The sequence below is a fragment of the Haliotis cracherodii genome, unplaced genomic scaffold, assembly GCF_022045235.1.
Source record: "Haliotis cracherodii isolate W230 unplaced genomic scaffold, xgHalCrac1.p SCAF_11, whole genome shotgun sequence".
Classification (NCBI taxonomy): Eukaryota; Metazoa; Mollusca; class Gastropoda; order Lepetellida; family Haliotidae; genus Haliotis; species Haliotis cracherodii.
Genome location: NW_027266266.1, coordinates 1,298,122 through 1,355,726, shown reverse-complemented (window position 1 = coordinate 1,355,726; position 57,605 = coordinate 1,298,122). Strand labels below are relative to the sequence as shown.

At 47.4% G+C, this 57,605-nt stretch overlaps 1 protein-coding gene and 2 pseudogenes across 1 annotated transcript in view; all 3 read right to left on the bottom strand.

The window, feature by feature from the left end:
* Positions 1 to 2,100: 2,100 nt before the first annotated feature.
* Positions 2,101 to 3,466, bottom strand: LOC139455943 (neuronal acetylcholine receptor subunit alpha-9-I-like; annotated as a pseudogene).
* A 2,436-nt stretch (positions 3,467 to 5,902) lies between these two features.
* On the bottom strand, positions 5,903 to 27,993 carry LOC139455192 (uncharacterized; annotated as a pseudogene).
* An 8,189-nt stretch (positions 27,994 to 36,182) lies between these two features.
* The window catches only part of LOC139455191 (glutathione hydrolase 1 proenzyme-like), a 23,945-nt gene continuing 2,522 nt past the window's right edge, over positions 36,183 to 57,605 (bottom strand). The window contains exons 2-12 of the mRNA XM_071236742.1: positions 50,488 to 50,715; positions 49,183 to 49,308; positions 48,786 to 48,886; positions 48,205 to 48,394; positions 45,997 to 46,157; positions 44,599 to 44,748; positions 44,160 to 44,296; positions 43,289 to 43,476; positions 39,680 to 39,923; positions 38,574 to 38,687; positions 36,183 to 37,057 (exon numbers count right to left, since the gene is read on the bottom strand). Of these exons, the coding sequence (XP_071092843.1) occupies positions 36,914 to 37,057; positions 38,574 to 38,687; positions 39,680 to 39,923; positions 43,289 to 43,476; positions 44,160 to 44,296; positions 44,599 to 44,748; positions 45,997 to 46,157; positions 48,205 to 48,394; positions 48,786 to 48,886; positions 49,183 to 49,308; positions 50,488 to 50,715 (1,783 nt within the window). The 3' untranslated portion in view covers positions 36,183 to 36,913. The remainder of the gene's footprint in view (positions 37,058 to 38,573; positions 38,688 to 39,679; positions 39,924 to 43,288; positions 43,477 to 44,159; positions 44,297 to 44,598; positions 44,749 to 45,996; positions 46,158 to 48,204; positions 48,395 to 48,785; positions 48,887 to 49,182; positions 49,309 to 50,487; positions 50,716 to 57,605) is intronic.

The window sequence follows — 57,605 nt, the reverse complement described above, 5'->3', positions numbered from 1 at the left end:
CCTGATAGGCAAAGTATGTCTGCTCTCCGTGATAAACCTTGTGGTTGTTCCCACTGACAAGGCCTGAACTAACACACCCATCAATAAATTAATTATTTCAACAAAGAACTTGGTATAAACTGTTTGACTGGCAGAACGTGGTATAAGTGGCATGTCAAATAAAGTACATAGACAATATGTTACCTTGAGGACAAACCTGACCAAACCATGCATCAACCTTTAACTCTTAAACCTAAAGACATGTCCATTCCTCTTTTGTGTTGGATTCCCAAACTCCATAAAACTATGCAAAAAGAGAGATCTGTTGCTGAGCACAGAAAGTGTACGACCCAATCCCTGCCTCAAACATTAACCATTATCCTTAACACAACCAAAGAAGCACTATCTTTTACGTCCAATGGAATTTCATTGTCTGGAGGTGACGTTCTATATTTATGATATTACCAGAAAGGATTGGAGACAAATGAGACGAATATCATGTGGATTCTCACAAACTCATGGATTTGCTTGAGTTTCTGCAGTCTGAGAAATAGAACCTGTTCAATTCAGTCAAAACATGATTGTGTGTACACTTCTATCCCCCATAGCAAACCTTAGCGAAAACTCCTACACACACGTGCATGCACGTCACTTTAGTCCAATAACCCGAGCAGAAATTCCAATTGTTAAGTCAGAAAGAGCCCCAAATTTCACATATATGTTATCAGTGAGAAAGTCCAGCATTTCACACATTGTTTTCTCATTTAAGTTCAGATGACATTTGGCTCTCAATTTTCACACGTTAGAAGATAGACATGTAACTATATCGGTGGTCTTATCAGTGGGACAACTACAAACTTTTTATGTAGGGCAGTCAGACTTTGGATAACAGCTGCTTGGAATTGAGTCAGTTTGTTCCATTTCTGTTTCTTCTTTTTATCCCCCGCCGCGCGAAAGCGCGAAGCGGGGGATATAGTATTCACGACCGTCCGTCCGTCCGTCCGTACGTCCCACCTGTTTGTTGCCGCGATATCTCAAGAACTAAACACTGGATTGTCTTCATATTTGGAACTATGGTGTATATACAGACTCCGCAGACACCAGTCGGTTTTGGTGACCTTGACCCCATTTTCAAGGTCACAGCAGGCATATCTGCTTTTGGAGTTGGAAAACGGTGTTGCCGCAATATCTCAAGAACTAATCTCTGGAATGTCTTCATATTTGGAACTATGGTGTATATACAGACTCCGCAGACACCAGTCGGTTTTGGTGACCTTGACCCCATTTTCAAGGTCACAGCAGGCATATCTGCTTTTGGAGTTGGAAAACGGTGTTGCCGCGATATCTCAAGAACTAAACACTGGATTGTCTTCATATTTGGAACTATGGTGTATATACAGACTCCGCAGACACCAGTCGGTTTTGGTGACCTTGATCCCATTTTCAAGGTCACAGCAGACAAATCTGCTTTTAGAGTTGGAAAACGGTGTTGCCGCGATATCTCAAGAACTAAACACTGGATTGTCTTCATATTTGGAACTATGGTGTATATACAGACTCCGCAGACACCAGTCGGTTTTGGTCACCTTGATCCCATTTTCAAGGTCACAGCAGGCAAATCTGCTTTTGGAGTTAGAAAACAGTGTTGCCGCGATATCTCAAGAACTAATCGCTGGATTGTCTTCATATTTGGAACTATAGTGTATATACAGACACCGCATACACCTGTCAGATTTGGTGACCTTGACCCCATTTTCAAGGTCACAGCAGGCAAATCTGTTTTTGGAGTTGGAAAACGGTGTTGCCACAATATCTCAAGAACTAATCGCTGGATTGTCTTCATATTTGGTACTATGGTGTACAGGCGGGGGATATTTCGTCACTCTGTGACAAATACTTGTTCAGTTTGTTTATTCTACCAATGACAACATCCACAAACTAACTTAATCCACTCTGAAAGACATTCAACAGGTTCTTCTTCTCTTTTGGCCCATTTATTGGCATATGCTCAGATAGCATTCATAATGATTTTAAAGCTGTCATCCTTATTGGTAGTAGGCTGCTCACGATATTTTATAGGATTTCTTTTCATCCATTGTTCATATGCCCGACAATTCATAATCATTTTAAAAGGAGAGAAAGTAGGGCACCGATCATAACCAGAGAGGTGTAAAACACGCAGATAACAAACACCACGTTGTCCAGTTTATCTGCCAGAAGAGGAAAGTCCGTGAACTCCTCCGGGTCTTCTTCCTTTGAGTCGTCACCAGCGTCTGGTGGAGTGGCTGGCTGTACAACTTTCTTCCTGCATTTCTTCAGGAGAACGGAAGCAAAGATCCGCGTCAACCTACTGTGTTTGTCTCTCTGACTTAGCCGTTGTGAAACAATGCAGTATGCCACGATGGAAGAACTGAACACAAATAGCGTGTAGACAATGATGGTCAAGATTGGAATATCTTTGGACGACTGTGGTAGAAGATCAGTGAGGAGGGTGATGAAGATGGTGAAGGACAGGAAGAGGGTGACCGATGTTGACGTCTTTTCGCCACTGTTGGACTTGACCAGGATCACACAAGGATTGGCGGAAGTAACAATAAATAGGGGCATATCAGACTAAAGATATAGTAACCTTGACGACGCTGCAGGATCAGTGTCATACTCACTCCACCCTTGCGTCCGCGTTCGCGAAGGGTTACTCTCTTTGCTGAGGCCCTCGTCATTGCCCATTCACCACTGTCGATGACATCCTCGGCAGTGAAGGTGACATCACTGACGTTGACATCCAGCTCCCTGTGGTAGGAGGTGGTCATTGTGATTGAGCAGGTATGGATGTCAAAAGGGAACTTCGTGAGACGCATAGGACAAGGTGTTCTTGTCTCTAGATCAATATACCACTCGACCTTGCCGTCGGGAAAAACCTGCAACATATTTGTAAAAAATTACGTGGGTTTCATGCTCATGATATCGATCACTGGATTGTCTGATCCAAACTCGATTATTTACAGACCGCCGTCATACAGATGGAATATTGTTGAGTGCGGCGTTAAACAACAACAAAAAAACAATTGTAACGGCCTGAAAAAGGGCAACATACCTGAACAGCGTTGTCAGCCTCACCGAACGTGTCCTTCACACTGTGGGTTTTGAGGACATGAAGTTCTGGGACCCATATTTTTTATCAGGGAAAGTTAATCGTTTTTACATCTGTGTACTTCCTGTCATCCCACGTCAACCTCTCGTCCGTCCACGTGACCACAAGGTCCAACCACGTGACCAAGATTTCACGGGTTGCGTCCAGGGTGACTATTCTGGACACTGCAATGTCCGTGTTAACAAATACTGTTTTCGAGGAGTCATTGACGGGACGAAGGTATGGTTGGTAGTCGTTGAGGAGGTTGTTATGGAGGCGTTGCAAGTCGATGTAGCTGGCGCCGTCACTGACGCTGAAGTGGAGAAGTCCCAGCAATGTCACCTTCACAAAATCCATTTCAAATGTTTTGTCAAAATCACAATGGGAACGACTTGTCGGGCATTTATAGCAATATGATCACCGAACAATCTGATAATCTTCCCTACCAGTGAATGCTGTACACGTAGAGAATTCAGAATCTGCTGTCGCCAGACTTATCTAGATAACAGTTGGTGTGATTCCGTCATTTCAGACGGGCGAATGCTTATCACTTATTGGAGTGTTATAAACAGAAGGTCACGTCATGTGCATTAAAACATTAAAGCACGGTTCGACTACTGTTGACAATACTCTCGTGTTTCCAATTCGTGCATGGCATTAATGAAAAAAAATAATTAATCGTGATTGTATTCGTCCAATAGTGTTTGTATTTAATAGATTTTATCAAGCAAGTGATGATAAAGGTGTTAGGATCTACACCGAAACGTCGTACTAATTGTAATAAATAAGTTGTTCATCCATAGAACTCGTCTTACTTTAACGTAAATCAAGTGGACACCGTCCTCAAATATCTGACTCTGGCAACCTAGCCGTTGTTCTAGCCACGGCCACTGATCATGCTAGCTGAAAACGATCCTCTATCCAGGACTTTGTGATGTAGTTTATCGCGAGGATAACGTGCGGCCTTACATTCTGTGGGGCGGTCGGGTAGCTTAGTGGTTAAAGCGTTCGCTCGTCACGCCGAAGACCCGGGTTCGATTCCCGACATGGGTACAATGTGTGAAGCCCATTTCTGGTGTCCCCCGCCGTGATATTGCTAGAATATTGCTAAAAGCGGCGTAAAACCATACTCACTCACTCACTCACTCACTTACATTCTGTGTGTAATGTATGTTATCGATCATGCGCATGAACATAAATATTAAAGCGTCCAGTGAACTTGAAACTGGGGATTAGCGGCGATTGTCCGAGAACGTCAGTGTGTAAAAGAGATAACGTCAAACAGCACGGTGCTCTTCATTATAAGAATTCAGTTTCTGACCATCAGCTTCACACGTATCTTTATATAAGACATAGAGACTGTTTCATGCTTTTTTTCAAATACGATGTATATCTCATCGAGTGAAGTTTGAAAATGTGGATTTCAGACTGCACCAGATGAGATATACATCGTCTGTGACAAACACCATGAAAGAGTAAATTTATTATATACTTTTGATGCTAAAGTGCTCCCTTTTCGAAGATTTGTCAACTGCTGGTCAGGTCGCATTCTCAGTCACTACAGTGATCGACAGTGTGTGTACAAAATAGTTCCGATTTTAAACTTAAACACAAACACGCAAACTAATGTTTTTATACTTTCCAACATTTATTGTTGACTCTCCAAAGTTGGAAGAATATAAAAGCTTTGAAAAAATAATAAGCTGTTTTGTGGCGAACCAGTGGGAAGGAGCATGGATACAACAGAGCCACAATCAGGACAAAGATCAGTGGTCCGCTTCCTCGCAAGTCTGTGGGACTAAACTCAAACAAGAACACAACAGACAGCATGGTCTTAGGTATTTTTAAACATGTTACTCATCTTGTTTTGTTCCAGTTGTACACTAGCAGACAATTCAAGGGAGACAACTTTCAAGGGCATAACTCTGGATGATACTAGTTCCGTCATCCCAGGGTCATGAAAATACTGTTTTTTTAATTTTTATGACAGTGAAATATGACTTTTGATGGAAATAAGACTTTTATTCTTTTCATATGACAGCACATGTCAAACTCAAGCACAGAATAAATTGTTTTATGCTAAAGTTTGTCATTATTTTCCTTTGGTTCGTTATGTTTCCTGGGTAACTAACGGTGCTCTTGTAATCGAACTGTGAACGAACGAATGTAGCGACAGTAGTCCCGTAAAAGTCCGGGTTTCCAATGAGCCAATCAAAGTTACATATGCTCACTGTGAAATATGTTCACTGATATGGTTTACCCTTGGGGTCATAAAAGAGGATGTAATATGGTGACAGGTTCTTCCAATGTACTCTGTGTAACTGGTGTGTGTTACTAAATAAAAGCGACAAAACTGGTGCAACAGCCCACCAAGAGGTGAGTGAGTCAATGAGTGTGGTTTGACGCCGCTTTCGATAATATTCCAGTATTATCACGGTGGGGGACACCAGAAATGGGCTTCACACATATTTCCTATTTCCTTCGGCATGACGAGTTACCGCTTTAACCACTGTGCTACCCCACTGCCCACCAAGAGGAAATGTATCTCTTCAGTTGTGGTTACTTCCAGCCACAACCACTAGCCGGACTGGTCAAGGTGGTCACTCCTCCGTATTATCGTGCTATTTAGTTTGAAGACTTTAAAGTTTGCCTGATCTGTATTGGAAAAGTGTTAAATCGATTAGTAATGTCAGTTTATTATCAACATGTGAATGTTTGTAAAAGTGTACACATAAAATACAGTTGATCTAATAGCCAATATGCAAACACAGAAAGACGTGTACAATGCTTCATTTATTTCGTACAAACTGCACATGTCATCTCCCAGCCATCAACATATTTGGGACATGGTAGAGAACCACACTTGGACTCCACCGGGTACAAGAGATGCCCTTCTTTGTTCTCATGGCCTCCCTGGGCAGATTCTGGATCCTCATCGACACACACATAATCACTTGAACCTGTCTGTGTAGTGGCACCTCCGAAGAGATACCCCTTGTATTCCAGATGCCACTCAGGGAAGCACTTGTTCCTGGCAGGGACCATGACAGCACTGCTCCTGTGACGACTGCGGCACACCACACAAGGGACATCGTGTAAGACCATTTTGTTAAGAGGATCTGTGGCTGCGTTTGGTCGATACTCAGTACCATATAGATAACTATGTGATCCTGCTGTGGAGTGTCTGACATAGATCGGTGACTCAGGGAGGCACAGAGTTGTCCCTGGTCCACCTCTGGCCTCGAAGTGACTGCCTCCTGCAAATCCTGAAAGATAGGAAGTAACAGGCTTTCCATCTGTGTGTATGTGAGAGTTATGTCGAAGAATACCCATGGTATATATGATGTGATAAACCTAAGTTATCCACGGGGTAATACCTACATAAATTGTCCTAGGGTTCATACCTACATAAATAACCCATAGGTTAATACCTACACGTATTGTCCAAGGATTAATACCTACATAAATTGTTCACTGGTTCATACCTACATAAATTGTCCAGGGGTAATACCTACATAATCTGTCCACAGGTTAATGCCTATATACATTGTCCACGGGTTAATACCTACATACTTTCTTCAGGTGTTAATACCTATATAATTTGTCCACGGGTTAATGCCTACATACATTGTCAAAGGGTTAATGCCTACATAAATTGTTCACGGGTTAACACCTACATATACTGTCCACTGGTTAATCCCTACATAAATTGTCCATGGATTAATACCTACCTAATTTGTCCAGGGGTTAATTCCTACATAACTTGACTCTAGCACCTGAAGACAAGTACATTCCTCTTTTGAGCTGAATTTTAAAGCTCAATTAAAATCAGTACAAAGGGAGATATATTGCAGGGTCCAGCAAATGTACCACCAAATCCCTGTCTCAAAGATCAACCGTAGTTTACAATCAAGGGAGGACTTTCTTTATATTCACAAAAAGTATTTGAGACAGTGGAATTAATACAATGTAGATTATCAAACCTCAAAAGATTTGATTGACTTTTTACAATTTCAGAGAACCAGATTTAATTCTGTCAAAACATTTGATGTTTCAACTTTCTACAGCACTATCACACATGACAAAATGAGGAAAACCTAATTCCTTGACGTATGGGGATTTTGTTACAAAGCGTGGTGACCATAGATATTTGTACATATCTGTCTTCAGACGCTCAGATCAATTCGTAAACAATAGTAAATGCCATCTGAGTTTACTGAGAAAACAACATGTGAAATGCTGGACTTCCTCAGTGATACAATTTATGTAAACGTGTGGGTACAACATTTAGGCAAGAAGTAGACATCCCCAAGGGCACCGATTGCGCTCCTCGTCTTGCTGATTTGAAAAGTCAAAACAAGGTATTTTCGCCAAGAAGTTTAACTTAAGATTCAAGTATACTCTCTCAAAAAAGAAACGCATAACGAAAATGGTAATTTGATTCAGCAATGTATTGGTACAGGGTGGGTTTTTCAAAAAATGTTTGTTTATGATTTCTCTGGTGTTTTTGTCTTAAAACGTCATATCCAAACGCATCCCGCATGAAAAACCCGTATGTTAAAGCATGATTTTCGATAGACGCATTTAATGTCACAGAACATGTATTGCACGTGCAATGCGCGGGAAACTCGGGGATCACATCGTGTCGTGGATGGGTATAAAAGATCGATCTCCGTCTTTTTTCATTCACTTTATTTGGAAGTTTGTGAAGACTGCAAAATGCCAAGACTGAGCCGCACGAATCGTCACATCGCCATAGGTCTCCTGGAAGCAGGACAATCTCAACTTACAGATGCCTGTCGAATGAATGTTCATCAAAGCACGATTTCTCGTCTCTGGGAGAGATATCGGCAGCAGAACTCGCTGGAAGATGGACCTAGTGGACGTCCTCGAGTCACCACTGCGGCGCAAGATAGATACATCCGGGTAAATCACCTGCGTCAGCGAACAGCGCTACAGCGACCACTACCGCTAGGCAAATACCCGGATTGAGAAGGATGTCTGCACAGACTGTCAGGAACAGACTACGAGAGGCAGGTTTAAGAGCAAGAAGACCCTACTTTGGCCCCGCTATGCGTCAGCAGCATCGACGTCATCGCGTTCAATGGTGTACAAACGTTCAGGCCTGGAATTGGTGAATTGGCGTCGAACCTGGTTCAGGGATGAATCGATATTTCTATAGGAACGACGCGATGGAAGAATGCGGGTCTACGGACGACGTCATGAACGTTTTGCCGACGACTGTGTCCCCCAGGTGGACAGATTCAGCAGCGGTAGCGTGATAATGTGGGGAGCCATATCCTACACTGGAAGAAATGAGTTGGTGTTGATCCAAGACAACCTGACATCGCAACGCTACTGCGATCAAGTCCTTCGTCCACACCTCCTTCCCATTATCAACCGCCACAGGGAGCGACAGCATAACCCACAGCCCCAGACACTCCAGCAACTAGCACATGCACTACAGGCAGAGTGGGCTACATTGCAGCAACATCAGATTCAGAGACTAATTCGTTCTATGCCGAGACGATGTCGCGCAGTTCTGAACGCCAATGGTGGTCATACGAGGTACTGACTTCAGCGCCATCAAACTTCGATGTGTGATTCATAAACTGACTTTTTCCGAAGTCTTTTGCTATTAACTTGTCCACAGTGTATCAAAATAAAAAGAAATCTGTAGTTAAAATTCTTATATGCGTTTCTTTTTTGAGAGAGTATATATTGATGATCTGATCTGAGGTAAATCCAGCATGCTCTTTCTACCAAGATTTCATAGAGCGCCATACAACTGTTCCGCAGAAGTTTTTTAATCAAGTTTATAACATTTAAGGCCTCAGTAAAGCTTTCAAAAAGTTTTATGGTAGACATGTGGAGGACATTTCCAAATTTGATATATCCGTGACAAGAACGATGTCCGATGCAATTCCTTATTTTGACTTGTACCATAAGCTCCCGTGTTGTTCCAGGTGACAAATTGACTTGCCTTTGCACGTGTTTGTGACGGGTGCCACTGGTTGGGCAGGATATGCTCACCTTATCGTGAACACCTGGTATCACTATTTGGTAGTGATTCAAAAACACTTGCTCATGACATATTCAGAATTGTACGAAATTTTGGGAGGAATACGAGTTTGGACATTTTTATTCTAAAAAGGATATCAAGAGGGTCAGGGCAGAACTTGGGCGTTGTTGTGTAGGCGTATGTAGTGGTTGGTCCTGCTGTGTATCTTAGAATTATCATGCTCGAATACTGCGTTGGCGTTTTGTATAATGGGAGTGACCTGTGCCTGCAGAATTTCTTCAAGGTCCCGATATGCAGTAAAGTTGGAATTATCATCGCACGAGATTGCTGTCCACGCCGTCACATTCAATCTGCTGAATCTGTACACTTCCTGTCTGAAATTTGCCGCAAAACGTTCACATTGACGTATAAGCACTCGATATATTACATCGGCACCATGAACCAAAAACGTGTTTTACAGCTTAAACACACAGTTTCTCCATGGCAGGTTTCTCTGTAGACGTGACATAACGGACGTCGTCGATGATGCTGGTCCATGCTCGATGTCCTGCAGCAGCTAGGCGACACTTACCGTCTGGCTCGATGTCCTGCAGCAAGGAGGCGACTCTTACCGTATGGCTTGATGACCTGCAGCAGGTAGGCGTGTCTTACCGTCTGGCTCGATGTCATGCAGCAGGTAGGCGACTCTTACCGTCTGGCTCGATGACCTGCAGCAGGTAGGGGACTCTTACCGTCTGGCTCGATGACCTGCAGCAGGTAGGCGAGTGTTACCGTCTGGCTCAATGTCCTGCAGCAGGTAGGCGACTCTTACCGTCTGGCTCGATGACCTGCAGCAGGAAGGCGACTCTTACCGTCTGCCTCAATGTCATGCAGAAAGGAGGCGACTCTTACCGTCTGGCTCGATGTCCTGCAGCAGGTAGGCGACTCTTACCGTCTGGCTCGATGACCGGTAGCAGGTAGACGACTCTTACCGTCTGGCTCGATGTCCTGCAGCAGGTAGGCGACTCTTACCGTCTGGCTCGATGACAGGCAGCAGGTAGGCGACTCTTACCGTCTGGCTCGATGACCTGCAGCAGGTAGGCGACTCTTACCGTCTGGCTCGATGTCCTGCAACAGGTAGACGAGTCTTACCGTCTGGCTCGATGACCAGCAGGTCATTTAAACTCTTACCGTCTGGCTTTCCTGCAGCAGGTAGGCGACTCTTACCGTCTGGCTCGATGACCTGCAGCAGGTAGGCGAGTGTTACCGTCTGGCTCGATGTCCTGCAGCAGGTAGGCGAGTCTTACCGTCTGGCTAGATGACCTGCAGCAGGTAGGCGACTCTTACCGTCTGGCTCGATGTCCTGCAGCAGGTAGACGAGTCTTACCGTCTGGCTCGATGACCAGCAGGTCATTTAAACTCTTACCGTCTGGCTTTCCTGCAGCAGGTAGGCGACTCTTACCGTCTGGCTCGATGTCCTGCAACAGGTAGATGAGTCTTACCGTCTGGCTCGATGACCAGCAGGTCATTTAAACTCTTACCGTCTGGCTTTCCTGCAGCAGGTAGGCGACTCTTACCGTCTGGCTCGATGACCTGCAGCAGGTAGGCGAGTGTTACCGTCTGGCTCGATGTCCTGCAGCAGGTAGGCGAGTCTTACCGTCTGGCTCGATGTCCTGCAGCAGGTAGGCGACTCTTACTGTCTGACTCGATGTCCTGCAGCAGGTAGGCGAATCTTATCGTCTGGCTTAATGTCCTGCAGCAGGTAGGCGATTCTTACCGTCTGGCTCGATATCCTGCAGCAGGTAGGCGACTCACACCGTCTGGCTCGATGTCCTGCAGCAAGTAGGCGACTCTTACCGTCTGGCTCGATGACCTGCAGCAGGTAGGCGTGTCTTACCGTCTGGCTCGATTTCATGCAGAAAGGAGGCGACTCTTACCGTCTGGCTCAATGTCCTACAGCAGGTAGGCGACTCTTACCGTCTGGCTCGATGACCGGCAGCAAGTAGGCGACTCTTACCGTCTGGCTCAATGTCCTGCAGCAGGTAGGCGACTCTTACCGTCTGGCTCGATGTCCTGCAGCAAGGAGGCGACTCTTACCGTATGGCTTGATGACCTGCAGCAGGTAGGCGACTCTTACCGTCTGGCTCGATGTCAAGCAGCAAGGAGGCGACTATTACCATCTGGCTCGATGACCGTCAGCAGGTAGACGACTTTTACCGTCTGGCTCGATGTCCTGCAGCAGGTAGGCGACTCTTACCGTCTGGCTCGATGACTTGCAGCAGGTAAGCGAGTGTTACCGTCTGGCTCGATGTCCTGCAGCAGGTAGGCGAGTCTTACCGTCTGGCTCGATGACCTGCAGCAGGTAGGCGACTCTTACCGTCTGGCTCGATGTCCTGCAGCAGGTAGACGAGTCTTACCGTCTGGCTCGATGTCCTGCAGCAGGTCATTTAAACTCTTACCGTCTGGCTTTCCTGCAGCAGGTAGGCGACTCTTACCGTCTGGCTCGATGACCTGCAGCAGGTAGGCGAGTGTTACCGTCTGGCTCGATGTCATGCAGCAGGTAGGCGAGTCTTACCGTCTGGCTCGATGACCTGCAGCAGGTAGGCGACTCTTACCGTCTGGCTCGATGTCCTGCAGCAGGTAGACGAGTCTTACCGTCTGGCTCGATGACCAGCAGGTCATTTAAACTCTTACCGTCTGGCTTTCCTGCAGCAGGTAGGCGACTCTTACCGTCTGGCTCGATGACCTGCAGCAGGTAGGCGAGTCTTACCATCTGGCTCGATGACCTGCAGCACGTAGGTGACTCTTACCGTCTGGCTCGATGACCTGCAGCAGGTAGGCGACTCTTACCGTCTGGCTCGATGACCTGCAGCAGGTAGGCGAGTCTTACCGTGTGGCTCGATGTCCTGCAGCAGGTAGGCGAGTCTTACCGTCTGGCTCGATGTCCTGCAGCAGGTAGGCGAGTCTTACTGTCTGAATCGATGTCCTGCAGCAGGTAGGCGAGTCTTATCGTCTGGCTTAATGTCCTGCAGCAGGTAGGCGATTCTTACCGTCTGGCTCGATGTCCTGCAGCAGGTAGGCGACTCTTACCGTCTGGCTCGATGTCCTGCAGCAAGTAGGCGACTCTTACCGTCTGGCTCGATGACCTGCAGCAGGTAGGCGTGTCTTACCGTCTGGCTCGATGTCATGCAGCAAGGAGGCGACTCTTACCGTCTGGCTCGATGACCTGCAGCAGGTAGGCGTGTCTTACCGTCTGGCTCGATGTCATGCAGAAAGGAGGCGACTCTTACCGTCTGGCTCAATGTCCTGCAGCAGGTAGGCGACTCTTACCGTCTGGCTCGATGACCTGCAGCAGGTAGGCGACTCTTACCGTCTGGCTCGATGTCATGCAGAAAGGAGGCGACTCTTACCGTCTGGCTCGATGTCCTGCAGCAGGTGGGCGACTCTTACCGTCTGGCTCAATGACCTGCAGCAGGTAGGCGAGTCTTACCGTCTGGCTCGATGTCCTGCAGCAGGTAGGCGACTCTTACCGTCTGGCTCGATGACCTGCAGCAGGTAGGCGAGTCTTACCGTCTGGCTCGATGACCTGCAGCAGGTAAGCGACTTTTACTGTCTCACTCGATGACCTGCAGCAGGTAGGCGACTCTTACCGTCTGGTTCGATGTCCTGCAGCAGGTAGACGAGTCTTACCGTCTGGCTCGATGACCAGCAGGTCATTTAAACTCTTACCGTCTGGCTTTCCTGCAGCAGGTAGGCGAGTCTTACCGTCTGGCTCGATGACCTGCAGCAGGTAGGCGACTCTTACTGTTTGACTCGATGACCTGCAGCAGGTAGGTGACTCTTACCGTCTGGCTCGATGACCTGCAGCAGGTAGGCGAGTCTTACCGTCTGGCTCGATGACCTGCAGCAGGTAAGCGACTTTTACTGTCTCACTCGATGACCTGCAGCAGGTAGGCGACTCTTACCGTCTGGTTCGATGTCCTGCAGCAGGTAGACGAGTCTTACCGTCTGGCTCGATGACCAGCAGGTCATTTAAACTCTTACCGTCTGGCTTTCCTGCAGCAGGTAGGCGAGTCTTACCGTCTGGCTCGATGACCTGCAGCAGGTAGGCGACTCTTACTGTCTGACTCGATGACCTGCAGCAGGTAGGTGACTCTTACCGTCTGTCTCGATGACCTGCAGCAGGTAGGCAACTCTTACCGTCTGGCTCGATGACCTGCAGCAGGTAGGCGACTCTTACCGTCTGGCTCGATGACCTGCAGCACCTAGGCGACTCTTATCGTCTGGCTCGATGGCCTGCAGCAGGTAGGCGAGGCTTACCGTGTGGCTCGATGACCTGCAGCAGGTAGGCGAGTCTTACCGTGTGGCTCGATGTCATGCAGCAGGTAGGCGAGTCTTACCGTCTGGCTCGATGACCTGCAGCAGGTAAGCGACTCTTACTGTCTGACTCGATGTCCTGCAGCAGGTAGGCGACTCTTACTGTCTGACTCGATGACCTGCAGCAGGTAGGCGACTCTTACCGTCTGGCTCGATGTCCTGCAGCAAGGAGGCGACTCTTACCGTATGGCTTGATGACCTGCAGCAGGTAGGCGTGTCTTACCGTCTGGCTCGATGTCATGCAGCAAGGAGGCGACTCTTACCATCTGGCTCGATGACCGTCAGCAGGTAGACGACTTTTACCGTCTGGCTCAATGTCCTGCAGCAGGTAGGCGACTCTTACAGTCTGGCTCGATGACGCAGCAGGTAGGCGAGTCTTACCGTCTGGCTCGATGACCTGCAGCAGGTAGGGGACTCTTACCGTCTGGCTCGATGACCTGCAGCAGGTAGGCGAGTGTTACCGTCTGGCTCAATGTCCTGCAGCAGGTAGGCGACTCTTACCGTCTGGCTCGATGACCTGCAGCAGGAAGGCGACTCTTACCGTCTGGCTCAATGTCATGCAGCAGGTAGGCGACTCCTACCGTCTGGCTCGATGTCCTGCAGCAGGTAGGCGACTCCTACCGTCTGGCTTGATGACCGGCAGCAGGTAGGCGACTCTTACCGTCTGGCTCGATGTCCTGCAGCAGGTAGGCGACTCTTACCGTCTGGCTCGATGACCTGCAGCAGGTAGGCGAGTGTTACCGTCTGGCTCGATGTCCTGCAGCAGGTAAGCGAGTCTTACCGTCTGGCTCGATGACCTGCAGCAGGTAGGCGACTCTTACCGTCTGGCTCGATGTCCTGCAGCAGGTAGACGAGTCTTACCGTCTGGCTCGATGTCCTGCAGCAGGTAATTTAAACTCTTACCGTCTGGCTTTCCTGCAGCAGGTAGGCGACTCTTACCGACTGGCTCGATGACCTGCAGCAGGTAGGCGAGTGTTACCGTCTGGCTCGATGACCTGCAGCAGGTAGGCGAGTCTTACCGTCTGGCTCGATGACCTGCAGCAGGTAGGCGACTCTTACCGTCTGGCTCGATGTCCTGCAGCAGGTAGACGAGTCTTACCGTCTGGCTCGATGACCAGCAGGTCATTTAAACTCTTACCGTCTGGCTTTCCTGCAGCAGGTAGGCGACTCTTACCGTCTGGCTCGATGACCTGCAGCAGGTAGGCGAGTCTTACCATCTGGCTTGATGACCTGCAGCACGTAGGTGACTCTTACCGTCTGGCTCGATGACCTGCAGCAGGTAGGCGACTCTTACCGTCTGGCTCGATGACCTGCAGCAGGTAGGCGAGTCTTACCGTGTGGCTCGATGTCCTGCAGCAGGTAGGCGAGTCTTACCGTCTGGCTCGATGTCCTGCAGCAGGTATGCGAGTCTTACTGTCTGACTCGATGTCCTGCAGCAGGTAGGCGAGTCTTATCGTCTGGCTTAATGTCCTGCAGCAGGTAGGCGATTCTTACCGTCTGGCTCGATGTCCTGCAGCAGGTAGGCGACTCTTACCGTCTGGCTCGATGTCCTGCAGCAAGTAGGCGACTCTTACCGTCTGGCTGGATGACCTGCAGCAGGGAGGCGTGTCTTACCGTCTGGCTCGATGTCATGCAGCAAGGAGGCGACTCTTACCGTCTGGCTCGATGACCTGCAGCAGGTAGGCGTGTCTTACCGTCTGGCTCGATGTCATGCAGAAAGGAGGCGACTCTTACCGTCTGGCTCAATGACCTGCAGCAGGTAGGCGACTCTTACCGTCTGGCTCGATGACCGGCAGCAGGTAGGCGACTCTTACCGTCTGGCTCGATGTCCTGCAGCAGAAAGGAGGCGACTCTTACCGTCTGGCTCGATGTCCTGCAGCAGGTAGGCGACTTTTACCGTCTGGCTCGATGACCTGCAGCAGGTAGGCGACTCTTACCGTCTGGCTCGATGTCCTGCAGCAGGTAGGCGACTCTTACCGTCTGGCTCGATGACCTGCAGCAGGTAGGCGAGTCTTACCGTCTGGCTCGATGACCTGCAGCAGGTAAGCGACTTTTACTGTCTCACTCGATGACCTGCAGCAGGTAGGCGATTCTTACCGTCTGGCTCGATGTCCTGCAGCAGGTAGACGAGTCTTACCGTCTGGCTCGATGACCAGCAGGTCATTTAAACTCTTACCGTCTGGCTTTCCTGCAGCAGGTAGGCGAGTCTTACCGTCTGGCTCGATGACCTGCAGCAGGTAGGCGACTCTTACTGTCTGACTCGATGACCTGCAGCAGGTAGGTGACTCTTACCGTCTGGCTCGATGACCTGCAGCAGGTAGGCAACTCTTACCGTCTGGCTCGATGACCTGCAGCAGGTAGACGAGTCTTACCGTCTGGCTCGATGACCTGCAGCAGGTAAGCGACTCTTACCGTCTGGCTCGATGTCCTGCAGCAGGTAGGCGACTCTTACTGTCTGACTCGATGACCTGCAGCAGGTAGGCGACTCTTACCGTCTGGCTCGATGTCCTGCAGCAAGGAGGCGACTCTTACCGTATGGCTTGATGACCTGCAGCAGGTAGGCGTGTCTTACCGTCTGGCTCGATGTCATGCAGCAAGGAGGCGACTCTTACCATCTGGCTCGATGACCGTCAGCAGGTAGACGACTTTTACCGTCTGGCTCAATGTCCTGCAGCAGGTAGGCGACTCTTACAGTCTGATTCGATGACGCAGCAGGTAGGCGAGTCTTATCGTTTGGCTCGATGACCTGCAGCAGGTAGGGCACTCTTACCGTCTGGCTCGATGACCTGCAGCAGGTAGGCGAGTGTTACCGTCTGGCTCAATGTCCTGCAGCAGGTAGGCGACTCTTACCGTCTGGCTCGATGACCTGCAGCAGGAAGGCGACTCTTACCGTCTGGCTCAATGTCATGCAGAAAGGAGGCGACTCTTACAGTCTGGCTCGATGTCCTGCAGCAGGTAGGCGACTCTTACCGTCTGGCTCGATGACCTTCAGCAGGTAGGCGACTCTTACCGTCTGGCTCGATGACCGGCAGCAGGTAGGCGACTCTTACCGTCTGGCTCGATGACCTGCAGCAGGTAGGCGAGTGTTACCGTCTGGCTCGATGTCCTGCAGCAGGTTGGCGAGTCTTACCGTCTGGCTCGATGACCTGCAGCAGGTAGGCGTGTCTTACCGTCTGGCTCGATGTCATGCAGGAAGGAGGCGACTCTTACCGTCTGGCTCGATGACCTGCAGCAGGTAGGCGTGTCTTACCGTCTGGCTCGATGTCATGCAGAAAGGAGGCGACTCTTACCGTCTGGCTCAATGACCTGCAGCAGGTAGGCGACTCTTACCGTCTGGCTCGATGACCGGCAGCAGGTAGGCGACTCTTACCGTCTGGCTCGATGTCATGCAGAAAGGAGGCGACTCTTACCGTCTGGCTCGATGTCCTGCAGCAGGTAGGCGACTCTTACCGTCTGGCTCGATGACCTGCAGCAGGTAGGCGACTCTTACCGTCTGGCTCGATGTCCTGCAGCAGGTAGGCGACTCTTACCGTCTGGCTCTATGACCTGCAGCAGGTAGGCGAGTCTTACCGTCTGGCTCGATGACCTGCAGCAGGTAAGCGACTTTTACTGTCTCACTCGATGACCTGCAGCAGGTAGGCGACTCTTACCGTCTGGCTCGATGACCTGCAGCAGGTAGGCGACTCTTACCGTCTGGCTCGATGACCTGCAGCAGGTAGACGAGTCTTACCGTCTGGCTCGATGACCTGCAGCAGGTAGGCGACTCTTACCGTCTGGCTCGATGTCCTGCAGCAGGTAGGCGACTCTTACTGTCTGACTCGATGACCTGCAGCAGGTAGGCGACTCTTACCGTCTGACTCGATGACCAGCAGGTCATTTAAACTCTTACCGTCTGGCTTTCCTGCAGCAGGTAGGCGAGTCTTACCGTCTGGCTCGATGACCTGCAGCAGGTAGGCGACTCTTACTGTCTGACTCGATGACCTGCAGCAGGTAGGTGACTCTTACCGTCTGGCTCGATGACCTGCAGCAGGTAGGCGACTCTTACCGTCTGGCTCGATGACCTGCAGCAGGTAGACGAGTCTTACCGTCTGGCTCGATGACCAGCAGGTCATTTAAACTCTTACCGTCTGGCTTTCCTGCAGCAGGTAGGCGAGTCTTACCGTCTGGCTCGATGACCTGCAGCAGGTAGGTGACTCTTACTGTCTGACTCGATGACCTGCAGCAGGTAGGTGACTCTTACCGTCTGGCTCGATGACCTGCAGCAGGTAGGCGACTCTTACCGTCTGGCTCGATGACCTGCAGCAGGTAGACGACTCTTACCGTCTGGCTCGATGTCCTGCAGCAGGTAAGCGACTCTTACCGTCTGGCTCGATGTCCTGCAGCAGGTAGGCGACTCTTACTGTCTGACTCGATGACCTGCAGCAGGTAGGCGACTCTTACCGTCTGGCTCGATGTCCTGCAGCAAGGAGGCGACTCTTACCGTATGGCTTGATGGCCTGCAGCAGGTAGGCGTGTCTTACCGTCTGGCTCGATGTCATGCAGCAAGGAGGCGACTCTTACCATCTGGCTCGATGACTGTCAGCAGGTAGACGACTTTTACCGTCTGGCTCAATGTCCTGCAGCAGGTAGGCGACTCTTACAGTCTGGCTCGATGACGCAGCAGGTAGGCGAGTCTTACCGTCTGGCTCGATGACCAGCAGCAGGTAGGGCACTCTTACCGTCTGGCTCGATGACCTGCAGCAGGTAGGCGAGTGTTACCGTCTGGCTCAATGTCCTGCAGCAGGTAGGCGACTCTTACCGTCTGGCTCGATGACCTGCAGCAGGAAGGCGACTCTTACCGTCTGGCTCAATGTCATGCAGAAAGGAGGCGACTCTTACAGTCTGGCTCGATGTCCTGTAGCAGGTAGGCGACTCTTACCGTCTGGCTCGATGACCTTCAGCAGGTAGGCGACTCTTACCGTCTGGCTCGATGACCGGCAGCAGGTAGGCGACTCTTACCGTCTGGCTCGATGACCTGCAGCAGGTAGGCGAGTGTTACCGTCTGGCTCGATGTCCTGCAGCAGGTAGGCGAGTCTTACCGTCTGGCTCGATGACCTGCAGCAGGTAGGCGACTCTTACCGTCTGGCTCGATGTCCTGCAGCAGGTAGACGAGTCTTACCGTCTGGCTCGATGTCCTGCAGCAGGTCATTTAAACTCTTACCGTCTGGCTTTCCTGCAGCAGGTAGGCGACTCTTACCGTCTGGCTCGATGACCTGCAGCAGGTAGGCGAGTGTTACCGTCTGGCTCGATGTCATGCAGCAGGTAGGCGAGTCTTACCGTCTGGCTCGATGACCTGCAGCAGGTAGGCGACTCTTACCGTCTGGCTCGATGTCCTGCAGCAGGTAGACGAGTCTTACCGTCTGGCTCGATGACCAGCAGGTCATTTAAACTCTTACCGTCTGGCTTTCCTGCAGCAGGTAGGCGACTCTTACCGTCTGGCTCGATGACCGGCAGCAGGTAGGAGAGTCTTACCATCTGGCTCGATGACCTGCAGCACGTAGGTGACTCTTACCGTCTGGCTCGATGACCTGCAGCAGGTAGGCGACTCTTACCGTCTGGCTCGATGTCATGCAGCAAGGAGGCGACTCTTACCGTTTGGCTCGATGACCTGCAGCAGGTAGGCGTGTCTTACCGTCTGGCTCGATGTCATGCAGAAAGGAGGCGACTCTTACCGTCTGGCTCAATGTCCTGCAGCAGGTAGGCGACTCTTACCGTCTGGCTCGATGACCGGCAGCAGGTAGGCGACTCTTACCGTCTGGCTCGATGTCATGCAGAAAGGAGGCGACTCTTACCGTCTGGCTCGATGTCCTGCAGCAGGTAGGCGACTCTTACCGTCTGGCTCGATGACCTGCAGCAGGTAGGCGACTCTTACCGTCTGGCTCGATGTCCTGCAGCAGGTAGGCGACTCTTACCGTCTGGCTCGATGACCTGCAGCAGGTAGGCGAGTCTTACCGTCTGGCTCGATGACCTGCAGCAGGTAAGCGACTTTTACTGTCTCACTCGATGTCCTGCAGCAGGTAGGCGACTCTTACCGTCTGGCTCGATGACCTGCAGCAGGTAGGCGAGTGTTACCGTCTGGCTCGATGACCTGCAGCAGGTAGACGAGTCTTACCGTCTGGCTCGATGACAAGCAGGTCATTTAAACTCTTACCGTCTGGCTTTCCTGCAGCAGGTAGGCGAGTCTTACCGTCTGGCTCGATGACCTGCAGCAGGTAGGCGACTCTTACTGTCTGACTCGATGACCTTCAGCAGGTAGGTGACTCTTACCGTCTGGCTCGCTGACCTGCAGCAGGTAGGCGACTCTTACCGTCTGGCTCGATGACCTGCAGCAGGGAGGCGACTCTTACCGTCTGGCTCGATGACCTGCAGCACCTAGGCGACTCTTATCGTCTGGCTCGATGACCTGCAGCAGGTAGACGAGTCTTATCGTCTGGCTCGATGTCCTGCAGCAGGTAGGCGAGTCTTATCGTCTGGCTCGATGTCCTGCAGCAGGTAGGCGACTCTTACCGTCTGGCTCGATGTCCTGCAGCAGGTAGGCGACTTACCGTCTGGCTCGATGTCCTGCAGCAGGTAGACGAGTCTTATCGTCTGGCTTGATGACCTGCAGCAGGTAGGCGAGTCTTACCGTCTGGCTCGATGACCTGCAGCAGGTAGGCGACTCTTACTGTCTGACTCGATGTCCTGCAGCAGGTAGGCGACTCTTACCGTCTGACTCGATGACCTGCAGCAGGTAGCCGACTCCTACTGTCTGACTCGATGACCTGCAGCAGGTAGGCGAGTGTTACCGTCTGGCTCGATGTCATGCAGCAGGTAGGCGAGTCTCACTGTCTGGCTCGATGTCCTGCAGCAAGGAGGTGGCTCTTACCCTCTGGCTCGATGTCCTGCAGCAGGTAGGCGAGTCTTATCGTCTGGCTCGATGTCCTGCAGCAGGTAGGCGACTCTTACCGTCTGGCTCGATGTCCTGCAGGAGGTAGGCGAGTCTTACAGTCTGGCTCGATGTCCTGCAGCAGGTAGGCGACTCTTACCGTCTGGCTCGATGACCTGCAGCATGTAGGCGTGTCTTACCGTCTGACTCGATGTCCTGCAGCAGGTAGGCGAGTCTTACCGTCTGGCTCGATGACCTGCAGCAGGTTGGCGAGTGTTACCGTCTGGCTCGATGACCTGCAGCAGGTAGGCGACTCTTACCGTGTGGCTCGATGTCATGCAGCAGGTAGGCGAGTCTTACCTTCTGGCTCGATGACCTGCAGCAGGTAAGCGACTCTTACTGTCTGACTCGATGACCTGCAGCAGGTAGGCGAGTGTTACCGTCTGGCTCGATGACCTGCAGCAGGTAGACGAGTCTTACCGTCTGGCTCGATGACCAGCAGGTCATTTAAACTCTTACCGTCTGGCTTTCCTGCAGCAGGTAGGCGAGTCTTACCGTCTGGCTCGATGACCTGCAGCAGGTAGGCGACTCTTACTGTCTGACTCGATGACCTTCAGCAGGTAGGTGACTCTTACCGTCTGGCTCGCTGACCTGCAGCAGGTAGGCGACTCTTACCGTCTGGCTCGATGACCTGCAGCAGGGAGGCGACTCTTACCGTCTGGCTCGATGACCTGCAGCACCTAGGCGACTCTTATCGTCTGGCTCGATGACCTGCAGCAGGTAGACGAGTCTTATCGTCTGGCTCGATGTCCTGCAGCAGGTAGGCGAGTCTTATCGTCTGGCTCGATGTCCTGCAGCAGGTAGGCGACTCTTACCGTCTGGCTCGATGTCCTGCAGCAGGTAGGCGACTTACCGTCTGGCTCGATGTCCTGCAGCAGGTAGACGAGTCTTATCGTCTGGCTTGATGACCTGCAGCAGGTAGGCGAGTCTTACCGTCTGGCTCGATGACCTGCAGCAGGTAGGCGACTCTTACTGTCTGACTCGATGTCCTGCAGCAGGTAGGCGACTCTTACCGTCTGACTCGATGACCTGCAGCAGGTAGCCGACTCCTACTGTCTGACTCGATGACCTGCAGCAGGTAGGCGAGTGTTACCGTCTGGCTCGATGTCATGCAGCAGGTAGGCGAGTCTCACTGTCTGGCTCGATGTCCTGCAGCAAGGAGGTGGCTCTTACCCTCTGGCTCGATGTCCTGCAGCAGGTAGGCGAGTCTTATCGTCTGGCTCGATGTCCTGCAGCAGGTAGGCGACTCTTACCGTCTGGCTCGATGTCCTGCAGGAGGTAGGCGAGTCTTACAGTCTGGCTCGATGTCCTGCAGCAGGTAGGCGACTCTTACCGTCTGGCTCGATGACCTGCAGCATGTAGGCGTGTCTTACCGTCTGACTCGATGTCCTGCAGCAGGTAGGCGAGTCTTACCGTCTGGCTCGATGACCTGCAGCAGGTTGGCGAGTGTTACCGTCTGGCTCGATGACCTGCAGCAGGTAGGCGACTCTTACCGTGTGGCTCGATGTCATGCAGCAGGTAGGCGAGTCTTACCTTCTGGCTCGATGACCTGCAGCAGGTAAGCGACTCTTACTGTCTGACTCGATGTCCTGCAGCAGGTAGGCGACTCTTACTGTCTGACTCGATGACCTGCAGCAGGTAGACGAGTCTTACCGTCTGGCTCGATGACCAGCAGGTCATTTAAACCCTTACCGTCTGGCTTTCCTGCAGCAGGTAGGCGAGTCTTACCGTCTGGCTCGATGACCTGCAGCAGGTAGGCGACTCTTTCTGTCTGACTCGATGTCCTGCAGCAGGTAGGCGAGTCTTATCGTCTGGCTCGATGTCCTGCAGCAGGTAGGCGACTCTTACCGTCTGGCTCGATGTCCTGCAGCAGGTAGGCGACTTACCGTCTGGCTCGATGTCCTGCAGCAGGTAGACGAGTCTTATCGTCTGGCTTGATGACCTGCAGCAGGTAGGCGAGTCTTACCGTCTGGCTCGATGACCTGCAGCAGGTAGGCGACTCTTACTGTCTGACTCGATGTCCTGCAGCAGGTAGGCGACTCTTACCGTCTGACTCGATGACCTGCAGCAGGTAGGCGACTCCTACTGTCTGACTCTATGACCTGCAGCAGGTAGGCGAGTGTTACCGTCTGGCTCGATGTCATGCAGCAGGTAGGCGAGTCTCACTGTCTGGCTCGATGTCCTGCAGCACGTAGGTGGCTCTTACCCTCTGGCTCGATGTCCTGCAGCAGGTAGGCGAGTCTTATCGTCTGGCTCGATGTCCTGCAACAGGTAGGCGACTCTTACCGTCTGGCTCGATGTCCTGCAGCAGGTAGGCGACTCTTACAGTCTGGCTCGATGTCCTGCAGCAGGTAGGCGACTCTTACCGTCTGGCTCGATGACCTGCAGCAGGTAGGCGACTCTTACCGTCTGACTCGATGTCCTGCAGCAGGTAGGCGAGTCTTATCGTCTGGCTCGATGTCCTGCAGCAGGTAGGCGAGTCTTACCGTCTGGCTCGATGACCTGCAGCAGGTAGATGAGTCTTACCGACTGGCTCGATGTCCTGCAGCAGGTAGGCGATTCTTACCATCTGGCTCAATGTCCTGCAGCAGGTAGGCGACTCTAACCGTCTGACTCGATGTCCTGCAGCAGGTAGGCGAGTCTTACCGTCTGGCTCGATGACCTGCAGCAGGTAGGCGACTCTTACCGTCTGGCTCGATGTCCTGCAGCAGGTCGACGAGTCTAATCGTCTGGCTCGATGTCATGCAGCAAGGAGGCGACTCTTACCATCTGGCTCGATGTCATGCAACAGGTAGGCGACTCTTACCGTCTGGCTCGATGTCCGGCAGCAAGGAGGTGGCTCTTACCGTCTGGCTCGATGACCTACAGCAGGTAGGTGGCTCTTACCGTCTGGCTCGATGACCTGCAGCAGGTAGGCGACTCTTACCGTCTGCCTCGATGACCTGCAGCACGTAGGCGACTCTTACCGTCTGGCTCGATGTCCTGCAGCAGGTAGGCGACTCTTACCGTCTGGCTCGATGACCTGCAGCAGGTAGGCGAGTGTTACCGTCTGGCTCGATGACCTGCAGCAGGTAGGCGAGTCTTACCGTGTGGCTCGATGTCCTGCAGCAGGTAGGCGAGTCTTACCGTTTGGCTCGATGACCTGCAGCACGTATGACACTCTTACCGTGTGGCTCGATTTCCTACAGCAAGTAGGCGACTCTTACCGTTTGGCTCGATGTCCTGCAGCAGGTAGGCGAGTCTTACCGTCTGGCTCGATGACCTGCAGCAGGTAGGCGACTCTTACTGTCTGACTCGATGTCCTGCAACAGGTAGGCGATTCTTACCGTCTGGCTCGATGTCCTGCAGTAGGTAGGCGACTCTTACCGTCTGGCTCGATGACCTGCAGTAGGTAGGCGTGTCTACCGTCTGGCTCGATGACCTGCAGCAGGTAGGCGTGTCTTACCGTCTGGCTCGATGTCATGCAGCAAGGATTCGACTCTTACCGTCTGGCTCAATGTCCTGCAGCAGGTAGGCGACTCTTACCGTCTGGCTTGATGTCATGCAGAAAGGAGGCGACTCTTACCGTCTGGCTCGATGTCCTGCAGCAGGTAGGCGACTCTTACCGTCTGGCTCGATGACCGGCAGCAGGTAGGCGACTCTTGCCGTCTGGCTCGATGTCCTGCAGCAGGTAGGCGAGTCTTACCGTCTGGCTCGATGACCTGCAGCAGGTAAGCGACTCTTACTGTCTGACTCGATGTCCTGCAGCAGGTAGGCGACTCTTACTGTCTGACTCGATGACCTGCAGCAGGTAGACGAGTCTTACCGTCTGGCTCGATGACCAGCAGGTCATTTAAACTCTTACCGTCTGGCTTTCCTGCAGCAGGTAGGCGAGTCTTACCGTCTGGCTCGATGACCTGCAGCAGTTAGGCGACTCTTTCTGTCTGACTCGATGTTCTGCATCAGGTAGGCGAGTCTTATCGTCTGGCTCGATGTCCTGCAGCAGGTAGGCGACTCTTACCGTCTGGCTCGATGTCCTGCAGCAGGTAGGCGACTCTTACCGTCTGGCTCGATGACTATACAGTGACTTGATTCATTTTGCGTTTCTTTTTTGTTGAGTATATAAACGGAAATCGATACATGTTTACATGTAAACTAATAGCATATGCTGTCTTTAAGGAAAAAATACATCATTCGGCAACACGACCGCCACGAACACATAGGCTCTTCAATTAACTGCCACATTTTACATTTACGGAGAGATGGTCTTAGAAATACAGGAACAAGTGCGATATTAAATGTGATAAAGGTACGTAATATATACTGAACCAAATTAAAAACTTCTCAATCCTAAAATTTTAACATTTTGACCAGTTATCATTGCGGGCCCTCATTGTGTATTTGAACAGTAATGGGACCGCCTCCGTGGTCTAGTGGTAGAGCGTCCGCCCGGAGAGCGGAAGGTCCAGGGTTCGATCCCGGGCCGCGTCATACAAAAAGACGTTAAAAGATTGTACTTGTTGTTACCCTGTCTGGCGCTCGGCATTAAGGGGCTAAAACAAGGACTGGTCGGCTCGGAGTCAGTATACTGTGTCTGAGTGGGGTATTCATGTTAAACTGCGACATGGTATCTCAGTGAGCTAGCACTATAAATCGGCATCAGTCCGGACTAGTACAAGCAGCCACACACACACATACACGTGCATGCACGTCGCTATATAAGTGCAATAATCTTGGACGCGACGTTAAACCCAATTTCACCTCACCTCACCTGAACAGTAATGGACACGTATTGTCTTAAGCTAACCCGTTTTTGTGATGAATCCCGATTTAATCTTCGATTTTCTGATGGTAGTGTGAGGGTGTGGAGGCGCCGTCATGAACGTTACGCCCAGTGTTGTGTACAGGAAGTTGACAGATTTCGAGGCGGAAATGTCATGGTGTGGGGTGCTTTCTGTGGCAATGCACGTTCCAGGCTTCTTGTCATCCGTGGCAACCTCAACGCTGCTGCTAAACCGCGACCAGGTACTGGCACCAAAACTTCTGCCTTTTATGGGAGCACGTGGACCCGGTTTGATCTTCCAACACGACAATGCCAGACCTCACACAGCAATTTTGACAAGGAATTTCCTTCAGAAAGCGGGAGTCAACGTCATGGACTGGCCGTCAAGGTCTCCCGACCTCAATCCCATCGAACACGTCTGGGATGCTCTTGGCAGAAGTCTGCACACTCTCTAGAACCAACCACAGAATTTGCAAGATCTTGGCATCATTTTGCAGCAACAACATTTTGCGTCTTCCCAATCATGTGTTCACAAACCTCACAATGTCCACGCGGAGGCGTTGTTAGGCAGTTGTCAGCGCACATGGTGGCCATACACGCTACTGAACTAGTGTGCCATAAGATTCTCGTGCTTGGGACTTATGATTTAAACTGTTGATGTTATTACCGAATACCGTAGGTGCTTGGAACAAACTGTGGTTACCACCGTTAATCAAAATCCTTCTTTGGACATTAATGATTAAAAATTACCTTCTCTGATACATTTGTCCGTTGTATATCATATATGTGAATACTTTTTAAAATGTGAAGTTTTTAATTTGACACAGTATGGTTGCAAAGGAAACATTTGAAGTTGTAAATGTTTACAATCAACTTAGAAGACAAAAGTGGAATTTACTTTGACAGCTTCTGGATATCTGTTTTGCCTAAATTTATAAAAGTTGTTACACTAAAATAACATCGAACGCTATATGTCTGTCAGGAGTCACAACTGTTATAGTAAACGTGTGCTTTCCCACCACATTAAGTTGACGGCTCTTAACATATTTAAAGAAACTTTGAAAAAAAGCTATCCGGGCATCAAAGGAAAGCGATCATGTGTCTCTGCACGCCTTACCTTTATACATGACGTCATTTCCTGATGGGCAAGTTGTCTTTCCCCACCGCGTAAACATCGCTCCTCCTACAGATACACAGAATATAACCTCTCAATGCATGCTCAACGTGTGTGTGTGCGCGTTCGTGCGTGCGTGCGCATTTCATTCTGCATTTCGTAACGTTATGCCAGTCCAGGCAGACTTAAACAAACGTAACGTCTCACAGACTTCCTTGGAAAAAGGGCAAGTAATCAAGCGGGTGGACTTATGGATTTGTCATTTTGCCTTTATGTCTAAAAACAGGTTTCATTTGGAACTTTATTGACCGTTGTCATTCTCTGACTCATAAATCACCGACTTCCTGTCGTAATATGTATTACTGCGCGCATTTAAGCAAAGCTTTAGTTACCGTTTTTGAAAAACGAGAACTGGTTTTCCCGCAACAGATTTTAAGAATGACGTTAAATGATAAGTTTTTATCAAACGCATCGCCAAGGCTCGCTAAATACAATGTTTATTGAAAATAAAGATATTTATCACCGCAAAGAACACAAGCGTCATCACCTCTGTGTCTGAGTATAATGAACGCTATGTTGATCTTTATTTTTAAGCTATTGATCGATTCGAGTATTTGTGTAGTTCGTCAATACTGAAAAATCTCCTGGTATTAACGTTAAAAACCATCATCTAAAACAACACTTGTAGCTTATATTTTCATAATTACAGACGAGTGCAACTGAAACAACAAATATTTACAGGTTATTGTTTTACTTGGTGTTGTGTCATCTGGAGCTAATGTACAAATGTGTGCTATACCCGAGCTACTACTTTGTTGAGTGGATGTCACTGTGACAGAACCGTCTTCCCCAGGTAGCGAGTCAGCAGCGAAATCAGCTCATGCAAGAAATTCCGGTTCGTGGTAGCCGTGTCGGTAGTTGTGGTGTCATTTCTTTTGTTGACATTCAAGGTGGCACCTTTGAGAAAAGAAGACAATATCTTAGCTTTACTCATTCATTCGACCTGATAATATTATCTTTCGATACATGAAATTTTGCCACATTGTGGAATTTGATGATTATCAGTATAGAAAACAGATATCAGATTATTGGCATTGAACACATTTTTCATAAATCAAATCATGCCAAATGCTTAAGTAAACATGGAGTAACTGGGTTGTGGTACCAACAGCTTTCTGCCATTCATCTTTTCATTCATCAAGTAGCATCTTTGAAAGCGACAGAGAACTATACACAATATGTGTTTCGCCCAATGCGATCAGCCATGGGTTTCTTTCCCGTAGAGACTTTGATGATCATCAGAGAAGGACGAAGATATACAGAGAACTATACAGAATATGTGTTTCGCCCAAAGCGACCAGCCATTGGTTTCTTTCCCGTAGTGACTTTGATGATCATCAGAGAAGGAAGAAGATATATGTGTTTTTGTAACTTAACATAATTTTCATTCATCCGATCGTTTCCATATGTTTCCATATAAACACGTACCTTGAATGACTCCAGCAACCAGCATGATGACAGAAGCAGTCAACGTTACCTCCATGGCTGCAGACAGAATACCCCCTGTGTTGCTCTAGTGTCAGACACATACAACACGGCTATGACAACTCAGCACGATGTGGTATGTCTGCTCTTCAGACAAGGCGACCTGTGGCTTATGTAACGCTTTCCATATTTGTTGAACGCCAGCAAATGATAGCCTTTCGACCCAGCTGTTGTCGACCTTATATCGTATTTGCTATCAAACATATAAAAGCAATTTACACTTATCCCCATGTATATGCAGCACCTGCCTGAAGGTGGCATGTCCTGTTTTGAAATATAATCAGTTGTCACTATCATTGAGGGATGGAAGAGTGGTGAAACTTTCGTTCACTAGGATGGGGACCGGGAATTGATTTCACAAATGCCCTTCTGTGTGTATTCAATCGATATTACTGCAATGTTGTTTAAAGCTCTCTTGCTCATTCGACAATTATTTTGTAATAATTGTAACATTTCAGTTTGTGTAAAAAGGTAATTGATTTTATATGTTTATATGTTTTATACGTATGTTTTTGAAATCAAAGATATACCGAATTTTGATTATGATATGTTATTGTAATCTAAAACTACAAAGCTACAATACACTTTCCATCATAATAAGAACTCTCTGTTTCAAGCATAGTCTATTTTACGATTCCAACTGTGCTTTTTTGTAGTTCATCATCCTATGCTTGTGGTAAGAGGCGACTGACGGGATCGGGTGGTCAGCCTCGCTGACTTGGATAATGCATGTCATCGTATCCCAATTGCGCGGATCAACGCTCTTGATATCAGTCACTGGATTGTCTGGTCCAGACTCGATTATTTACAGACCGAGGTCATATAGCTGGAATATTGCTGAGTGCGGCGTTAAACAACAAGCAAACCAACAAAGGAAGCGTTTGTGACTGGTGCCTCAGTTGGGACAGGATACGCTTACCTTTTCTCGAACACCTGGTATCATCACTATTTGATATTGATTCCCAAACACATGCACATGACAAACGTAAAAAGTATAACTCAAGCTCAATATTCATTACTTATTTTCCTGAATAGTTCAAATGAATGGTGAACACGTTTTTCTTTAAGAATTGTTGAAATTACCATCCACATATATATATATATATTTCATTTTATCGCAACCTGCTGCGTTTTTTGCACGGCAAGGCGTCATTTCTAAGAAGTCAACTTGTCGAAGTGACTGGTCGTTGAAATAATGACCAAAACGTTGAACTGATATATACTGAACCAAATTAAAAACTTCACGATCCTAAAATTTTAACATTTTGACCAGTTATCATTGTGGGCCCTTATTGTGTATTTAAACAGAAATGGCCACGTATTTTCTTCAGATAACACCCGTTTTTGTGCAGGTGAATCGATCAAAATCATGTGCACAGCACTGTAGTGGCAAAAGATTTTTTTCACGTGCAACTGGTCACGTGGCCATAATACCGAACGTGTTTTCAGACATACTTGTTAGTAGTCATTAACAGAAAAAGAAAAACACAAGAAAACAAAAGTCTTTACGGCCATTTGTCATGCCACACCTTTCAAATGTGCAGACGGGAACGTCCGTAGCTGAAGTCGCAAGGACGATGGGTTGTAGTCGACGGACTGTTTATGATTTACAGACGCGTCTACAGCAAACGGGAACAACCGCTGATCGCCCTCGGCCAGGTCGACCACGTGTGACGTTACATGCAGAGGATCGTCAGATTGTCTTACGTCACCTCCGTAACCGATTTTTGATGGCTACATCAACCAGAAATGAACTGTTTAGGGGTAGACTGAGTGCGCAAACTGCTCGAAACCGTCTGAGAACTGCTCACCTTCAAGCACGACGGCCATACTGCAGGCCGATTCTGACTCAATTGCACAGACGTCAACGTCAATTGTGGGCACAGCGACACTTACGATGGACTCAGAGGAATCGGAATCAAGTCGTCTTCACTCAATCCCGATTTAATCTTCGATTTGCTGATGGTAGGGTGAGGGTGTGGAGGCGCCGTCATGAACGTTACGCCCAGTGTTGTGTACAGGAAGTTGACAGATTTCGAGGCGGAAGTGTCATGGTGTGGGGTGCTTTCTGTGGCAATGCACGTTCCAGGCTTTTTGTCATCCGTGGCAACGTCAACGCTGCTGCTTACCGCGACCAAGCACTGGCACTGGCACTACTCGGAACTTAGGCAGTATGCACGGCAGCTGTTAGAACACATGACGTGTTGGACGCATCGATCCTGTTATTAATAACGTTCCTATTCTGACCTGGCGGCTTTCGAGTGACTAATCTTGTAAAAGACGTATGTCAAATAACAAGCAGGTGGATTTTCTCATGTAAACATGGATATGCATTTCATTTTAAATAGGAGATATATCAATGATACTCTTAATCTAAACATACATGTCTTTTGTCATACATGATTCTCGTGATGTTTAACACCAAGGCTCGCTAAATACAATGTTATTTCCTAATGCAGGATATTTACCATCCCCAAACACACTCGCGTGCTAACCTCTATTTATGTGTGTACTTGCTGTATGTTAATCCACACAGAGTGTAAATCAGTGAAAACAACCTGGCTATTGACTACTGGACAGTTACTGAACGATACAAGGCCATCGGTATACCTCAAGCTTAAGTTAAACTTCCTGTTCACATTACCTTGGTTTGACTTTGCTAGTACGAGCAGCAATTTTGATTCATATGCATACAGAAACAGATCTGCAAGAGGACGAGCATTACTGATTCCCACGGGGACGCCTACTCCTTGCCAACATGTCGTATCCCCACATTTGACATAGATGTTGTTACTAAGGTAGTCCAGCATTTCACATATTGTTTTCTCGGTAGCCTTCAAATGCTCTCATTCTTTTGCCAAATTGTTCTGAACCCCTCTCAAGTAAGTCATATAATTATATCTGTGGTCATCACGTTTCGTAAGAATTCCTCAAGGGTCGTAACGTTTGTCTGACATATTTGAAGTTGGTTCCTTTATGGTGATTTTTGAGAACCCACATGGTACAGATTTCACTTGAATATGAAGAAAGGTTTTCCTTGATTGCGTTAAGGAACTGTGATTAATCCTTGAGACGTGGATTTGGCGGTACACTTGCTGGACCACGCAATGTATCTCCCATTGCAATTATGTTTATGGACCCTTGGGACTGCATTGATTTTTCCATCACAAGGGATAAGTATTTCCAAATTACATCCATAAAGGATCTTTTTAATCAAATCAGTGCTCATTTAATCATCAGGTTTATAAAAGAAATAGATTAATAGATAAATTTTGATTATAATATGTGTAGTATAAAGTAAATGAATTTTAATTTGGTGGAATGAAATCATAACTGAGATTGTTAGTGGCTGTATCTTCAAAGGGGGTTGAAGTATCGTAAAACAATTGTCCCCCTCGGAAGGTACGAAAGTCCGGTATCATTCAACGTATCTTTGCATTTCTCTGTGATTTTAATCGTAGTATTTTTGTTGATTTTAACTCTCTTGCTAATCTGTCCGATAATTACCAGTGGCCAGAGGGATGGTGTAAATCCTGCTGATGTACCATGTAGGTAGCAGAAGTAACGTAAGTCCCCATGGTCCCTAGTATGGTGGCCTAACTTTGGTTACTGGCGATCTACAGTCCGTTTTTATATTGTATCGTCTGTATTGTATCTGATTATTTTATTGTTCTAAAACTAGTTTTAAAATTATAATCTGTGATATATCGCTGGTTGTTGTACTGTCCTTCGATGACACCTTTAAAAAATAATATAAATGCATAACTTGTTCAAGTCACGATATGGCTGAAATACTGCCGATGTGACTTTAAATATTAACTCACTCACTCACTCACTCACTCACTCACTATGGACACTTGTAATTCAGTACAAAAGAGGAGTTGACATGTCTTAAGTCGAGACAAAAGTTAGAATAGAACTTGTTCTGGCAGATTTCTTAGATACCTCAGTTACCATACTGTCCTGCAACCACGCCTGTCCCTCAAGATGAAACACCTACATGTATGGCGCTACCATTCATGGAAGTTATTAACAATTAATTTAAAACATCAACACCTGATACAGTTGTCTTTATAACATTTCTAGTTAATTGGTCGGAGTTGGTCTGTGAACTAGAAATGTTATAAAGACATATATATTGGGTGTTGATGTTGTTTTAAATTTAATGTTAATAAGTTCCTGTTACAGGCGCGTGGTACCGCTGTGCTGTGCCAGGCAACAAACACATACTTTGTGAGTGTGGCGGGTGCCACCGGAAGGGCAGGACGTGCTTACCATTTTTGCGAAAGTTTGCAAGACAAAGAGAATCTCACCCGAGTGTCTTTTAATATTAGATATGTCAACACGAGTTGATAAAAGTGGTAAAACTCAGAGGCTTGCCGAGGAGTTGTTCCACTTTTACCACCGAGTGTTGATATATTTGATATCAAAAGACACGGTGGTGAGATTTTCTTTGTCTTGCAAACTTTCGCAAAAATGGTAAGCACGTCCTGCCCTTCCGGTGGCACCCGCCACACTCACAAAGTATATGTTCGTCAGCTTCAGTAGCAGCCATTAGTGATGTCATTTGATTGTGATGTCATGGTAACAAATGATGCCACAATGGTCTGCAAACCATTGTGTTGTAATTTCACAGCACCTATATCTACAATGTAGATATCGCTTGATCTCACACAAGCGATATCTCCTGTGGGACCCAGTTTTGGATGATAAATGCAATTAGCAACTTTACGAAATCGACAATGTTTGAGACAATTGTTGTGTAACATAATGTTCATGTGCATGAAAGTAGTCCAACAGAAAGTTATGTCAGGTAGAGAGGCACCTGTGTCGTGTAAACATCAAGTACATTTACGTTATACTTTCCACAGATGTCACTAACTGGTTTTAAAAACACAGCCATTGAGGCCTGTGTTGAACGATACCTGGTGTGTGAAGCAATCAGGGCCAGGTGGGAACATGTGTATCATGTAGTGCAGTGTGGCACAGAGCGCGCAGTCGCAATTACACCACAGCATGATGCGGGCCTATCATTGTATCACCTTGCCTTCTGTCACTCATTCATCAATAACTAAACTCTACTCAATGAGATAAAATCAACGTTTCACCATGCATCAGTTAACCCTTCCTGATATGAACATCAATGTTTAATATACACAAAACATAAAGATGGCATTTCTCTACCAGCTAAAATACAATGAACAAACATGAAATAGCCATACCCCTGCCAATATGACATGTCGGCCGGTTGTGTGCACTGGAACCATTGGTAAATAGCCTAATTGCATGCACCAAGAAAGCATGACTGCAATGTGCTGTTTATGATAGAATACGTAGCCACTCTTTTGAAGGTTTCATGATAACATCTTTAAGGTTGGAATGATTTATCTCTCTTTTCCCCAATATTCCAGACCCGTGAAGATCCGGGATAAATAGGTCTTTAACAACCAATGCTTGCCGTAAAAGGCGACCATGCTTGTCGTAAGAGGCGACTAATGGGATCGGGTGGTCAGACTTGCTGACTAAGTTGATGCATATCATCGTATCCCAATTGCGTGAATCGATGCTCATGATCCCAATCACTGGATTGTCTGGTGTAGACTCGATTATTTACAGACCGCCGTCGGCGCGACGAGTTAACTAACACCTGATCCAAGGGCTGCACATTGCCCTACGAGTATGAGATCACGTTTTCATCGTGAGCACAATAACTGTAGGCGATATAGGTATGTACAGTGCAAACATTTGTAAACATATGGACCACCGCTTTGTTTGCACCTATTTTAAATATTTATCATATGTACGTTTTATCATGTTCGTCCAAGTAATGGAACAAATGTCACTTGTATTCCAGGCAAAACACATTAAAAAGCCTCCGAGCTTATGATGAAACTCGGGGACGTCAGTCCCCAGCAGAAACATCGATATAGGATATATGTCAGCAAGCACTGTTGAACCATATGACAAACATTTGGTTCACTCCCTACTCGAGTGGGATATTTATCTTTCAATCCACTGTAATGTTTGGTAACATTTGTTCTGACACATCATGCAAGAGTAGGTGTTAGGTCCTTGTAGATGAGTATATGAGTGTTCTACCTTCACTGTCGGTGTGGAATGAAGACAATGACGATGACGATGACGATGAGGCATACAATGTTCCTCCTCCTCCGCGTCATCTGATGTCATAACTTCGACCAATGAAGATCCGGGGTAGAACAGGTCGTCGGCAACCCATGCTTGCCGTAAAAGGCGACTATGCTTGTCGTGAGAGGCGACTAGCGGGATCGTGTGGTCCGGCTCGCTGACTTGGTTGATGCATGTCATCGTTTCCCAATTGCGTAGATCTATGCCTATGATGACAATCACTGGACTTTCTGGTCCAGACTCGATGATTCACGGAACCCCATTTTATCAGGGAAATGTTGCTGGGTGTGGCGTGAAACAAAATAGAAGTAAAAAAACAAAAGAATGAGCTCATTAGCATTATCACTTATGCTGAGGTAACTACAAAAAAGAAATATTTGGGCCGAGACATTTCTCCAATTGTGTTGCGAAACCAATATATTTCTTAAACGTTTTTTTATTACTTGGAAGCAGAATAATCTCCTCACTTGTACACAGCAGGCATAATTCACAATGTACATACAAATATTCGTTTTCAGTTTCAACAAAATCAGTACATGGCCTGTTATATTACAGGCCGCCGTCACATGACTGGAGTACTGCTGAGCGGCGTCACATTACAGGAGTACTGCTGTGCGGCGTCACATGACAGGAGTACTGCTGTGCGGCGTCACATGACAGGAATACTGCTGTGCGGCGTCACATGACAGGAGTACTGCTGTGCGGCGTCACATGACTGGAGTACTGCTGGGCGGCGTCACATGACAGGAGTACTGCTGTGCGGCGTCACATGACAGGAGTACTGGTGTGCGGCGTCACATGACAGGAGTACTGGTGTGCGGCGTCACATGACAGGAGTACTGGTGTGCGGCGTCACATGACAGGAGACTGCTGTGCGGCGTCACATGACAGGAGTACTGCTAGTCCAATACACGTACACAACGAGGTAGAAGTCTTATATCTCAATCTGATATTTGCAATTACTATTACACCCTCTGGGAGGTCTTTTGATATTCTACATTATTCTGAAATATTCCAATTATATACTTAAGGGTAGACCCACTGCTGCGCAACCGCAATTCTCCACAACGTTTAAAATTTATCAAAATATAATTGTCAGAAACTTAACTCGACATCCAGATGTTAAGTGACGCCAGTTTGCTGTCGGTGTACGTCGTGATTTAATCTGACGATCAAGGTGGCCTCAGAAGAGAGGGAGTTGGGTAAGGCAAAACGTGGACGCATTACCTTTGCTTTTTCTGTATTTTTGTTTGTTTGTTGGTAATTGGGACACGATGACATGCATGAACCAGTCAGCGAGTCAGCCAGCCTGACCACCCGATCCGGTTAGGCATAGTCGATGTAACGTTGTGTCTGTGAGCGCTCAACACATCAAGTTCCGTCTTTATCCGACTAGAAATCCCGGCCCAAGTGGTACAGTCCCCTCGACACGGGACGAAATCATTTTGTTTCCTGCTTAATATCCATCATCACATGGCATTGTTACTCTGTTGAGGCAAGTTGTAATCTCAAATTGCATGTCTGAGTAGTGTATGTGTGCCTTATGTGCACCTTTGATGGGGCTCATTGGATGTCTGAAGATTTTATGACTGCTTTGATTCATTACTGTCACATGCATGTTTTGCTGAAACTGCGAAAGAACATTACGCGTGTCATAAGCCTGTATGACTGGACGCTTCTTTGTAAATAGCATTAAAAAAAAGTTCCAGGAGCTTAATCGATGCTTTCCTTTCCAAACGTATATAATTATTAATATATTAATACATGCAGTCAACAACCTGACCCAGAATATACAACACAGACATAAGGAACAGATACACCAATGTGAAATACTTTATCACGTCTTTACATAGATGTATATGAATTTAACCACAGAAATATTTCCAGTTCAAAACTTTCACTGTCGTGTGAGATAAATTGGCACTAAAGGGTATATCCTTTAATTAACAAATGTTTTGGCGCAGATACAATTGAACATCTGAAGGTGCAGTCATACTGAGAGGTTATACCTGTCCTCATACAGTGAAGTAGCTGATTAATCGAGACTAGTGTCCCGTGATTTGGTTATACTGGTCTAGAATAGATGGATTGATTCGATGTCCACTGTGATACGCGAAGATGTAAATGATTGAGAAAAGTTAAAAGGCTGTTGAAACCATGAGATAGACATTATTTTCCATTTATTAATTTACTCGGTGGTTTGTTGTTTTATAGTAAAGGATCGGCATAAATAGTCGCGGAGTAGAACTGTGAATAAATGTCACCAACATGCACGTCTCCAACAACGATGTCACCAACATGCACGTCTCCAACAACGATGTCACCAACATGCACGCCTCCAACAACGATGTCACCAACATGCACGTCTCCAACAACGATGTCACCAACATGCACGTCTCCAACAACGGTGTCACCAGTATGCACGTCTCCAACAACGATGTCACAAACATGCACGTCTCCAACAACGGTGTCACCAGTATGCACGTCTCCAACAACGATGTCACAAACATGCACGTCTCCAACAACAATGTCACTAATATGCACGTGTCCAACAACGATGTCACCAATATGTAGGTCTCCAACAACGGTGTCACCAGTATGCACGTCTCCAACAACGGTGTAACAAACATGCACGTCTCCAACAACGGTGTCACCAATATGCACGTCTCCAACAACAATGTCACTAATATGCACATCTCCAACAACGATGTCACCAACATGCACGTCTCCAACAACGATGCCACCAACATGCACGTCTCCAAACAACGATGTCACCAACATGCAGGTCTCCAACAACGGTGTCATCAACATGCACGTCTCCAACAACGGTGTCACCAACATGTACGTCTCCAACAACGATGTCGCCAACATGCACGTTTCCAATGACGATGCCGTTAATACCCTGCTGGTTCTCCCCCTTTCCTGACGTCGGCGACGGCGTGAAGCAGTCCCCCTGTCACGTGGATCGCCGACACTACTGACGCAGCCGTGTTCATGTCTATTTCATGACCTTTGGCCTTTAACCCGTCTATGATATCCTGAAAGAAGGCAGGTATATAATGTATTAGTCAGATATATTTTCCTTACATAAAACAACAACACAAATAATGGGTAGCTAATTCATGAACGTTGGTTTAAACCTAACATGTTAAACCAAATAGCAGGACTGTGTTCTTTACTATAGAAGGGTTAGGAGCGTCTAGACAAGGTCAAATGTATTTATATATGATAGCTACGCGATAAATCGCAAAGAACAATGAAGAACGAAGCATGGTCTATCTAAGAAATACACGAGTTGGGAGTTGTCTATCGTACAATAAAACACTGCAGTGTTTTATCGTGAAATGAGGTCATATATTGGACGACGTTATTTTTGCGGGGGAAATGACCAGTAAGTTGTCCCCTACAGATGTATCTGGGCTACGCAGATAAACGCAATGGCCGAATGATCGCGTCCAAAGGTGGGAGAGATATGAAAATCGGTATTAGGTGAAAAAATACAGTTATAGACGGAGGATTGTGAGAATATGCGGGAAATACCAAACATAACCAACCTGTTGGTAAAATGGATTAGTCCGACATTTCGGAGGTCGGATTCTCTTGTGGGAGTCATCGTTATTTACTCTGTTGTAAATATATTTAAAGCTGGTACTTTTCATAACCATCCTTAAAGAGGCTGTACATAATGTTGATATCTCATATAAGAAACAAATGACTCGTGGTCGTGGTTTATCGTACAATAAAACACTGAAGGGAGAATAAAACGCTCGTGTCTGCCTCCCCCATGCTTTATTCTCCCTGCAGTGATTTTTGTACGATAAACAACAAGCACGAGTCGTTTATTTCATAAAAAACACTCATTTTTGTTCCTTTGGGAAATATACTAATCTTCATTATATTTTGAAATGCTTTACATCTTCTTCAGAAAAAGAGCTCGTCAGTCTCGAATACTATGGATTGACATACACCCTTGTTGTAATTAAATCGGCAAACACTGTTTCAAATCAAGGTTATTCTCAAATGACCGTCCAGTGAGTGATTGAGATGAGTGAGTTGATATGGAATTCATGACAAAACAATATTCTATCATGACGTCGTTTCAGGAGACTCGAATAAGCGCTCGTAACTTGATGACGTCATATTTTGGACGACGTTATTTTTGAGGGGAAGTGACCGGTAAGTTGTTCTCCATAGATGTATCTGGGCTACGCAGATAAACGCAACGGCCGAATGATCGCGTCCAAAGGTGGGAGAGATATGACAATCGGTATTAGTTGAAAAGATACAGATTATCGACGGAGGATTGTGAGAATATGCAGGAAATACCAAACCTAACCAACCTGTTGGTAAAATGGACTTGTCCGACATGTTTTATAATCCTAGCCCTGGGAGGACAGTAAACTCAGTGTGTGAAATACGCTACAGTCGGAAAGCGCACGTTAAATCTTCTATATCAGTCAGTCAGTCAGACAGTAAACTTAAACGGTCTGATATCTCAGAGACGTAACACTGACAAGCAAAGTTGCCCAACTTTGCGGCAATTGACCTATTTACCTGAGAAAAACCTCTCTCAATACGTATTTGCTTCGGCAATAACTGGTGATGTAGACGCTTGTGATCAACTGCATCTGCTATCGGCACCCCCATCCTCAAGGCAAACATCGCCACCTGGCGGCGAGACAAGCAAACAGACTCTTTTAGTAATATCTGCGCAGGAACGGAGACAGAATGTTCGGCCATGTTTGACTTAAGCGTGAGGATGTCCCCCGGGCTGGATAAAGAGTATTGCACTTTGAACTCTAAGATAGGTATTTAGATAACCTGTGATGTGTTCTAACTGTCCAAGAGTTAGGGTTAAGTGTGCATTTTATTGCGCCAGGCAGACTCATTACTCCGGCGCCAGATTCACACTTTGTATACAGGCATTAAAAAAAATCTATAATTTTGTTATTCAAATATATATATAATTCATAGTATTTACTTGTATATGAACATTTTACCACATATAGATGAAACGTCAAAACATCAATATGTTAGGCTGCCATTCGTCTTGGAAATACCTATGTCGTAGATAAATTTGAACATGTTTAATACCAGAGGACATCCTGAATACATACACACGGTCTCGCGAAATGTCGACCAAAAAAGGTTCAAAGTTGTTTAGTGTCATCGTGAGAATGTCTAGACTATGAACTGCGTCTAACAATAAAAATATGTTTAACAACTGTCTGTGTTCACACCCATAATAAAACCTTAAAAATACCTTCAACATTTTGTGTGGATTTCGTTCAGTGGCTTGTGCACACAGTTATAAAAAATATCTTCAACATTTGGCGTGGATTTCGTTCGATGGTTTGTGTATACAATTATAAAAATACCTTCAACATTTGTGTGGATTTAGTTCAATTATTTGTCGATACAATTATAGAAATACCTTCAACATTTGGCGTGGATTTCGTTCGATGGTTTGTGTATACAATTATAAAAATACCTTCAACGTTTTGTGTGGATTTAGTTAAATTATTTGTCGATACAATTATAGAAATACCTTCAACGTTCAATTGTCTTTCTATACAATTTAAATATAGACATTCAACATTTGGCGTTGATTTAATGCTATGGTTTGTCTGCGTGGATTACTTTCAATTGTTTATACTAACTAAAGCCACTGATGTGGTGATTCTGGTCCCACCGGAAGCACTTATCGTCATGACAACATCACCGGAAGTCTGGTTGACGATGATTGACGGGCACATAGAGGACTGGGGGCGTTTCCTGGGTTTGATGAAGTTGGCTTCAGAGGCAGGGACGCCGAACTGATTGATGATGCCTGGTGTTGAGAAGTCGTCCATTTCATTATTGAAGGTAATCCCGGTTCTACGTCCGCGAATTTTGGAACCAAAACTGCGTGAAATTACAAAATACAGTTAAAATACAAAACCAAATGAATGCTGTCAGATTTTACACTTAAGGTCATCTGTTTGTTTGTTTGTTGTTTAACGCCGCACTCAGCAACATTCCAGCTATATGATGGTGGTCTGTAAAAGTCTGGACCAGACAATCTAGTGATTGACATCATGAGCATCGATCAACCCAATTGGGACAGATGACATGCATCAACCAAGTCAGTGAGCCTGACCACCTGGTCCAGTTAGTCGCATTTAATCGACAAGCATAGTCCCCTTTTACAGCAGGTATTGGTGGCTGAAGACCTATTCTATCCCGGAATCTTCACGGGTCGTAAGGCGAGATTGTCGGTGTCGGCGTGAAGTCAGTTGATCTCCATGTGTTACGTGTAACGTGTAGGACTGACGTTGTTTACAATTATGAGATAGTCGTCTTAAACCCATATCTCGACGATTTTGTCGCATTTGCACGAATCGTTCCTGTCTTCCCATAAAGGGCTGTGGGCATCAAAGTCACCAAGGATTATCCCATTTTTGCCTACGATACTGAACAACAAAAGTTCCTGTGACATTGAATAAGATTTAATGCAAAGTTATGTTTTTCACCAAATCTCAAACAATTTCGGTTTGCAACAGATAAAAGACTCCTGTAAGTGTTCAAATGGTTTAATTTGCCATACTGACTTCAGAAAATGTGTGATTGCATTGAACAACATGAACATGCCAAAATGTCAATTTACAAATCAATAGCGTGTGTGTCCACCTCTGGTTGCGATGCAAGACACACATGGAATGGACCAGGTGTCGCACAAAGTCCTGTGGGATATCTGTCCATATCTGCTGGAGCATGTTACGAAGTTCCTGGAGTGGCTGTGGAACACGTGGTTGACGTCGAAGGTGCCGATCCATCTCATTCCACGTGTGCTCGATTGGTGAGAGATCAGGGGAGCGAGCCGGACAGGGGATGACATTCACGTTGTTTTGTTGAAGGGAATCCTGAACAGTTCGAACAATATGCGGCCGGTGTTGACATGTTGAAAGGTAATGCCTGGGCCATGACGACGCAAAAACGGTAAAACAACAGGGCCGATGATCTCGGCGAGGTAGCGCTGTCCATTGAGATTTCCCTCTACCACTATCAAACGGGTCCTCTGTATTGCTGTAATCCCACCCCATACCAAAACACTGCCGCCCCCGAACCGATCTTCTTCCATTACACAATGATTGACGTAACGTTCACCTCGACGTTGGTACACTCGAATCCGTCCATCGCTGTGGCTGAGTTGAAAACGAGACTCGTCAGTGATAGAACTTGTCCCCACTGCATGGCCGTCCAGCGTAGACGCTGTCTGCACCACTGTAGACGTGCTTGGCGGTGGTTTCCTGTCAAAATGGGACGACTGGCGGGTCTTCTGGCGCCAATCCCTGCACATCTTAGGCGACGACGTACGGTTTGTGAAGATATTCGTCGAAGGTCAGGCTAGGAATGCTTCTTGCAGTTACTGTTGCTGGCTGGAATCGATTTCGTATGTGTCTTGTCGATTATTGATTACGCGTGGCCTGCCACTCCGAGGGTGATCTCTGACTGCATTTGTCTATTGCCAACGTTGTCATAAACACCAAATGGTGTTTCTTTGGACGTTGAATTGTCTTGCAACATCACGTTGACTAGATCCTGCTTCAAGCATACCAATGGCTTGCAGACGCTCACAATTTGGGCCTAACGTCGCGACAATCACTAGGATTCTCACTGAACCTATTCTTTTCTTGTCTCATGGACAGTTCAAGACATTCCTGATCGTCTCCATCAACATGCAATGTGATGTCCCCCCAACACATGTTGTAGTGATCATTGACACCTCTTAACCCGAAATTGATTGTGTTGTAGAGCCATAGACAGTATATTATGCTCACTGGATTACTGATTCCAAAGGATCCGGACTGCAACAGGGAATCGATCTCTTCATCACCAATCGGGTCGGCTCTCCTTGGTAAGTTGCCACGCCCTTCTTTCTTTAGTTCAATTTTTCTCCCCTTTTAACATTTCCGTGATCGTGAAAATTCTAAAGATGACGTGAGCGAAAAGCCATACCCCCTTCGTTTTAGTGATCTCTCGATGCTGCTCTGAAAACCCGTGAGACTGTTTGGTTCATAATTTTCCCCATTTGTTTTTCGAACACTAATGAAAAACTTGCAGAGATGTGTGTCTAGTTCGTTTGGGGGGATTTCGTGCATTTGGCGAAATTCATTTTGGACTTTTAGAAAGTTATCGAACAGTTTCAAATCGTACAAAGTTTTCTTGGCTGTGTTTTTGTTTTGATTGTCTAGGATCACACCATCGATCATGCCGTCCTCAACAGCCACAAATCTTCCTTGGGCATCTTTCGGCTTTGTGTTCGTCGTCTGCTTCGCCGTGCTCGACGATGGCGTTTCGATGATGAAACTTTTGCCACGGGGAAGCTTTGATAATCTGCCTTCATGACAGTCAAATTCAAATTCGGTACTAACAACCTGTAACATGTAATATCCATTTGTCAACACGGATATCACTGTAGCACTTCCCCTTTGATCTATTAAAACATTGTCTCCAACATCAAAGGTATCGATGTTGTTTGTAAACACCTACTCACGTGCACCGGCGAAAAAAGTCCCACTTCCGGTTATATAATTTGCATATCTAATTCGCTTACTTATGTTATTGGGGTATGACATACATGTTTTTATGTCATAAGCTTATGTCATGGGTAAATGCTTTAGTTAAATGATAAAACTTGTTAATATAACTGGTTAATAAAACAGGTTAATATAAATAGTTAATATAACTGGTAAATGCAATTGGGTAATGCAAGTGGGTGATACGTTATAGTTAAACACGATTTGGAGGTTTTGCATTTTCCACTAAAACCGAGGAGGTGTGTTTCAACTAAGTCTAAATGCAAGAAATACCAGCAAGAATAAAAAAACAACGGGATACTTTATACTGAAAGAATAGAGTTCGTCAAGGTGTAAGAGAAATTCGATGAAAAGCGTGCCAGAGAATGGACAGGTGCAGCATGTATACAACTGAAGTCATGACATGTAAGATTGAACACCCCTTTATCAACTGCCCCGGTGGCACAGCGGGAAAATAGTTGGTTACAATGCTATATTAGAGGTTGCAGGTTCGATTCACGTGAAAATGATTTGTGACTCTTCCCCGGTCAAAGATTAGACACGTATGAAAAGGCTGTCTGTAAAACCTGTGTCTTACAATTCAACTGGGCAATATCAGCTAACGCAATTGACCGGGCAGTCTAACAAAGTAACAGTTCCTGCTTTTTCTAAGTTCTGAAACCCTTGGGATTCTAACACTAAGGTACTCACTATGTATTTATCGTGGCCGTTATGGTAACAGCGTTGCCCTCGGCGTCGATGATGCAGGCGTTGGACGTCCCCGTCTTTGTCTGGTCGTAGAACGTCGCCCCGTAATAGTCGGTGTCGTGCGTGACGCTGTCCGTGATACTGCCTCGGATGTAGTCGCCAAAGTCACGCGACGTCATATTTCTAACCAGCTGTGTGAGCGAATGAGTGAGTTCACATTTAACGTCGTTCGGAATAGTTCCTCCATTTAAGGAGTTCCGGAATAGTTCCTCCATTTAAGAAGTTCCGGAGTCGTTCCTCCATTCAAGGAGTTCCAGTATAGTTCCTCCATTGAGGGAGTTCCGGGATAGTTCCTCCATTTAAGGTGTTCCGGAATCGTTCCTCCATTTAAGGAGATCCGGGATAGATCCTCCATTTAAGGAGACCCGTAATCGTTCCTCCATTTAAGGAGATATTCATAAAGCCAAAACAAAAACTCACAGATTCAGTAAGCGCAAATTGTAATAATTAATGATAAGATGGGTGGAGTGTTGAGATGGGAGATGTGGATGAGGGCTGGGATTTAGTACCACATATTTCTTATTTAAAAGTATGACACTGATTATTTCTTTAGAAAAAAGCCCTTGCAACAATGTAATATTTTTGTGACAAGCAATTTCTTTTTTAACTGCCTAAATCATGATTATATTTTTCCAGAAATTTTGAGGACATATTATTTTCCGATAACATGCAAGCCCCTCTAATAATAAAAAGTACCTCCAGCAGAGTTTGAGTCGTCACACAGATCACATTTTTACCCAAGGCATACAACCACTCATGACTTTTCACTTCTGTTATACATGACTTCTGACCTCTATCACACATGACCTCTCACCTCTGCCACGTCGACAAAGTCCTCGTCCCCCAGATCCGTCCTCTTGGCGTAGGCAAATTTCATGGCTTCCACGATCCGGTGATACGTCAATACGCTCTTCTCATTGGTCGACAGACTGTCGGGCGTGAAGCCGTAACCTAGCAACAAGACATCTTATACTGGGTTTCACCCCGTTTTGAACATGATTGCAGTTACATCACGGCGTGTCTGTTTCATGTGGGAGGAAAGCCCAAAGCAATACAAGTTAGCCGGTCGAGTATAGTGCAGACGAACCAAAATAAAATAATCGAGGATAATCTGAAATCTGATAATAAAATGAATTCTGGCACGACTAAGGGGAGTAACTATCTGTAGCCGGGGTTGCAGCACCAGCGCCCCTAAGGAAACAGGAAAACACAAAGTAATGTTTCATGGTGGCGACTTATATGGGGTCGCTTACCATCCAGGATGTTGAGCATGTACTCGAACACCGCCCCGCTGCCGGGAGGTGGCATGGAGTGGACGGTGAGGTTGTCCCTGAGGGTGACGTTGACGGGCGTCCTCCACGTGGCCGTGTAGAGGTTCAGGTCCTCCCGAGTGATGACCCCGCCTGAGGGAACGAAACAGATATACACCAGCCTTCCATCCGTTCATCCGTCCGTCCGTCCGTACACCCATCCATTCATCCGTCCGTCCGACCACCCATCCATCCATCCCTTCATCTATCCGTCCGTCCGTACACCCATCCGTTCATCTATCCGTCCCTCTGTCCGTCCATCCATGCATCCGTCCTTTCGTCCGTCCGTCAACCCATCCATCCATCCGTTCATCTATCAATCCGTCCGCCCGTCCACCCATCCATTCATATCTCCTTCAGTCCGTCCGTCAACTCATTCATCCATCCGTTCATCTATCCGTCCGTCCGTCCGTCCATCCATGCATCCGTCCTTCCGTCCGTCCGTCCGTCCATCCATGCATCCGTCCTTCCGTCCGTCCGTCAACCCATCCATCCATCCGCGCAGCCTTCCTTTCTTTCATTTATTGGTTGTGTTATCTTATGGTCGTATTTCATTACTGACTTGAGAATAAAACATTCAGGTTGATGTGATGCGTTGACAGGTTGATGTGATGCGTTTACAGGTTGATGTGATGCGTTGACAGGTTGAAGTGATGCGTTGACAGGTTGATGTGATGCGTTTACAGGTTGATGTGATGCATTGACAGGTTGAAGTGATGCGTTTACAGGTTGATGTGATGCGTTGACAGGTTGTTGTGATGCGTTTACAGGTTGATATGATACGTTGACAGGTTGATGTGATGCGTTAACATGTTTGTGTGATGCGTTTACAGGTTTATGTGATGCGTTGACAGGTTGATGTGATACGTTGACAGGTTGATGTGATACGTTGACAGGTTGATGTGATGCGTTTACAGGTTGATGTGATGTGTTGACAGGTTGATGTGATGCGTCTTACGCTTTCCTTTGATTTATGGAAATATAAAATGTTTTTCAAAGGAATTTGAATTTTGATAATGACCATTATATGTTACTGGTAGATCGTAAGCCCAAAACATCTATCAACGTAACCTGGTCATTCGGAAAGAAATCACGTAAAAAGATACATTATTGAATTTGTATACAATTATTCCTTTGTTAGCATTCACTCCGTCACGCAGTCGCTCAATCGCTCACTCACTCCGTCACTCACTCACTCCGTCACGCAGTCGCTCAGTCGCTCACTCACTCCGTCACGCACTCACTCCGCCACACACTCACTCACTCACTCGCTCCTTATACTCACTAATACCTTCACTCAACTCCCCCATCCACTCACTCACTCGACACTGAGAATGTTACCGTGCTCGCTGATGTCTGCCACGATGTCGTCAGTCAGGGAGCCGTTGTAGTAGACAGGTGCCCCCTTCTCCGCAATCCTCTCCAGGGTGTCCGCGAGAGCGTGGTACTTCACCCTGTCCCCAACCTTCACAGCCTCGCCCGTCACGTTGTCAAAGTACATCCTGAGGGACACACAGAACTTTGACCAAACCTAGCGCTACGTTATACTCCCTACTTCAACAACAGGTCCACCAGGCCCAGAGCGGCCAAAGTGTGCTTAAACAGCTCAAAGACACGTGCTTGCACACACACATGTAAGATAAGTTCTCCCATCTTGCACACACACACGTGTAAGATATGTTCTCCCACCTTGTACACTCACGTGTAAGATACGTTCTCCCACCTTGTACACTCACGTGTAAGATATGTTCTCCCACCTTGTACACTCACGTGTAAGATATGTTCTCCCACCTTGTACACTCACGTGTAAGATATGTTCTCCCACCTTGTACACTCACGTGTAAGATATGTTCTCCCACCTTGTACACTCACGTGTAAGATATGTTCTCCCACCTTGCACACACACGTGTAAGATATGTTCTCCCCCCCTTGTACACTCACGTGTAAGATATGTTCTCCCCCCCTTGTACACTCACGTGTAAGATAAGTTCTCCCATCTTGCACACACACACGTGCAGGAAATGTTCTCCCACCTTGCACACTCACGTGAAAGATATGTTCTCCCTTCTTGCACCCTCACATCTAAGAAATGTTCTCCTACCCTGCACACTCACGTGTAAGATATGTTCCCCTACCTTGCACACTCACGTGTATTACAATTCTCCCCCATTGTACACTCACGTGTAAACTATGTTCTTCTACCTTGCCCAATCACGTGTAAGATATGTTCTCCCACCCTGCACACTCACGTGTAAGATATGTTCTCCCACCTTACACATTCACGTGTAAGATATGTTCTCCTACCTTACACGTTCACGTGTAAGATATGTTCTCCCACCCTGCACACTCATGCGTATTACAGTTCTCCCACCTTCGCATATTCACGTGTAAGATATGTTCTCCCACCTTGTACACTCACGTGTGAGGATATGTTCTCCCACCTTGTACACTCACGTGTAAGATATGTTCTTCCCCCTTGTACACTCACGTGTAAGATATGTTCTCCCACCTTGTACACTCACGTGTAAGATATGTTCTCCCACCTTGTACACTCACGTGTGAGGATATGTTCTCCCACCTTGTACACTCACGTGTGAGGATATGTTCTCCCCCCTTGTACACTCACGTATAAGATACGTTCTCCGACATTGAACACTCACGTGTAAGATATGTTCTTCTACCTTACACATTCACGTGTAAGATATGTTCTCCCACCTTGCACACTCATGCGTATTACAGTTCTCCCACCTTCGCATATTCACGTGTAAGACATGTTTTCCCAACCAGCTCACTCACGTGTAAGACATCTTTCCCCAACCAGCACACTAACGTGTTAGACATGTTTTCCCAACCAGCATACTCACGTGTAAGACATGTTTTCCCAACCAGCACACTAACATGTTAGACATGTTTTCCCAACCAGCATACTCACGTGTAAGACATGTTTTCCCAACCAGCACACTAACATGTTAGACATGTTTTCCCAACCAGCTCACTCACGTGCAGGACATGTTTTCCCAACCAGCATACTCACGTGTAAGACATGTTTTCCCAACCAGCACACTCACGTGCAGGACATGTTTTCCCAACCAGCATACTCACGGGTAAGACATGTTTTCCCAACCAGCACACTCACGTGTAAGACATGTTTTCCCAACCAGCACACTCATGTGTAAGAAAGGTCATGTTTTCCCAACCAGCACACTCACGTGTAAGACATGTTTTCCCAACCAGCACACTCACGTGTAAGACATGTTTTCCCAACCAGCTCACTCACGTGTAAGACATGTTTTCCCAACCAGCATACTCACGTGTAAGACATGTTTTCCCAACCAGCACACTCACGTGTAAGACATGTTTTCCCAACCAGCTCACTCACGTGTTAGACATGTTTTCCCAACCAGCACACTAACGTGTAAGACATGTTTTCCCAACCAGCACACTAACATGTTAGACATGTTTTCCCAACCAGCACACTCACGTGTAAGACATGTTTTCCCAACCAGCTCACTCACGTGTTAGACATGTTTTCCCAACCAGCACACTCACGTGTAAGACATATTCTTGAGGACCTCTGCATATAGTGTGATGGCGCGATGGATTGGCCCGAGGATGGGGACGCCGTTCCTGCAGAGGTCAATGGTTGGCTGGAGCAGCTCCCTCCACGGCACGCGGCCGAACCTCTGGTGAGCCTCCCAGTGTCCCATCACGTCCCCCGGAACGCCGATCGCCAACCCCCCTAGGAAAGAAACATCGTTGTTAACGGTGTATTACTCTACGTAGGCTGTGCGGCGTCCAAGGCCGACCCACGATGCACTGCCAGAATGTTGATGGGGACTATCCAACCTGACACAACCATTCCCCTCTAGTTCTGGATTGCGAACCTGGATACCTGCTGCTGTCGACTACATGTGACACGTTTTGGAACGTCTACTGACACAGCTTCCATAATGGCTCCGTGGCCTGCTACAGCAACTGCCACTTCTACATCATCGACCACTGCGGTTGCTACCACCATGTTGGGCCGCCAGGGAATGATTTGTTCTTGATATTCAGAGAGAGAGAGAGAGAGAGAGAGAGAGAGAGAGAGAGAGAGAGAGAGAGAGAGAGAGAGAGAGAGAGAGCCTTACCCAATACAGAGGCTCCCTTGACTTTCCCAATATAGAAACTCTCGTTGGCTACAAGTGGCGCCCTCTCGCGAGCATCCAGGACTTCAACCGCTCTCGTGGACCTGGTGATGAGCACATTAGATTTACAGGTAAAATTATCGTCAGCGATCTATACCTACTTCACACAACGTCGGAATCGAACCCGGGTCTATTGGGCGATGCGCAAACACTTTAACCACAAGGCTACCGTTACGTCCCGTTATACAGACAGTCATACAGGTCCGCACACAGCCCGGTTTGTGAGCAATCTCAAAGACGGTGATGTCGCCAGGTTGCCGATCAGAGAGACGGACTGACCTATAAGACAGAAGGACGCACAGACGGAGAAGTGAAAGAACAGACAGATAAACGGACGTACCTGTTGTAGAAGGTCATAAAAAAGCCCCCGCCGATGCCGCAGCTCTGCCGTTGAACGACGCCTATACACACCATGGTGGCGATAGCGGCGTCCACGGCCGACCCTCGATGCACTGCCAGGATCTTGCTGGAGACAACAGATGAGGAATAGGTTGACAGAAACACTCTGAAACTATCTAACCTTACAACAATACTTTCCCCCTGATTGTGGAAAACTCAATGAATCAAGGAAAGTGATTCCATCTCTTTCAAAGGGGGGAGCGAACTGTAAATGAGCAATCATCCATTTATTTGGGAGAGATGACTCCAGTAACCATTTGATAATCTTGGGAGGGTGGGGCTTGTTGCAAGGTGTTTTTCTTTAAAATAAACAGGCTCATAGTTTAACAAAATATATCTGGTTTTGTAGAAGGAGCTGAAATATCTCGATACAAGATCCCAGCCACCCCCACCCTCCAACCTCTCTTGACCACAGCATCCCCCCCCCCCTACCTCCCCAGACCACAGCACCCACTCCCCTACCTCCCCAGACCATAGCACCCCCTCCCCTACCTCACCAGAACCAGCCATCTACCCCCTATCTCAACAGAACCAGCCACCTACTCCCCTACAACTCTAGACCCAAGCCTCTGCTCCTACATACCCAGACCACAGCCTCACCCCCCCCCCCCCCCCCACCTCCCCAGAAGACCCAGCCACCCCCTCCCCTACCTCTCCAGAAGCAGCCACCCACTCCCCTACCTCTTTAGACCACAGCATCCCCCCCTACCTCCCCAGACCACAGCACCCACTCCCCTACCTCCCCAGACCACAGCACCCCCTCCCCTACCTCCCCAGACCACAGCACCCCCTCCCCTACCTCTCCAGAACCAGCCACCCACTCCCCTACCTCTTTCGACCAAAGCACCCCCTCCCCCTACCTCCCCAGACCCAGCCACACCTACCCCCTACCTCTCTAGACCCAAGCCTCTCCTCCTACATACCCAGGCAACAGCACCACCTCCCCACGCATCCTCGGACCCACCCACTCCCCCTACCTCCCCGGACCCACCCCACACCCCCATCTTCCCAAACCACACCCCCAGCCCCCCTTCCCCTACCTCCCCAGACCCAGCCCCCCACACCCCCACCCACCCCACCCCCTACCTCAACAGACCCTCCCTTATCAACGATATCCATCCTATATCCTGACAGCAGCGTTAAACAACAAAGAAACACACAAAGCAAAACACCCGTAATCCAGTATATCCCTATAGCATAACTATGTGATATTGAAGAAAACCAGTGTCGTTTGAGAATCGCTTACGTTCCGATATCCGAGCATATTTTAGCATCAGAAGTGACAGAGGCAAATCTGTAGTAGCCTCTCTTCGACTTGGGCGGTTGTTGTACGGGAGACTTGGTGCTCGTCTCCACTAGCTGTGGCGCATCGTGATGAAAGGACCTCAGACCAAATCCCAGTCCGAAGGCCAGACCGAGGCCAATGATGAGGGCTCCCGCTATCAGGGCAATGACGATTGGGCGGGAACGACGCCTGTGGAGCAGACGATGCTTACATGAACCAAGAAGTAGGTCCGTGAGAATTATAGCACTGGTATAAAGTTTTTTAACTAAACCTTCCTTAAATGTGTTAATATTTTATTCTTAAGAATTTGATAGGAATTTCAAAGAAACATGGAAAATGATAATAACTTGGGATAAACTTTCTTTATTGTTTGAAAGAACATTTCAAGACTACTTCAAGCGCCTTCATCAGGTGACTAACGACGATTCAAAACCTCTTCAAGTGCCTTCATCAGGTGACTAACGATGATTCAAGACTACTTCAAGCGCCTTCATCAGGTGACTAACAACGATTCAAGACTATTTCAAGCGCCTTCATCAGGTGACTAACAATGATTCAAGGCTACTTCAAGCGCCTTCATCAGGTGACTGACAACGATTCAAGACTACTTCAAGCGCCTTCATCAGGTGACTAACAACGATTCAAAACCTCTTCAAGCGCCTTCATCAGGTGACTAACAACGATTCAAGACTACTTCAAGCGCCTTCATCAGATGACTAACGATGATTCAAGACTACTTCAAGCGCCTTCATCAGGTGACTAACGACGATTCAAGACTACCTCAAGCGCCTTCATCAGGTGACTAACGATGATTCAAGACTACTTCAAGCGCCTTCATCAGGTGACTAACGACGATTCAAAACCTCTTCAAGCGCCTTCATCAGGTGACTAACGACCATTCAAAACCTCTTCAAGCGCCTTCATCAGGTGACTAACGATGATTCAAGACTACTTCAAGCGCCCTTATCAGGTGACTAACAACGATTCAAGACTATTTCAAGCGCCTTCATCAGGTGACTAACAACGATTCAAAACCTCTTCAAGCGCCTTCATCAGGTGACTAACAACGATTCAAGACTACTTCAAGCGCCTTCATCAGGTGACTAACGATGATTCAAGACTACCTCAAGCGCCTTCATCAGGTGACTAACTACGATTCAAGACTACCTCAAGCGCCTTCATCAGATGACTAACGGCGATTCAAAACCTCTTCAAGCGCCTTCATCAGGTGACTAACGACGATTCAAAACCTCTTCAAGCGCCTTCATCAGGTGACTAACGACGATTCAAAACCTCTTCAAGTGCCTTCATCAGGTGACTAACGACGATTCAAGACTACTTTAAGCGCCTTCATCAGATGACTAACGACGATTCAAGACTACTGCAAGTGCCTTCATCAGGTGTCTATCGACGATTCAAGACTACTGCAAGTGCTTTCATCAGGTGACTAACGACGATTCAAGACTACTTCAAGCGCCCTCATCAGGTGACAAACGACGATTCAAGACTACTGCAAGTGCCTTCATCAGGTGTCTATCGACGATTCAAGACTACTGCAAGTGCCTTCATCAGGTGACTAACTACGATTCAAGACTACTTCAAGCGCCTTCATCAGGTGACTAACGACGATTCAAGACTACTTCAAGCGCCTTCATCAGGTGACTAACGACGATTCAAAACCTCTTCAAGTGCCTTCAGGTGACTAACGACGATTCAAGACCACTTCAAGCGCCTTCATCAGGTGACTAACGGCGATTCAAGACTACTTCAAGCGCCCTTATCAGGTGACTAACGGCGATTCAAGACGACCTCAAGCGCCTTCATCAGGTGACTAACAATGATTTAAGACTACTTCAAGTGCCTTCATCAGGTGACTAACAACGATTCAAGACTGCTTCAAGCGCCTTCATCAGGTGACTAACGGCGATTCAAGTCTATTTTGCGAGCTTCACCTGATGAAATGTTGTTACAAACTATACAGAAGTTGTTATCCTTCAAAGGTTTCATGTCTTCAGTTTGTAGCAACTAAAGATAACTGGCACATGTCATTGGTCTGTGAAGTGAAGTGAGTGAGGTGACTGGAGTCAGGTAAACAACACCTCCTTCCGTTTGGTCTGTAAGCAATGGATGGAGGTAGGGGGCGAAAAATGGACAATTGTCAAGCTGGCTGATACAAATTCGCGGTGGGATGCACCAATACCGGTCACCACATAATTGTACCACATGATTAATCGGAACCTCACCGCGAATAGAGAAAAAGCTGACGCGGCGTTCAGCAATATTCAATCAATGAATAGAACCCGAGTTTTCGGCGTGACGTGCCAGCGCTTTAACCAAAAGGTCACCCCACACCCCTCCACAAACAGAGGGAAGTGTACCGGCCAACTCCTCATCATCAAGTTCATGATGTTCATCATTCAGTGACACGATCAACACGACCTTATTGTGGAATGAGATCTCGTTGTTTACATTTTCGGTATCGCACGTGGGGTCAAGGTCAATAGCGACTCCATTGTCTTCTAATGCGCGACGTATGACTACAAGAAGGTACACACCTCATGTTGAACACCCCCACCCCTCCCCACACACACCCCACACACCACACACACACCACACACACACCCCACACACCCCACCTGCCTACCTGTTCCCATGTTTGAATAGGGTCAGCGAAACACATTAAAAACAACACTATGAAAATTCGTCGTTTTTAGGTCAAATTGAGGTAAGTTTATTGCAGTCAAAATGATACCTCAAAGAATGAATGATAGGTGTACGTGATTTCACACTACATTCAGAAATGGGTCAGTAATCGGCACAAAGGACATTTCAATATGGCTGTCTTAAGGTTCACGTTTAAGTCGACTTGGATTTTTTAGAAACGCCGCAACTGGGACCAGTCTTGCTAAGTTTCAACTCCATATGTGTGTGTCTTGTGCTTCCAGATGACGTGTCAATAGGAAAAGAATGAGTGAGGCAGACGGACTAATAACGCGGGGCGATCGGGTATCCCAATGGTTAAAGCGTTCGCTCGTCACGCCGAAGACGCTGGTTTGATTCCCGACATGGGTACAATGAGTAGAGCCCATTTCTGGGGTCCGACAGACGGCGGTCTGGAAATAATCGATTCAGGAACTGGCAAACCAGTGACTAGGAACAAGATCAATGATCTACGCCAACTGTCTGCGATGACCATGCAATCAGTCAGGTGCCAGAGCCACACCCATTGATCAAATGTAATCATCCAACGACAAACATAGGGTGAAGGGTATCGTGCCTGTCCCACTGCTGGGTTCTTGACGAGGTATTGCCTTTGTAAGATTACCCGATGTCAATATGTACCGACAGGTGGCGCAGGACACCTAGTACCATCACTACGTGATAGTGATTCATAATCGCATGCTCTTGATACAGTCTGACTCGTACAAGCGACTCTGCTTTATGCAGATGTTTCTGTTGGACATGGAAAGGTTTTTTGACTTATTTACATATGCGTCCTGGTTGTTTTACGTTAACCAGTTGCATGACCTAGTTTAAAACGCTAACACGGCATACGTCTCGACGGACAAGCGCTTACATGGACGGTGACATGACCTACATACAGCAGTATACATCAGTGTCAGGGCGTCCTACATACAGCAGTATACAGCAGTGTCAGGGCGTCCTACATACAGCAGTATACAGCAGTGTCAGGGCGTCTTACATACAGCAGTATACAGCAGTGTCAGGGCGTCCTACATACAGCAGTATACAGCAGTGTCAGGGCGTCCTACATACAGCAGTATACAGCAGTGTCAGGGCGTCCTACATACAGCAGTATACAGCAGTGTCAGGGCGTCCTACATACAGCAGTATACAGCAGTGTCAGGGCGTCTTACATATAGCAGTATACAGCAGTGTCAGGGCGTCTTACATACAGCAGTATACAGCAGTGTCAGGGCGTCCTACATACAGCAGTATACAGCAGTGTCAGGGTGTTTTACATACAACAGTATACAGCAGTGTCAGGGCGTCCAAAATACAGCAGTATACAGCAGTGTCAGGGTGTTTTACATACAACAGTATACAGCAGTGTCAGGGCGTCTTACATACAGCAGTATACAACAGTGCCAGGGCGTCCAACATACAGCAGTATACAGCAGTGTCAGGGCGTCCTACATACAACAGTATACAGCAGTGTCAGGGCGTCCTACATACAACAGTATACAGCAGTGTCAGGGCGTCCAACATACAGCAGTATACAACAGTGCCAGGGTGTTTTACATACAACAGTATACAGCAGTGTCAGGGCGTCCAACATAGAGCAGTATACAGCAGTGTCAGGGCGTCCTACATACAACAGTATACAGCAGTGTCAGGGCGTCCTACATACAACAGTATACAGCAGTGTCAGGGCGTCCTACATACAGCAGTATACAGCAGTGTCAGGGCGTCCAACATACAGCAGTATACAGCAGTGTCAGGGCGTCCAACATACAGCAGTATACAGCAGTGTCAGGGCGTCCTACATACAACAGTATACAGCAGTGTCAGGGCGTCCTACATACAACAGTATACAGCAGTGTCAGGGCGTCTTACATACAGCAGTATACAGCAGTGTCAGGGCGTCCTACATACAACAGTATACAGCAGTGTCAGGGCGTCTTACATACAACAGTATACAGCAGTGTCAGGGCGTCTTACATACAGCAGTATACAGCAGTGTCAGGGTGTTTTACATACAACAGTATACAGCAGTGTCAGGGCGTCCAACATACAGCAGTATACAGCAGTGTCAGGGTGTCCTACATACAACAGTATACAGCAGTGTCAGGGCGTCTTACATACAACAGTATACAGCAGTGTCAGGGCGTCCAACATACAGCAGTATACAGCAGTGTCAGGGCGTCCTACATACAACAGTATACAGCAGTGTCAGGGCGTCTTACATACAACAGTATACAGCAGTGTCAGGGCGTCCAACATACAGCAGTATACAGCAGTGTCAGGGCGTCCAACATACAGCAGTATACAGCAGTGTCAGGGCGTCCAACATACAGCAGTATACAGCAGTGTCAGGGCGTCCTACATACAACAGTATACAGCAGTGTCAGGGCGTCCTACATACAACAGTATACAGCAGTGTCAGGGCGTCTTACATACAGCAGTATACAGCAGTGTCAGGGCGTCCTACATACAACAGTATACAGCAGTGTCAGGGCGTCTTACATACAACAGTATACAGCAGTGTCAGGGCGTCTTACATACAGCAGTATACAGCAGTGTCAGGGTGTTTTACATACAACAGTATACAGCAGTGTCAGGGCGTCCAACATACAGCAGTATACAGCAGTGTCAGGGTGTCCTACATACAGCAGTATACAGCAGTGTCAGGGCGTCTTACATACAACAGTATACAGCAGTGTCAGGGCGTCCAACATACAGCAGTATACAGCAGTGTCAGGGCGTCCTACATACAACAGTATACAGCAGTGTCAGGGCGTCCTACATACAACAGTATACAGCAGTGTCAGGGCGTCCAACATACAGCAGTATACAACAGTGCCAGGGTGTTTTACATACAACAGTATACAGCAGTGTCAGGGCGTCCAACATACAGCAGTATACAGCAGTGTCAGGGCGTCCTACATACAACAGTATACAGCAGTGTCAGGGCGTCCTACATACAACAGTATACAGCAGTGTCAGGGCGTCCAACATACAGCAGTATACAGCAGTGTCAGGGTGTTTTACATACAACAGTATACAGCAGTGTCAGGGCGTCCTACATACAACAGTATACAGCAGTGTCAGGGCGTCCTACATACAACAGTATACAGCAGTGTCAGGGCGTCCTACATACAACAGTATACAGCAGTGCCAGGGCGTCCAACATACAGCAGTATACAGCAGTGTCAGGGCGTCCTACATACAGCAGTATACAGCAGTGTCAGGGCGTCCTACATACAACAGTATACAGCAGTGTCAGGGCGTCCTACATACAGCAGTATACAGCAGTGTCAGGGCGTCTTACATACAGCAGTATACAGCAGTGTCAGGGCGTCTTACATACAGCAGTATACAGCAGTGTCAGGGCGTCCTACATACAGCAGTATACAGCAGTGCCAGGGCGTCTTACATACAGCAGTATACAGCAGTGTCAGGGCGTCCTACATACAGCAGTATACAGCAGTGTCAGGGCGTCTTACATACAGCAGTATACAGCAGTGTCAGGGCGTCCTACATACAACAGTATACAGCAGTGTCAGGGCGTCTTACATACAACAGTATACAGCAGTGTCAGGGCGTCCTACATACAACAGTATACAGCAGTGCCAGGGCGTCCTACATACAGCAGTATACAGCAGTGTCAGGGCGTCCTACATACAACAGTATACAGCAGTGTCAGGGCGTCTTACATACAGCAGTATACAGCAGTGTCAGGGCGTCCTACATACAACAGTATACAGCAGTGTCAGGGCGTCTTACATACAGCAGTATACAGCAGTGTCAGGGCGTCCTACATACAGCAGTATACAGCAGTGTCAGGGCGTCTTACATACAGCAGTATACAGCAGTGTCAGGGCGTCCAACATACAGCAGTATACAGTAGTGTCAGGGCGTCTTACATACAGCAGTATACAGTAGTGCCAGGGCGTCTTACATACAGCAGTATACAGCAGTGTCAGGGCGTCTTACATACAGCAGTATACAGCAGTGTCAGGGCGTCCAACATACAGCAGTATACAGCAGTGTCAGGGCGTCCAACATACAGCAGTATACAGCAGTGTCAGGGCGTCCTACATACAGCAGTATACAGCAGTGTCAGGGCGTCCTACATACAGCAGTATACAGCAGTGTTAGGGCGTCTTACATACAGCAGTATACAGCAGTGTTAGGGCGTCCAACATACAGCAGTATACAGCAGTGCCAGGGCGTCTTACATACAGCAGTATACAGCAGTGTCAGGTCGTCTTACATACAGCAGTATACAGCACTGCCAGGGCGTCCAACATGCAACAGTATACAGCAGTGTCAGGGCGTCCTACATACAGCAGTATACAGCAGTGTCAGGGCGTCCTACATACAGCAGTATACAG